At 37.9% G+C, this 53,579-nt stretch overlaps 1 protein-coding gene across 3 annotated transcripts; it reads left to right on the top strand.

Moving 5' to 3' along the window:
• The first annotated feature begins 24,343 nt into the window (after window positions 1–24,343).
• Window positions 24,344–52,592, top strand: LOC140799883 (uncharacterized). 3 transcript variants are annotated; one of them, XR_012111092.1, is made up of 19 exons: window positions 24,344–24,554; window positions 24,642–24,792; window positions 24,895–24,966; window positions 25,094–25,165; window positions 25,255–25,326; window positions 25,423–25,494; window positions 25,697–25,768; window positions 25,871–25,942; window positions 26,032–26,103; window positions 30,608–30,679; window positions 30,769–30,840; window positions 32,295–32,366; window positions 34,988–35,056; window positions 38,257–38,322; window positions 38,444–38,488; window positions 38,853–38,917; window positions 51,167–51,303; window positions 51,380–51,543; window positions 51,621–51,759. XR_012111092.1 is itself a non-coding variant. In XM_073154404.1 (19 exons), exons 1-19 carry the CDS (start codon window positions 24,476–24,478, stop codon window positions 52,088–52,090), a joined length of 1,947 nt encoding a protein of 648 aa, XP_073010505.1. In that variant the 5' UTR covers window positions 24,344–24,475; the 3' UTR covers window positions 52,091–52,592. The 3 variants fall into 3 exon arrangements, 2 of the variants coding, with proteins under 2 accessions (XP_073010505.1, XP_073010504.1); XM_073154404.1 differs by adding an exon at window positions 51,909–52,592 and having other exon boundaries at window positions 38,856–38,917; window positions 51,167–51,543; window positions 51,621–51,816; XM_073154403.1 differs by adding an exon at window positions 51,909–52,592 and having other exon boundaries at window positions 51,167–51,543; window positions 51,621–51,816.
• Window positions 52,593–53,579: the final 987 nt, after the last annotated feature.

The following is a 53,579-nucleotide window of genomic DNA, read 5'->3' as shown; positions in this document are numbered from 1 at the left end:
TTCTTTCCTACAAGTAGATGTACCAATCACATCTGATTTGCCATCAATGAGTCCTTCCCTCCATTATAGCTATATGCTACTAGGGCGTTACAATCAACCTGCAAAGCTTCTTCAGAATAGTTTGGCTCACCAATGCTAGTTAACAATAAATAATGTAGAGAAGGAAAATACTGAGTAGGAGGTTTGACATTTCTGGTAGCTCTCCTAGGAGCAATGAGGTCTGACATTTTTGGTTATGATTCTACCTTATTCAATTATCTCCTCAAACAATACATATTCTTTGTTGTCTTATTCTTTTTTAGATTTATCTTTGTACATATTAAATATTATATATATTTTTTTTTTTCTAATGGTTTTCTATTTTCTTTATCCCAAAAGCGATACACAAAGTCATGTTGCCGATAACCAATGGAAAAGTAATTTTAAACTTGATATCCAACTTATTCCTATTCTCAAAATTAATATGAATATATGATATACAACCCAAAGTTCTAAGATATAGTAGATTTACCTCCTTACCAGTCCATAGCTCTTCCAATAATGCTCCATCCAATAGGATTGAGGATCCTCTGTTGATTACACACACATCGATATTCATTGTATGCACCGAAAACTGCTTCGGCAAACTAGCATGCAGCCTTATGCTCCTGGCACGCTCCATTATGGTGCAGTTATATGCTCAGCTATATCATTTTACTATGGTGTCCCTGGAATAGTCTTCTCTCATTTGATTCCTTTGGTAGCACAGTATTCTTCAAATTCATTACTGTAGTACTCTCCACCATTGTTCAATCTCAAATTCTTTAGCTTTATACCTATTTCACTTGTTAGAGACATCAAATATGTCAGATTTATTTTTCAGAAAATAAACCCATAACTTTCTAGTAGCATCACCAATGAAGGTAACAAAATAGGAAGAACCAACAAGTGAGCATACCCAACTCTAACTTTTATTATTGTGGTGCTTATCGCTTCTCTATGAAGCTCATTTCATAGACAGTCTTCACAAAAATATAAATCCATTGACTTTAGCTCTAAGAGTAGACCTGATCAAAAGATCCAGCCCTCTTGTCCCGGCCCGATTTGGCCCGGCCTGAGCCCGAACTACAAATGGGCAGCACGAGCTAGCCCTTTGCCCGCCGCCCGACCCAACCCAAAAGCGCGCTCGTTCTACTATAGTGAAAACCAACAAAAATTTTGTACTATGTAATATTTTACATTATTTAGCACACCTATCCCATCGGTGATCAGCCCCAGCCTATATAGTACTCTTTGTACTATTGAAATTTTTTTAATATATTATTTTTTCCAAAAAAGGGAGGAACAAAAATATTTTTTTTAAATAAGCTAATGGTAAAAAAATTCTAAAAATAGATAAAAAATTCTGAAAATTAGCAAAATAGGATCTTCATTTTTTTTACTATTTTACCTTTTTAACATAAATAAACAACTAGTTTATAGGGCTATTTTGGTAATTTTAACTTTTCTTATGCTTATAAATAGATGATAAATCTTCTAATTTATCGCACATTCTCAAATTCTTTAATATCTCAAGTTCTTTCTAAATTATAAGTTTCAAGATTCTTAGTATTCCAATTAGCAAATTCTCCCCAATATGGATTCCTTTGATGATCATATAGAAATACAATCGGAGGGCAAAGATTCAGTTAATCTTACACCCGCATCTCAACCTCAACCTGATTTGGAAATTTTAGCTTCAGCTTTAGCTTCGTCATCAGATGATTCTAAGAGATTAAAGTCCGAGGTATGAAAGTATTTCAAACGGATTGAAACGAAAGATAACCAAGGTAATGTTATAAATAATGTAATCATAATTTTTCTGCATTAACTAAGAATGACACTATTCATCTAATGAGGCATATTAAGGACAAGCATAAAAAAATCAACTTAATATTAGACAAATGTTGCTTAATCAAGGTGCTTTCAGAAATCTTTCTAATTTTCAATGCAATTATGAAAATACTCGTAAAGAAATAATTAAATATATTATTCATAGAAATAAACTTTTTACTATGGGTGATTATCCGAAACTTGAAGATTATTTACAAAGAGGGTTTTAATCCGACTTCTAAAAGAATTTCTCGTCACACAATTAGAAGAGATGTTTTAAAATACTTTGTTGAAGAAATAGAAAAATTAATTTCAGATTTTAAAAAATTAAAATCTAGATTTTTTTTTACTAGTGATATTTGGATTTTATGCCAACATTGGTCTTTTATGTGTATAATCGCACATTTCATTGATGATAATTGAAGATTAGAAAAATGAATAATTTTATTTTGAAAGCTTGATGAGAGTCATATTAGTGAATAACTATTTTGTATTATTATTCACAAATTAACAAGTTATAATATCCAAAATAAGGTTTTTTTTTCTCTCACTCTTGATAATTACTCCACAATTTCAAATTTTTGATATTTTTTATTTCTTTACTTTGTAATGGTGAATTATTACATAATAGATGCATGTGTCATATTATAAATTTAATTGTACAAAGTGGTCTAAAAGAAATTGCTAAGATAATTCATAAAATTAGAGAAATTATACATTATATTATATTTAATGATAAAAGAGCTAGAAAATTTGCAAATATGTGTAAAAGGTGTGGATTGTGAAGCTAAAAAACTTCCAGTAGAGTAGAAAGTTGGTTTCTAAAAAACCTTAGCGCCGTCTAGGTTTTCCCCTTGCCAAGGCCAACCTTCTGCCGGTGTTGCTTCTACCGGCCCAATCTCTTTTTCCTCGCCCTCTCTCGTTTGACCACTCTGCTACTCCTAGTTCCTACCCTACAGATATTCCCTCCGTTTCGTACTGCCTCATTTCCCTATACTGCCCCTTGTTGTCTTGTCACCATTAATTAATACCCACTTCCCTACTATTCCCCCCATCACCCATATTTCCCATTGCCTCTCAGTTTCTACACATCACTTTTACTCTATCCCCTATTTTGTATGCCTTGGATTGCGTGACGTAAACCTATTTATTCTCTTCCTAGTTTTTCTTCCTAAGCTTTCCTTTCCTATGGAAGACTGAGAGGAAGTATTCAAAAGGTTTGCAGCTTTGCTCCTATACCCAGATTCTCCTCCTAAGATTTGTCTTCCAGCCGACTGCATTGTTCCTGATAGAAAGCCAGAAACCTGTCTTGTAGGCAAAATCATTTCGGTTCAATCGACCAACCCTCAAGGTTTGAAATTGGCATTATCTAAGGCTTGGGGACTTGAAGATAGAGTTTCTTTTGAGGAAATGGATGGACTCTAACATCTTTGTCATCACCTCGCCATCGGAAGATGATAAATGGCGAGTTTAGGCCGACGGTCCTTAGTGCTTCTCTCGCAACCTCTTTGTGTTTGTGCCCTTCCTACCTCAATCGAAGGTGGAGTCATGGGATTTCTCCACTTGCACTTTCTAGGTTCAAATTCATGGGCTTCCAAATTACATGTCGATCTCCTCGGCTAAGCTCATTGCTGCTCAAATCGACCTTTGGAGTGAGGATAATCCTAATGATCTTTCTTCCTAGACGAAATTCATAAGGGTTCGCATTGTGGTCGATATTACCAAACTTCTTGTTGGGTCTATGTTAACCAAGCTAATTAATGGTGTCGAGACTACTATTTCTCTAAGGTATGAACGGCTACCGCATTTATGTACTTTCTGTGGATATATTGGACATGCCTTTGCAGATTGTGGCTCCAGGCTATCACTTGCGGCGAAGATACGGCTTGAATATCCTCCCCTGTTGCATGAATGATTACTCGTCATGCTGCAACCCAACTTTCTTGACCTCTCAGCTTCACCACAGTCAAGCAAGTCCTTCTGTTTCACTGGATCGAACAAGGGAGGCTCCTTCTCTCGCCAACGAGATCTAGAAAGTCCTGTAGCCTCTTATTCATCCACAGGTTCACCATGCCGATGTTCTTCCTTTCAAGCTTCAAGCCTTATTAAAGTGATGGGGTCATTACCAAAGCTCTCTTCTTATCTCATCTCTATTCTTGTTGATTTTGTGGCTTCTCACATCTCGTCTGCTTCGAAAGTCATTGCTTCTTCTCCAGATAAAATGGATAATACATCATTACTTTTGCAGTCGGTGCCTATTTCCGATCTCAGAGTATCTCAGGTTGTTGCCAGGGATGTTACGAAAGAGCCCATGCCGATATTGCCTTTACCAGCTCGTCCACCATTAGATATGTAGCTTTAATGTCCACCTCGGGTTATGCCAAACATATATCCCAATTTCTAAAGGCAAACGGAAAGTTCCCCCTCGGCATGACAGATACTCATCCTCCCTATCAAGCCATTGAAAACCATCATGAAGCACAATCGAGTTAGAAGTGCGACAAGGCGATGCCTGCCGCACGATCAAAGATGAAAGCTATTGCATGGAATTGTAGGGGTTGCGGAGGAGCCTCTACAATTCATAACTTGAGCCAAATCCTTCGCAGTACTCTTTCTTCTTTTGCCTTCATCTTCGAGACTCATTGTGACGCCTCAAGGTCCTCTTCTATTATCTCTTCACTTCCCCTCTCTTGCTCATTTGTTGTCCAGCTAACAATAGGGCTTGTGGCTTATGGATGCTTTGGAATGACTCTATTACTATCACTATTAAAGGCTCTTCTCAACATTTTATTGTTGTGGAAGTGTTAGAATCTGGTGCTACACTCCTGTGGCTCTTCATAGGTGTTTATGGAGATCCAACGCACTAGCACACGGCTTTTATTTGGTCTCTTATAACTAATATCATTCAGGACTCTCCCACTTCACTAGTCGTTGCATGGGAGATTTCAATGGAATAGCATGCGCTACTGAAAAGCTTGGAGGCCTTGCTCCTAACCGTCCCAGATACCAAGCTTTTGTAGATTGGATTCATAGTGTTGGTTTAGTCGATCTTGGCATTGATGGTCCGGGTTATACTTGGTCAAACCGCTAGGAAGCTCCTAGATTAATCAAGGAACGGTTGGATCAGTGTCTTGCAAATCCTGCTTGGTGTACCCTCTTTCCTAAAGCAAAAGTCTTTCACTTACCAGCTATATCAAGTGATCACAACCCCCTCCTTGATTCATCTCTCGTGAACTCTCCTAGACATCGATTCTAGGTTGAAAATTGGTGGCACTAGATTCCAAATTTTTCTGAATCTTGTTCTAACCTCTGGCACACTTCCATTCAGTCTACTTGTAGTTTTTCAGCAAATATACATCGTTTTAACTCTAAGCTGAAGTCTTGGGCTCGCAACCATTCTCCTAATCCATCTTCTGAACTTAAGAAGATAGAACATCAAATTATTACTTTACAAGCCATCCCTAACCCGTTCGTTGTTGTCTTAGCCTATGAGAACGCTCTTCGATCAGTGCATGAAGAACTTATTTGCCATCAGATGTGGCTTGCTGCTGGAGATAAAAATATAGCTTTCTTTCATACCTCAGCCTCGGTCAGAAGATGTCGCAACCTTATTTCATCTCTTACTTTGGCTTTAGGTGAGCTTATCAACTGTCCAAGGCGTATACAGGAAACTTTCCTTCAGCATTTTCAAACTTTATTCACTTTTGCTACGCCTCCCTCTTCTAATGGCCTGCCTTAAACCATTAGAGATTGGTTCTCTAAGATTGGTTCTCTAAGGTCAATGAAGAGCTCATGTCTGATCTTTGCGATCCTCCATCTGACGATGAAATCACTAAAGTTCTCATGCACTTTGGCCCTAATAAAGCTCCAAGCTATGATGGAATTAATGAACGCTTTCTTCAGACATAGTGGACAACATTTAAACCTGAAATATGCCAATATGTTAGGAGGTTCTCTACATCAGGCTCCATGGACTGAAACCTAAATAAAACTATTATTATTCTCATACCTAAGAAGCCTGCTCCTATGTCAGTTGGAGATTTCAGACCAATTAGTCTTTGCTCTATTGTCTACATACATATTTCAAAGATTTTGGCTAACCAATTGAAACCTCTTCTCAATGACATTATCTTTAAAACCCAAAATGCATTCATCTCGGGTCGCCAGATTATTGACAACCATATTTTAGTTCAAGAAATTATGACTTACATGAAATCTTCTGCCGGCACCTATGGATCTTTTCTCTTGAAAGCTGATATCTCAAAAGCTTTCGATTGTATAGAATGGTCCTATCTCTGCAATGTTCTAGCTCTTCATGGTTTCCTGGCCAAGTTTATTAACCTAATCAACCAATGCATCTCCACCACTTCATTCACAGTGGATATCAACGGTAGCAAGGGTGGTTTCTTTACTCCTTCGAGAGGTCTTCGTCAAGGCTGTCCTCTCTCGCCATATCTTTTCGTCTTAGGTGCTAATCTTCTTTCACTATTACTTGATCAGGGCTTAGCATCTAAGAAAATTATTGGACTAAAGCTAGCTCACCCAGCCCCTGTTATTACTCACCTACTATTTGCACATGATCTAGTCTTAGTGGGTAAAGCAACTGTCAAGGAAGCATTCCATCTCAAATCCATTATGGATAATTATTGCTCATTCTCGGGTCAGGCATTCAATTTTGATAAGTTTGCTATTCACTTTAGTAAGAAAACTCCAAATACTTCTTGTTCCATCATTTTGGATATTCTAGGTGTAAAGCAAATGGAACATCATGATCGGTATTTGGGCTCCCTCCTTATTTGCCCGCGGTCAAAACTAGAAGTATTTCACTTTGTTTTAGATAAATTTAAAGATAAACTTGCCATGTGGAAATCCAAACTTCTCATTCATGCTGGTAGACTGGTTCTTACGAAATCAGTTCTATCCTCAATTCCAATATTCTATATGTCTACAGTTTGCTTTACAGGCCGGCTTCTAAAGAAATTCGACAGTGTGCTTCGAAAGTTTTGGTGGGGACCTAGCAAAGACCGACCCATCTGTCTTCGAAGTTGGGAGGTGTTCAGCCGCTCTAAAGATCATGGTGGTCTTGGTATCCATTCTTTTGAAGCAGTAAACAAATCTCTCATTATTAAGTTGGTGTGGAGACTTTTAATATCAAATGGCTTGTGGACTAGATTCTTAAAGCCCATTACTTCCCTAGTTCTTCTTTTTGGGATGCTGCACCGTAAGCGACTTTCTTCTTGGTCATGGCTTGCAATGCTCCATGTCAGAGAAATCGTTAAATCTCAGGTAGTTTGGGAAGTCGGATCAGGAGCTAATATTTATATTACTCAGGACACATGGCTACGCGGCATGGACTTATCGTATCTTGTTCTCCCTCCTAGCATCTCTCATGTCATTCACCTAATATCTCCAACAGGTTTATGGAATCAACAGCTTATCTCTTCTATTTATCCGTCATATGTTGCTACCCGCATTATTAATTCACCCCCACCCTCACCTTCTGAAGAGGATTGCTTACTTTGGAAGCTTACTCCCACTGGTCGCTTCTCTACTCGATTGGCATTTCAACTCATGGCTCAAGGTACTTGGTCTGCTTCTTCTTCCTCTCTTCCTCTCAAAGCCCTTTGGCGAGTTGTTTGGAAGACTAAAAATATTCTTCTAAGGATCCTTATTTTCATCTAGTGCTGTCTCTCCCAAGCGCTACCAACCAAGGAAGCTCTTCATACTCATTGGTCTACTATTGATAAATTTTGTCATCGCTGCACGAGCTCATCGAAATCTATTATTCATGTTTTTTTACTGTCCTTTTGCAAAGGCTGTTTGGTTTGGTATGGGATTCCGTTGGCCTCACATTTCCTCTCTTTCTGATTGGTTGATAGATCTTCACACCAAACAAGGTGCAGACTTATTTCCCCCTCTCTTTGTCACTATGTGGTGTGTTTGGAAAGATCGAAATGATTGTTTATTTTGGTAGTACGATCTATCAAATGTATCATCTCTTCTTGTCAGATGATCTTTCTTTGACTCAGATCACCATTCCAATGCCGACTATTCAGACGGAGATTACTTCATTGACCTCACTCTCTCTTTGTTGGGTTGACGCTAGTTGGTGCAAAGGATTGGATGTTGGAATTGGTATTTATCTCCAATTAGCATTCTCAAGAATACTTCGGCAAACTATTTATTTACCTGACTGTCCTTCGGCTTTAGAAGGAATATTTTAATGATATGCACTTGTTAATATTGTTCAACTTTTTATTGCTTTTAAAAATGATCGGTATTTACATAATATTTTACAAAAAATGGAAACTAAATATGCTAAATATTTTGAATAATTTTCTTTGTATATTGGTTTTGACATTTTATTAGAACCTCAACTTAAAGAGACCGATCTTTTTGATATTTTTAATGGTTTATATGAAGAGAAATAAGATGACTATGTTTCTTATGATATAACTATTAAAAGTTATTTTGAAAGGCTTTTTAATGGTTATTCTATTATATATGGTTCTTCTTCCTCTATGTCTTCACCTTTTATTATTCTTTTTGAAAGTGGTAGCACTAAGAAGTCATTACTTTTCCGACTTAAAATGAAGATAAATTCTTTATCAATGTCGAGGGAAATTACTTAGCTTCAAACATATTACAATCATTTTGTAAGTGGGGATAAAATAGACATTTTAGCATGGTGGAAGACAAATAAGACGAGATTTCTAATTGTTACTTGTAACAACCCAATCTTAAAAGAAAAATAAAAATTCTTTGCATGGGCACGACGTGGCCGGCCTCGTGCCCATGCAATGGGGCAACGTGGGGGGGGGGGGAGGTGGGGTGCCCTCACGCCGCCGCAGCGGGCCCCAGCGCTGCAGCAGCCACCGCCTCTCTCTCTCTCTTTTGCCCCACTAGTTATGAGTCTGTGCGCACAGACAATCGGACATATGTCGTTCGTTAGAGCATATGTGGCGAGTTATCCTCACGAGATTTCTATCAACTATGTGGGTGCCCGGTCTGGATGGATGTTGATATCCTAGCAGGTGGCGGGGTATGATTATATTTGAGATACTCTTGTAGGTGACGAAGTATACTTTGAGCCTTCGGACATGATGTTGAGACCGGATACCGGGTGTTGACTGTGCACAGTGGTCTAGTATGATGATATTATACCGAGATGTCGGTGATGATCGTGATATTAAGAAATGCATATGATTTCATTATTATATGTTATACATGATTATTGAATGGTCAATATGCATCATAGGTGGTTGCATTTGATATCATAGCATGATCATGATCAGCATGCATCATATGTATTATATTTGAGAGAGAGTTATGATGATGGTATGACATGGAGATTTGTTTATACATTGTCGAGAATTATATATTTTCTTAGTTATGACATGACATGTTATCTATTTTTTATTTATGTATTATTGAGGAATTTTTATATACTCATTCATGACATAATGTTCTTTCTGATTCATATTATCTAGTACATGATTTACTCTCTGTTTGGCATCACTGATTCGGGATAAGGTCTATTCAATGAGCCTTTTGCTCATGACTCTCTTTATTTCTTTTCTAACCCCCTTAAATATGTGGTACGTGATAGCGACTTAAGATATCTTGAGAAGATATTTTAGAGCAATGATGAGGTGAGCTATAGATACGAGACGGTATAGATGATAGTTTATATAGAAATTGAGTTGTACCAGTATTTAATATTTGTACTCTTTTATATTAGACGATGAATTGTATAATACAGGTCGAATCATAGTGTACTCTTATATTAGTCGTTTTAGTTGTATCTTGATGGTTTGTTGTGACCTGTGTGGATTTTGCGAGATTATGTAGTGATTTAATGTATATTATTGTGGACTTGGATATTCATATGTTAATAGGTTTATTTGGTTAATAGTATGATTTATCTAGTGATGGATTATGTGATCATGGATAGGTTAGCAGGTTTTATTTGATGATGTCATGATTATATGTTCATAGGAGAGTATCTGTGCGTGATGGGCCCCGCCCGACTTGTCGCGTGCGCCGCGTGTGCCGTGTGGGTGCGTGGACATGCACGTGCCCATGCCGGGCGGGGACGTTACATTACTGCCATGACCCGTAATATATTGATCATTCCTTTGTCTACTATACCTTCGAAATCTGTTTTTAATACAAGCGGGTGATTGATTGATCAAGGTAGATCATGTTTGGGAAAAGAAATAATTAAAGCGTTGATGTGCCTACATGATTAGTATGCACCGAATTTAGATCTCAAGTGAATGACCATTTTCCAATAGAAAATGTAGGATTTGAGATTTTAAATCTCAATGACTAATATTATTTTATTTTATTTTATATAATTAATGGATGGATTCTGCAAATGATAGATAGGTGGGTAGGTGACAACCTAGTTGGGATGTGCTAAAAAAAAATCTTCCTAATTTTAGTGTAACTATTTGTTTAATTATGAAAATATTTCTATTTGCTTATTTATTTAACTATGTATTTTTTTAATTGTTAATTTATTTCCATTTATTTTATTTCCAATTTTCTATTTACTTCATTTATTTATTTTTTTGTTAATAGTTGTAGTGTGCAAATTTAGGTGAATAATAATAATGATGAAATATAGTGTAACACCCCAAATTATATATAAAAAAATTCCCTCTGACTGACGCACGCGCCGAGCACGTGAGTCAGCCCTTGCCACTCTGCCCCCCGTCCCCTCTTCTCCTTTTTCTTCCCTTTCCCTTGCCGTGCACGCTACCCTCCCCCCACCTCCATTAATCCCTATCTTCCCCTCCTCGACCACGCCATTTCTCCACCTCACTACCTCTCTCCATGTCCTTCTTACGGGTTGCCGACGCCGGAGCCGCCAAGCTTGTCGACCAACCCCCCCGGTAAGCCCTCCTCCCTTTTTTTCCTTTTTCTCCCCTGTTACTTCCCCTCCTCGACCTCGTGCTGTGCCGTCGGCACCATCGGCCTCGTGCCGCGCCGCCAGCGTCGCAGCCCCTCGGGCTTTCTGCTCTCCCTTCATCTCCTCCCTCGGAAGAGAAATACCGAGGGAGGGTGGGGGGGTTTGTTTAACCCCCCCCACACCCCCCTTAGTGGGCTACGGTCATACCGCAGCCCACTGACCCCAGCCCACTTCAGCCGACCTTGTGGGCTGCAGTCCAATTGCAGCCCACCAAGGCCCCCCTTGCCTATTGGGTTAGGTTTGAGCCTAACCCAATACCTCTAGCCTAGCCCATTTGGGACTATTTGTACTCTATAACCCCGTTTATCTATTTCTACCTGATTTAATTAGCCTAACCCCGTAATGACAATTTAGTATCATGTGAATTTTAGAATAACATAGGACTCGCCCTAGGAGACCATTGACTCATGTATTTGTCAAACATAAATACTCTAATAAGATAATTAATTCTATTAGTTCGCTAATTTTATGTATGGCGTTACTTGCGTGAATTAATAGGATTAACACCGCGTGAGGAGGATTTTGGGATTCCGGAGGAGCCGACTAGCTGACTAATATAATTACAGTCATTATACCTGTCATGACACTATAAGAAATGCCAGTATTAATGCATGCATTTAGTACACCGTGTTATATCTTTACATATGTAGTTATTGATAACTTGCTCATCATAATATTATGAGAATGTTAATGTAGCATAAGCATTAGTGTGATAACGCTCTACATGTATCCTGTATGATATACCCTTACATAGATGTATATTTGTTGTGAATATAGAATGTAACGATCATGATGACTATTACATGCTTTATACATTTATAGATACTGCACCACTTTCACCTATCATTAGTAGTCGGATTCTGACTAGACAGTAAGTACCCTTACTCACTCATCCCAGGGTTAAGGGTAGAGTGTATTTTATATTACTATACTATTAGCGGCCTACACCTGAGGTCGGGAGCCTATGTGGCATTCAGGTAGTTATACTGCATAGTCAGGACTAGATTATGATGATAGAAGAACACGATTGTGAGGCGGAGATATAACTCTAGCGGTACCCGACGACGCAGGGTTAGGGCGTCTGTTGATGAGCCGAGGGCTCTCGATTCTCCCGCTGAGGGCGGTGATGATTTAGAGAGAGTGAGATATGGGCTTACAACCGGAGTCCTTAGTCTAATAGCACAGACAACTGGTCACTTGTAGTGTCGCCATACACGTGTAGGTGGCATTACCGCTAGATGTATATATATCCCCCCTCGATGTATGAGATGATGGATGATTATGTGATGGATGATTGTTTCTTGAGAGTATTTACCCTGTGTGGTGAATACTTCAGTGAGCGATGATAAGTATGATTAATGCTTTGGTAGACATGAGATGATTAAACTGCTCTTTTATTGCTGTACATAACATGTAAACACTATGATTGAGATGTGTATGAATAAGAGATTGTATTAAGCTTTATATCGGTGTGGACCTATCGTGATGTGTTTAGGAACTAGCATGTTCTAGGATAGTGATTGGTAATCTTTATCGATCGCATTGATTTAGTAACTTATGGTAAGTCATTTCCATAAGTATACTGTTATTATTAGCAAATATAAGCATACATTGGATATATACACATGTGATTGCATTATTTAGATCGTATGAGTCCTACTCGCTGGGCTGTAAGCTCACCACCTCGTGGTGGCATTATTTTAGAACTAAGGGACGCATGTGCGGGTAGCGAAGAGTAGCGGCCTTTCTTTTTCAGTGTGTTTATTAGTTGTATTAAGCCCCTGCGAGGGCGTTATGATTGAGGATGTATTTTGGACTTAAATAATGTATTTTGGATGTGTATTTAGAAGACTTGTTGTGGCTTGTGGAATTTGTATCCGGACTCTTGGTTGAGTTTTATTTATGGTGAAATTGTATTGTTGTTTGTCTTATGAAATCCTTGTACTGACAGGTCATGTGATGCACCGCGTGGGGAATGTACCCACGCGGGTGTTTTTTATAAACCTCTTACAAAACTAAAGTCAGCAAGATTGATATTTGGTTAGCCCTCATCCGACAATTAGAAATTTAGAATCATTAATCCGATGGTTAGAATAAATTTTCATGCTTATATGTAGAAGTGAGTAGTGATTAGGGATTTAACCATAGCAAACACAGGAGGCTTGCACAGTGCTGGGCCCTTTCATGAAGAAGGGATATGCGAAGCCCCCTAGAAGAGAAAGAGATACCTTGGCTGGACCCTATCCACGCTTGGGAAGTCGATGACGACAAATCGAAAGTAGAAGAGGGTCAGTTTGATGTGTTAATTGCACTTCATTGTTTTTCTACACTTCTTCTATTATTTCTTCATGGTGTTATTTCATGTGTGTTTATTTGTTGGAAATAAAGGATCGTATCTTTGTCAGATTATAGGTTTTGAGATTTATTTTGGTGACAGCTTTGAAATATTATTGATCAAAATGCAATTTAACTAATTGACCAATATGTATTAGGTATTCCTGAATTATTTTGTTGTCTGGAAGGAACTTACATGTTTTTATATCCCAAGATCTAGGATACCAGATATTAATTGGCTGATAATGCTTTTGGAACCATCTAATGTAACCAAATTATGTAACCAGCTATTTAATATCATATTCACCTTTTCTTTTATATAGGACATGTAATTTTATGATTATCTACTCACTAATGCCATTGTGAATTTTGTGATGTAAACAGCAGCAAAGCAACTTCTTATAAAATATTTGCATAAGCTAGTTTTTTACAATTCTCTTAGCTTGAGAGTCATATGCTTGGTCCATCTCTCTTCGCTAATTATCTTATTGGTTTTCTATAGTTCATGCACGTCGGCTTGCAGCTTTGAAGGCCCTTACTGTCTCCTCATCCAATTGTCACTTATTTTCTCGTATAATGTTTTTTCGTAGGATGAAGATTTACGAGTTAGGCTAAGAAGCATCCTGTATTGCTCGCTAATTCTTCATTCTTCTTGCGTGTATCATATGTCACCAACTTCGTGGACAACATGATCATTTGTCTAATGTCATAGTAGTTGGCATTTTAAAGGAGTTGGTATCTAATGTTTGGCTACAGATTTTAACTGATAGACATTAATTGTTGTATACTGGTGTGATCACTATCTATTGATTTGTTTCAATTATCAATTAATTAGCATGTCCATGCTGGATATGATACTTAGATAATTTTTTTGAGTGTGATAGGTACACTCCACTAGTTGAACCATCATTTATCTGGTAAGAATGACTATTAAGAAAGACACCTTTATAATATTAATGATTTATTTTCTACTACAGGAATAAATACTGCACCTCGTGATTATAGCATTCCTGGGTCACATTCTGGCAAGATCTTTAATATCATTGGTGTTGTTGCAAGTCTTGTTTTTGCTTACAATACAGGAATGCTTCCAGAGATTCAGATAGGCTTAAGAAATCCGTTGACTATCTTTAAAGAAGTATCATACTGATTGATCTTGAAATTAGATGGTTCAGAACCTCCTCATAGATTGTGTCGTGCAATGAAATTTTGTTTGCTCTGGTATGGTACACATAACATCATACTTAAGTGTTGATTCTCCATTACTTTTTTGTGTTCACTATAGGTTCACCCTTCTTCTATGTACAAATCTTTTGCACCTCTTATATTATGACTAAACCCTCATTTTCTTCTTCCTCCTTAGTGATCCAATAAACATTTCTCAAGAAAGAGCTAATCTAAATGACATTTGGTGTAAAACACCTTTCTCAGAGTTACCTCTAATGATAGAGTGTTAAATTGAGAATGATAATTATGGTACTATTATAACACCAAAAAAAAAAATGAGGGCATGGCACATGCCCTGCACGTGCCCACCCTCACATTCCCCTCCCCTTGGCCTATTTTGACTTGACAAAGAGATTCATTTGTTAGGCCAAGGAAAGGGGAGGAGGGCAGACCTAAACCCCCCTGCATATGCCACCGTCGGTGTGCGCGGAGGGGAGGGAGGGGGAGCAACCTCGAGCATAGCGAGGGCGCCCATTGTGTGCCTCGAGTGCCTGTCTTGAACTGGGTGGAGCCCGAGTGTGCTCGGTTCGGGCTAGGTGGTGCCTAGCTCAGGAGTGCTTGTCTTGAGCCCGAGTGTGCTCGGTTCGGGCTAGGTGGTGCCTAGCTCGGGAGTGCTTGTTAGTTGTGGACTGGGCTGGGCCCAGCCCGACAAGCTCTACCTTGGGGATGGTTTAACCCCCCTAAACGTCAGGTCGGGCCTTTTGGGTTTTGTCTCACTCATTCTTGGGGCTAGGTAGGGATTGAACTGGATTTTTTTTTCTCCATATCATGATCTATATCGTTAATAGTAATTGTCCATCTTTCTATCCCTTGTAAATTTAAGATTTTGGTACCAACCTAGTATCCTGTCATAGAGTACCTTAAGATCAGCGCTCAGCCTGGGGCCGACCGTGATTAGGTGGGACTACTCATCGCTATGGATTTTTAGCGAATCTAGGCAAGTGGTCTATTCACTCTTGAATTATTATTTGTTGTGATGAATGACAACATGAGCATATATGACTTGCTAATCCTTGCATTGTAGCAAAAACCTATTTAATTAACATGTCGCTTGACATGATTTGTTATTAATTTAAATATGATGTGCCACATGCTTAGATATTCTTGCTTACTATCCTATTATGCTAGTCTTGTTTATCTTGCCATGACACTTGCACACGTGCATGAGCTGAAAAGGGGATGATTTCTATGTCTCGATAGTACTCGACACCTCCCCAGCCAAGGTTAGGGACGGTTGATATTTATAGTATTATATAGTAGGGCCTACGCCTGAGGTCTCAATTTGTGGATCTTAGAGAATTAAACAATCATTTTGTTGGGCGATGGGCGATTTACTATCAATCGATTAGAGTCAACCCCATTAGGGTGCTTAAATTGGAGAATAAGGATAAGATGACGTAAACCTAGCGGTACCTAATGACGTAGTTAAGGATAGGATAACATAAACCTAGTGGTACCTAATGACGTAGTTAAGGATAGGATGATGTAAACCTAGTGGTACCCAATGACGTAAGGTAAAGGCGTCCGTGGGTGACGGCTCACGAGATTACCGCACCATGATGCGATGATGTGGAGCCGCGGACTTGGATGGTCGTCAATGTGCGGTATTGACTTTGCTGATGTGCTTACGATTGGGTCCTTAGTCTGGATCATGCTGTTTGTCGACGATTCTACTGCTAGGGTCTACCCTCCCTTGAGGGCCACTATGATTGTTGAGCAAATGTAGAGGGTCATTATACTCAGCTCTATTAGGAGGTTGTATTATTGGAATAACTTGTAATTAGGAAACTTTATTTTTTTCATGAAATTGCCAAAATGGGAGTTTGTTAGGTTTTATAATTGGCAAATTCATGACGATATAAAGTTAGTCATAATATACTTTCTCTAGTTTCTAGAGTATGACCTATAGCATAATGTCCTTGGAGTTTGAAAGATAAATGGAGCTGGTGCGGCAAATATCAAAGTTCATTTAAAGGTTGTTTGAAGCTTGTTTAAAGCTTGTCTAAAGCTTGTTCAAAATTTATTCAAAGCTTATTCAAACAATTTCAAATAAAACTCACCCAAGAGCACCTTCCTAGAGAAGATTTAGAGGTTTGTGTTTGAATTTGTTGGACATACTTCGATTGTTCGAAGCTTCTAAAACCAAACTTCGAGTGAAAGTTACCCGAGAGCTCCTAAAAATATTCAAAGCAGTTTTTAATGGGTTTGTTCAAACCTATTCGAACATGTTGGAAAAAGTTTATATTTTCAGTCTAGATTAGGGTTTGAGAAGTCTACCTTTTTGGGGCTATAAAAGAGAAATTCTTGAAAAAAAAAAAGAAACACCACTCCTAGAGGCCAAAAAGATCTTGGAGATCATTCAAAGGAGTTTGAGAGATTAATATTTTATATTATTGGAGTTTTATTATATTGAAGATTTTATTAGGCATTGTCTCAAGGGTTATAGAGACAAACCTACAACCTTAAAGGTCATCAAGGTTGGATACCAAGCATGGAAAGTGGTGCATTAAGGGGGAGTCAAGAAAAACTTCATCAAGAGGATTGTGGGTAATAATAATCGGATTGTAAATATTTTATAATTGTTATTTGTATACTACTTGGTTTGATATTATAGAAGAGATCCATGGTACTTTACCCTTGGTTGCGAAGGGATTTTTCACATTAAAATCATTGTGTTTGCTTGTGCCCTTATGTTTCGTATTTTAATTCTCTTATCGTTCTAAGTGAAATAGATCTTCTAGAGGTAATTAAATATTTTCAAAAGGAACTTTATCGACAACTTGGTGCTTGAGTGAAACACCCACCTTCAAGTACACATTCCCCTCACGTGGGTAGAACCCACGTGGTTTTCCACGTGACCTGTTAGTCAATATTTGTGTATAATATACATAATAAAACTTAATATTTTCACAAATAAAATAGGCTAAATAGAGTTTAAATTACCATAAGCCACAACAAGCTCCAAAATAAATATCCATACACCTCATCAAGATTAATACTCATATAGGGGCTACAATTCATATAACTTATTTTACAATACTAAAATAAATAAAGAAAATATAATCATATCTTCACTAGGTCCTCCACAAACTCAGAGTCATTTACTAATCTGAAAAAAATATTTTCACTAAAAGTTGGTGAGCATAAAACCCAACAAGTATACATCTCTACAGTCTAAAAATAAGATAACGAAAGATATCACATAGTACATATATATGCCAACATGATCATAGTAATGCGTCTGCAACATATTCATATCAATAGCTCATATGTATTAATAAAAGAACATATGGTATGTATTATTTAAACTATCAAATCATTTATATCAAGCTTACACCGAGTCATAGCTATAATTATCGTAACATACTTAAAGAGCTATCTACTACATAATAAACATAGGTTCAGACATCATCTCAAACATCAAGGAGGGATAGACATTCAGTGGTAATGCCACTTGTACATGCTTGGTGATGCTGCATATGACCAATTATTTATGATCACCAAACTAAGGACTCTAGTTGTTAGCCCATACCATCGCATATTACAAAATTATTGCATATAGTAGAATCATCACTCAAAGCAAAAATAAGACACTACTTATAGACCCCTAACCCTGCGTCATTAGGTACCACTAGGTCTACAAGCCCTACCTCTTAATTATAATTTCATATCACTTAATATCTAGTCTCCGTATTGGACAATGTTACACCTGCTCAAATCAATGCACTCAATGCCCAATAGTCTCCTCTTGACCTCACGATTTCAGGTATTAGCTAATATAAATATAGGTAATAAATATACACTCTGCCCCCCTGACTCTGGGCTGAGCGGGTAAACAGGCATGTACCCCGCACGTGCATATACTTTTTTATATCCTGGTTCGAGATGTTACATTGAGGATCTCCCTATTTCCAACCACACAGAAATTCACAACTCTTTTTTCTCTGCCTACAAGGATTACTTCAATCATTCCCCTTCACTAGCATTTTCTATCAATTGACCCTCTCTCTTCCTTGATGGTGGCCTTGACCTGGCTCACCTAGCCCTCCCATTTTTAGGATAAAATCCGCAAGACGGTGTTTGACCTCCACATTGCGAAAGCGCTAGGACCAGAAGGATTTCCAATGTTTTTGTATCAATGGTTTTGGAAAATTTTCAAAGGTGATATTCTGAGGGTCTTTCATCATGTCTTCCTCTGATTGTTTGACCTTTGGGATTGAACAAAGCCTTCTTCTCTTTCTTCCCTAAGCCTCTAAAAGCCTCCTCCATCTTAAAATATTGCCCAATTAGCTTAATGAATTACAATTTAAAATCTTTACAAAGGTTATCGCATCTCGTCTCACCATTCATATTGGGAACCTAGCTAGTCTTGGGTTCATCGTCAACATTTATTAAAGGTAGATGCATTTTTGACAACCTTGCAATTGCCCATGAGCTTATTTCTTTTTCAATAAGGCTTGCAACCCAAGATGTCTTAATCAAACTTGACTTTGATTGTGTAAACTATGATACCCTCATACAAATTCTTCGGTGCATCACTTCCCATTTGAGTGGATTTGATGGGTGAAGCTCTATCTCTGATCCTCTAAGGCAACGGTCATCATTAGTGGCCCCCTTTTAACTTCTTTTCCTTAAGGTGGGATCTTAGACGAAGAGGCCCTCTCTCTTATTTGTTCTTTATCCTAATCACCAACCTATTTTCTAGCCTTCTTTTTTGGGCACAAAATCAAAGCCTGATTGCTGGTCTGGGTACCTCCCTTGTTCTCTCCACACCTATCCTCTAGTTTGTAGATGACACCCTCCTCTTTCCCTCGAGGATGTCTTTGATCTTCAACCTCAAATTCATCACTCCTATCTTCGTCCTCATTACTAGCTTTTTGATCAACCATAACAAATCCTATGCCATACCGCTCAACCCCTCAACAGGTGCCTCCTTTTGGGCTTCTATTTTCATTTATGCATTAGGTGGCCTTTTTGTTTAAATATCTCAATCTCCTCAGTTAAACCTAGTTCTATTGCTGCTTCAAACTGGTTCCTAGTCATTAACAAGTGCGAGAAGAGGTTGTTACTGTTGAAGTCTAGGATATTGCCAATTATAGGCCATTTGACCCTTAATAAATGTGTTTTCTTATCTCTCCTCACTTCATCTTCATGTTAAGGGCTCCAATTATCTCAGGCTAGCATTGTAACAACCAAAGAAATATTTAAAAAAATAAATAAATAAAATAAAATGGGCGCGCACGTCCTTGGCACGTGCGCTGACTTAAGGGCGTGCATGTGCGAGGCACATGCGCCCCTTTCCTCCTCTTCCCTTCCCTCTTTCTTCTTCTCCTCCTTTTCTTTTTTCTTTCTTCCTTCTTCCCCCGCCAGCTCACTCTTCTCCCCCCATCTCCTTCCTGCCGTGCCGGAGCGCTGCTGGCACCGCTAACACTGTGGATCAAAGCGCTGAAGCTGCCTCCCCCTCCTGGTAAGTCAAATATATAATTAAATAATTATTTTGAGTTTTCTCTCTAAAAGTTTCCCCTCTCGGCCTTACCGTGATACGGCCGACCAATGGCTTCGTGCCTTGCCGCGCCGGTCCAGTGAGCTTACCCTATTTACGAGGATGCCCTTAGTGGCGTCTTCTGAAGCTCTCGCGATCGGAATCATCGGGTGGCCCCTCGCTTTGGCCGACGGCCTTGGCGAGGATAGTCCTCACCGTCGGCCAGCTCTGGCAACTAGGGTGCCAGCGAGGTCAGGCGAGGCTATCGGTGGCCGGGACCGCCGGCTGATTGGCACCATAGTGCCTTCCTCAGCTAGTAGGGAGCCGGTCAGAGTACCAACTTGGCTGCTAGCGACGGTGCTCGCCGACAGCCCTTTCTCCTTCTCTTCGTCAACTAATTTGAGTCGAGGAAGGGGGGAGAGGGTGTGGTCGGGTTGGGTCGCCGGAGTGTCATTGTCGGGCTGGGTTTAGGCGCAGCCCAGCCTGAGTGTTGAGCTTAGAGTGGACACGGCCGAGCCCGAGTGTGACGAGCTGAGCTGGGAACGCCCCATGCCCGAATGTGTCGGGCTGCGCTGAGCGCGACCCAACTAGTGTCGAGCTAGGCTAGGCACGCCCCAGCTCGTGTGTTGGGCTGGGTTGGGTGCAGGCTAACCCAAACTTGGGGTGGGTTGGGCTGCATGCAACCCAGCCCATGTGAGTGGTGGGTTTGGGGTTGCAAGCAGCCTAGTCCAACTCAACTTGGGGGTGGGTTGGGCTATAGCCCAACTCATGTGTTTTTCTAGTTTATGGAAGATTTGGGCTAATTATTGGTGGGTTTATTTTGGCTTTGTGCTGGCTAAATAGAGTGTTTACCCGCTGATTTATTTCTTTAAATTGTTTAGTCATTATTTAATTATTTTTAATGCTAGCAATCATGAAACTTAATTAATCAATATTTTTTTAAGCCGATGGTAGTGTTCGCTACATTAATTGTTTTAAAAAATATCTTAATGAGATAGACCATGACCAGAGAGTGCTATTACAAGTAACACGTACAAGGAACTAGTTCCAATTGAATATGAACTTTTGCTGATTATACTTTTGAGCTAATTCAAATTTATCAAAAGAGTCGATGGTCCGGGTGTATCTGTATTAATTGCTCATATCGGAGAATTAATACTGATAAATGTAGGAAAAATGATATTAACCAAGTTGCATTTCTTTTGACAAAGCTTATTAATTAAATATTGTCTATGCTATCTCCCGTAATTTTGATAATAGTGATTTGGGCGATAGTTTGAGAAAAATATTTTATTACGCTTAATAACGCGTCAAATGATGGTACAGCTGTGTTGGCTCTACCTGATTAATCGGGGTGGGAATTACGAGATGGACCTACCCAAGTCGGTAGTGAACGTCCATAAGATTATTTAACTAATTAGTGGTAGGAATAATGTACTCATACTTTTATTTACTTTTCTTATCAAGGTGGACTCCGTGCCCTATGAGGATGATCTCTTGGCGTAGTTGCAGCTAGTATCAGGAAAGCGATTCAGACAAGAGAAACTTCTATAATCTAGAGTAGTATATAGAATGAAATATCGTGCTTTATGAAATCATCACATCCATAACATGCATGTGCATATGTTTTTCTTCCTGTTATTATTACACGTCATGCATGGTAATTATATTTTGCGATTCGGTAAGATTTCACATATTATGATGTCTTTGCATACTTATTGGTTATGATCATGTGTTTAGCATGCAAAATATGATAATGATGGGTGTTATATTATGTTTGCTATGTTGGATAATATCATGCCACTCGCACATGTGCATGACCATAAAGGGAGTGACTACTATGTCTCGACAATACTCGACACCTCCCTAGCCAGGGTTAGAGGCGAGAGATATTCTTATACTTATATATATTAAGGCCCATGTCTGAGGTCTTAGTCTATTGATTCTAGACAATCAGGTAGCAATTTTGTCGGGCAATGGGCGACTTATTGTCGATCGACGAGAGTCATACAATTTAGGGTATTTAAGATAGAGAAAGAGAGAAGGGTAGGATGACATAGACCTAGCGATACCTAATGATACAGGGTGAGGGCGTCCGTGAGCAACGGCTCATGACTTCTGCACGGTGGTGCGATGATGTAGAGCTGAGGGCTTGGATGGTAGTATTGATATGTGATACTGACTTCTGTGATGGGCTTACGACTAAAGTCCTTAGTCTACGATGGTGGACAATTGGTCATGCTGTTCACCGGGTGATGAGCTAGCAATTCTACCACTAGGGTCTACCCTCCCTTAGAGTATATGTGTGGTTGAGTGTGAGGATTGATGTGAGTTTGAGGACTTGATAGTCCGGATTGATTGCACGGTAGGTTATTAATTGCTGATGCATTGATTTGATCCTGATGCACATATTCATATTTACTTATTGTTGTATCATTCATCGCACTACTTTTAGACTATAGAAGTAGAAATTAACTAGGCTTCATACTCACCACCTTCTGGGGGAAATATTTTCAAATTAGTAGATGAGTCAGAGTTTGTGGCAGATTTGGCGAAGACTGACTTAAGTCTTATTTTTTTAATTCTTAGTTTATTCATGTAAATTAAGCTAAATGGTTTGTAGCTCCTGCATGGGCTTTATCATATTTTTGGTTATGGATATATATTTTGGGCTTATTGTGGCCTTGGTGTTATGTGCTTCTTATCTATATTATTTGTGGAAATGTGGGCTTTTCGCTTGTATATTGTATTCAGATATTGACCAGCAGTTCACATGGTAACAAGAGGGGCACATGTTTGGTGGCGGGTGTTACAAGTCTTCCTTTGGAAGGGGATAAAAAGGTTTAAGGTCTCTACTGTCTCATCAACTGAGAGAAAGTGACCAAGCCCAAACTGTATGGCAGGCTGGGCATCCTCAACTTGCGTCTTTTTAACTTGGCTCTATTGGACAAATAGTGATGGAACTTGATGTCTCAAGGTGTAACAAATTAGTAATAATAAAAACATACTTAAATAAAATTGCATAGCATGACGTAATTGTGGCCAGCGCTGGTGCGTGCTTGGGACACCACACATCCCCATTTGTCAGCTCGGCCAATTGGGCGGGAGAATCCCTGTAGCTGATCCCCCCCCTCTCTTTCTCCCTCCCTCCCTCCCCCGCCTCTTTTTCTCCCTCTAATCTCTCCCTTGGACACTCTCGATCTCTCTCTTCTTTCCCTCAAACTCTCTTTCTTTCTCGGACCCCATCGTCGTCACTTCCATTGTCGTGTTACCGGTGCCAGAGAGCCTCCTCTCTCATCCTCTCACTTCTTTCTTCTCTCCTCCCACTCTCTCTCCCTTGGCTCGGTTTCTTTCTTCTTCTTTTTCTTCTCCTTTTCTTCTTCTTCCTTTTCGGTCTTCTTTCCCTCCGTACTGCAACTTTTCTTAGTGCTGGACCGAGCCTAACATTACAATAGAGTTTCTAGTTTATTTTATTTTATTTGTTTATTTTCTGTTAACTATTCATTTATGTTAATTAGTTAATTGAAATTAATGTGTTTGAGCAACTAATTATTTTATGATTATACACTCACTAATATAATTATTAGCTAAATATAATTAGTACAATTAGTAATTAATTATACTTACAAGCATTTACGTATATATATATATATAACTTATATATTATTATTAAATTAATACTTATACTTATATTAATTATAATCAAATCCATGTATATTTCTCTCCATGCTCATAGTTATATAATTTTTAACATCTAACATATATTATTATGTATAAATGAAATAATAAGATAACCTATTTATTATACATGATTGAATATTCAATGATTATTTTAATTAGATTTTATCTATAATTATATATATTTAGCCTTTTACTTTTATTTTTTATATATTTATACTATTTTTATATTAAAAGAGCAACCGATTTTATGTTAGCCCTAGACTATCTTCTAGGCATTTTTGGATGGTTATTATAAAAGGGAAAAACTATAAAATTTTCAAGTCCGAAGCTCACTCCTAGTTTTAGGATCTCCCATTTTGAGATCCGGCGCCAAGCAGGTCGCGCTTCGCTTGGACCTCCTCTATAAGCTTTGACTCCTCCTCCTCTTCGTAAGTCTTATTATTTAATAAATTTAATTGGGCTAAGCCTATTTATTGTAAAAAACCATAGACTAGGTTAACAATAGTTAACCAAAGTAACAAAACGGTGTTACATAAAATTTATAGGAAAAAAAGAGGGGTTTTTTTATAAAATCTTCTACTACGAGGTGTTAATTGAAAAGTGATTAAAAATATAGGGTTTTATTTGAAAATTTTCCTAATAATAAAACGAAAAAGAAAAACGGTAGGGCCCCTTTTATAAATTTCCCGAAAAGAATTATGTCAAAACCCGCGAAACCACCTCTCGTAACGCCGTCTCCTCTCTTTCTGATTTCGTTCCTAGATGGGAAGTGCTGCGCTTACGGCGAGTAAACAAACCCCATTCCTTCTGCTGCCGTCTCAATTGTTTGAACAATTCCAAACCTTTCATCTCCACCTTTCCAACCCAAGTCAACTCCTTCAATTACTTCTAATGTCGCCCTCCTCTTCTTCTACCACCGAAAAATGGCATCTCTCGTCCTTCTCTTCCTCGCTGTTCTTCTTCTTCCTCCTCTCGCTGCATCGATAACTGATCCCTCCGAAGGTGAGCTTTCTCATTTCTCTCGATCAACCTCCATATCGATGATCTTTAACATTTAGTTGTTTTGTGTTCTCCTCTGCTTTATCTCAGTAGAAGCGCTGCGACTCATCTTGGATCAATGGGGAATCCAATACTGGGACCTCAATAGTGACCCCTGCACTGTCAAATGGCCTGACGCGAGTCTTAGGATCAATTGCTCTTGCCCTTCATCGCAAGACGGCATCTGCCATGTCATTAGCGTGTGTGTACTCTTCCGATCGTCTTCTTTTCCCGGTCTTCGGATTCTTGACTTCTGAATTTGGACAAATTTTGGAATGTGGTTGTTTGTTGAGGTTCTTTTCAGGGATGCCAGCGGTCAAAACATTGTCGGCAAAATTCCGATGGAGCTCTTCAATTTGTCTGAGCTTGTCTACCTGTGAGATGAACTCTCGCGTCGTTGATCTTGATTTCTTTTAGTTACATTGATCACTTGATGCCTGTATTAATCATGTATTAAGGAACTGCCGATGTTTATATTTGAGTTTATTGGTTCATGGATGCAGGGATGTGAGTAAAAACATGTTGAGTGGTCAATTACCTAAAGAAATTGGTAGACTCTCCAATCTGACATACTTGTAATTCTCTCTTCCTTTCTCTTTTGGTCCATTAAAATACTTATTTGTTATATCCTACAACCTGAATGCCCTGTTAATTTCTCATTTAGGAAATTCAGCACGAACAATCTATCGGGCCCTTTGCCGCCAGAACTTGGGAACCTTACCCGATTGTCTTTTCTGTACGCCAACAAAACTTTGTTTTTTTATGCATGAGTTAACTTAATGAAGGAAACAATTGTTGGTGATTTGGTCTTTGGTCATTTATGCATTTACAGTAGTTTGAGTTCAAATAGATTCTCTGGTTCCCTCCCCAAACAACTTGGAAACCTGACATCGCTGCAGCACTTGTAAGTATCTCTTTTTTCTCTTCTTGAGGTATATGATTTGGCAGCGTTCAGCTGCATTCTCTAGATTATAATTGTTATAAATGGTGTGACATATGCATTAATTTGTTTCCATGTTTATAAGACAGTAGCCATTATTTACTCTATCTCAAGGACTCTTCCTTTTTTCTTATGACTAACTGACTAAGCATATGCAATTGGTCAGGTACTTCGATAGTAATGAAATAAGTGGACGTATTCCCAATGAGTTAAAACATTTAAAGAACCTTACAACCTTGTAAGTTACCTTTATTCTCTTTATTTATGTACATGTAAGCTACCTTTATTCTCTTTGGTTATGTACATGTTCTCTTCTTAAGGATGCTGAATCATGTTGCAGATGGGCATTTGATAATGACATCAATGAGGAATTGCCTCCATTTATTGGGAACTTTACTGAGCTCAGAGATCTGTATGCCCATGTACCTTAGAGCACTTGCTTCGTAATAGTTTCATTTCTTTGTCAGAATCTTCTAAAGCCAATTATTGTTTATTTGCTAGAGAAATCTATGGGACATTACTTAGTGGACCTATTCCACAAAGTTTCTCAGCACTGACAAAACTGGAAACCTTGTAAGTTGATACTGTTGTCTGACTTTTCTTCCATCATAATGTCTCCTATTAGAAATGTCAATCACATTTTTTGCTTATATTTTTGGATGTTGTACTATAAGTGGTCTGCATATTATGATGAAAACTATTTTTGTCCTATCCAAAGCTAACTTACTGAGACATAGAGAGGTACCAAGAAAATTGGCATTCTCGAAGTTGGTTCTGGATTGAAGTTTACTGTCAATTGGGATCTTCCTGTATTTGTGTGCGGAACTAAATGTTTTAGTGATCACTAGTCCAAAGTTGTTGGTGTACCCGGAGGCAACAACAAAGCAGGGGATTAAATTACTAAATAGAGGCTAACTTATCCACACATAATTAAGTAAATATCAACTATATAATTATCAAAATATATAAATTATAAGATAAAATAAATTATTCTTTAAAATTATATAAGCATTTCAGAATTACAAGATTGAAAATAACAGAGATAAAGAGACAGATGGAGAAAGAGAAAGGAAAAAGAAAGAGAGAAAAAGAAGATAGGCAAGAGTGAATTGAGAGAGGAGGCTGGGAGAGACAAAGCGAGGTTGCCGGAGTTTGATAGAGAGAGAGCAAAAAAAGATAAAAAAAACACACCCAAAGTCGCTGGAGGTTGTAGAGCAGGATTTTCTTGGAGATTCTTTGCTAGATGCTGACAAGGCTACATTAGCATTGAGTCGCTTGGGGTGGGTGGAGGGAACACGAGAGAACCCTCTTGTTCTAGGCTCCAGAAACATGATATGATGTCGCCGGATTAGATACTAATTAGATGCTGTGCGACACCCCTCATGACATGTGCTGGTATGCCATTGACACAGCCATCGTTGGGTTGTAGGTCAAACTAGTTTAATCTAATAAACTATCAAAACATTCTACTAGCATTATGAATAAATCAGTTCTCAAAACTACGATTAGTATATTGCTACTCAACTAATGAACACTTCACAAAAAAATATATTTAAACACCCCGTCCTAAAAGTAATATAAATATACTTGCGAAGGTGAACTACAATCAAGAATATCTCAAATGTGGTGACCTAAGAAACTACAATTAGCCTCAACCAATAGAATGTTTATTTTTGAAAGAGTTCTATTTTTATTTTTATTTTTTATTTTTAACTCAAGGATAAGATGGAAAACACTAAAACCAAGACTAAAGACTCAAAAAAAGCAAACCAAACAAGTCCCACAAAAAATGTACACAAAAAATGACTAGGTCATAAAATAAAACCAAAATGTTCCTTCTAGATAGAATATTCCACTGTGAGATCATTCAAAAACACCATTCCGAATGGGTGCTAAATGATCACTCTTCCTAATCCATGTTGCCTCGTCTTTACCTTCGCATCATTTTTACGAGATTTATGCAAAATGCTATGTAGAAACATGCAAACAGTCAAGGCAATCACATATACTCATATAGCATTCAATCATCAAATCAATTGTCAGTATGCAAGTTATTGTACCTTGGTGCATAGGTTTGTGTGGTTCAAACCTTAAAGGGCTTGTTATAGCACATATTGCATTAAAATTTGATACGACACTTAACACCACATTGGTGATAAGTATGAATATGTAATTTTGTTTTAAAATCATTCTTAGGTATATTATGTTTCACATCATTCTTTCCAACATAAACATGCTTAGAAATCATCATGTCATTAATATAAGAAGCACATGCATCACAACAGATTTTACAAAACAAGGAGGTGACAATACTTTACAGTGCTTTCCTATAAAAGAGGAAGTTGAAGTTTCGCCTTTCTAGGATTTTTTGAATATAATGCCATCATTTGTAGTTTAAATGTCTACCTCCATCATCATTGGAATCACTTTTACTTTGTTCACCTGCACTTGACATCTCATAATCATCCTTAAATTTATTTGTATCATCTCAAGTAGCTTGCATAGTCTTATCATTTTTCTTACGACTTGGGTAATTTTGAGAAATGTGACAATAGATATGGTATTTATAATATTGAATCACTCCCCTTGATTTTTTTCTCTTAGAGATAAGCCACTAAAAATAATGATTTGAGAAGATTTACTATAGCTTTGTTTTTCTCTATGACCTTGCCCTTGAACTTGTTGCCTTTCGGCAAAAGACAATAAAAACCCAAATAGGAAAACCAAAATAATCGCGCTAACATGAACAAAATTTTTTTAGACAAACATAGAGATAAGATAGACCTACAACTGATTGCATCAGTCGACATCCACAGCTAATGGTTTAAGTTCTTCTTGCTCGTTGGCATGGATGGCCGTGCCGACGGAGTATCGGCACTTGGCACGAGGGGTGCCGCACAGCACCCCTCCTAATAGTTCCGCCACCCGCCATCGACCTCGTCGTCTAGCTATCCGTTGCTGATCGCCATCGTCGTCGCTGCTCGCCTTCACCGTCATCGTCGCCGTCGCCGCTCGCCTTCGCCATTGTCGTCGCCGTCGCCTGTTATCGTGTTGAGTGCCCTAGCCTGTGAGAGAGAGAGAGAGAGAGAGAGAGAGAGAGAGAGATCCGCAACTTAAGTTTTTAACCGATAACCTTATCTCTCTCTCTCTCTCTCTTTCTCCTCCCTCAGGTTAGGGCACCCACGCGAGATCGTGCAACGGCAAAGGCGAGCAGCGACGGCAATGGTGAAGGCGAAAGTGAGTATCTCTTTCTTTTCTCTCCTCTTTTGGCACGACCAACAAGTGCCGTGGCACGACCAGCAAGTGCCTTGGCACGTGCTGTGTCGTGCCGTGCCGACCGGTGGTTGACACAGTTCGTGCCTGTGGCACAGACATCGTTGCTCGTTGGACCCTATTGTGAACTACTCCCCGCATTAGATTACTAACTCTGCTAGAACACATAAAGTCAAAAAGTCCATGCTTCATTACTCCCTCAAAATGCTAGTATAGATTAACTATTGTAGAGTCTCCAAGATTTTCATGTTATAGTTCTGATGATAAGGTTGATGACAAAATATAATTTGTTCTTATGGTTTTTAATGTGGAGGATATCTCTAAAAAGATCACTAAACAAAATAGTTTCGTTTGTTATACATATGCAAAGAATCCTTCTTCCAATCAGACTATGTCACCCCAAATTTTCCTTCAAAGGTTTACAAAATTGCTCCAAATCTTTCCATAATTCATCTCATTTAAATCTTTATAAAAACAGCCCCAAAACTTTCCATAACTTATCTCATTGAAATCTTTACAAAAATTGCTCCAAAACTTTCCATTATTCATCTCATTGAATTTTTCACAAAAAATGCCACTAACATCTTCTTCAAATCTTCACAGAAAATGGCTCTGAAACTTTCTGTGAGTACTTGCAGCAGATCATACAGTTTTTCTCTAGACTTTGATAAAACACAAAATTATATATTTTGTTCACAAATTGCCAATTACAAATTATGACAATAACACCCGCACCATAGGCTAATTATAATCATCAATTGGCTAACCCAATTGATCAATATCATCAATTCAATAAAAATTGAAAGTCAATCGGACCCTATGGAGTCCAATTAAGCTAATTGGGACCAATTGGACTCGAGGAACTTCAATAGGGTCAAATTGAAGATGACGCCCACATCGATAATGCACTTGGGCAGCTTTTCTTACTCTCTTTTTTTCTCATTGTATTACCTTTTATACTTGATAGTCTTCTTAAAGCTGCCAAGTCCTCCAATCTTCACACTTAGTTTTTCATGTTTATAACAAGAATCACAAAAGATACATCGAAGGGAACAAAGACAAGATCTAGTCCATGTTATTTTGAGTTTTCCTTGATAGGATATATAATCATTTTAATTATTTGAGTTTGCTTTATGAATATTTGGAACTAGTAACTGAACCATGATTCATGAGGATCAAAAGGAAATGGCTGTAATATATTTTGCCACACTAGTAAGATTTGTATTGGTGTCCGATTTCAGCATCATAGGAGTCAGAATTGGGCAGCTCTAAAGTGACGGTCATAGACATGCAAGTCAAAGAGGACTCTTTTGAGGTTGTTTAGGCAGTCAAAGTGCCCTATCAATTCCTTTATTTTTTTTTCCATTTATTGACTATAGCTCCACATCCAGGAGAAATTCAGTATGGCTAAGAGAGACAATTTATCTACGATTCATGGTCTACCTCGTGCATTTTCAAAATTTTCCAATTTTAAAATTTTATTCTTGTTTAATACTTAATGGAAATGGCTTCCTCCTCTATTCTGACAATCCCTTCTACATTAACTAATTGTTACATCGCTTGGTGTGACTTTACTGCTGCATACAGATCAGACCCTGTGTAGGCAGATGTACTGGGATGCCCTCTCTTTTATATGCTTCAAATCTTTAATTGAACTCCTTTCCATCTATTTAGAAGCTATTCTTACCTTGAGAAGTTCTGTCGTTCTTTCACTGATCTTTATTCATTTTATTGTTTTTTAAAAGTTTATCTGGTGATCTTATACATGACTAAGTTTTAATTGTTTGTTGAACATTTTGTACAGGAGACTTGGTGATCTTAAGTTGTCAGGATCTTCTCTTTCTTTCTTGAAGAACTTGAAGAATATATCGATTTTGTATGCCTGTATACTTTTCAAGTCCAAACAGAATATAAGCCTTTCCTTATACATAGAAGAATTGACATGTTTTATCTATTGTGAAATAGGTCGTTGAGAAATAGTAATATCACTGGTGAGCTTCCTGATTTTCTTGGAGAGTTCTCCAACCTAACATACCTGTGAGTTTCTTTATTATCTGATATTTTTACTTGCTATGTTACATGAATATCTTGGCTCCATGCAACATGCAAGTGTTGCATCATGTGATTGCTTATTGGTTTGTCTTTTATTCTTTCCGAGAGGCTTCATAATTGGAAAATATAAGTATATAGGGAATACTAATCTTGTTTTCTAGAAGATCATATAGTTCAAATTTTTAAGTTGGAATTTTGGGAAAAGCCTTTATCTATGCAAACAAATAAAGTATGTATTCCTCTTTAAAAGTTTAGAACATCTTTACATATATAAGTTGTAGTATCCTCTTTAAATAATGCTCAGCAGATGGGGTACTATACATTATACAAAACAATACAAAAAGATATATGATGAGGAAAAGTTAGGGAAGGACAGGCAAGTCCGATATTGTGTAATAGGCAACATTAACTCTGTTAGAACCTTGTTGTTGCATTTCACTGTTGGTCTGCTAAATAAGTAGGAAGTCATGGTGGTTCTCAGGAATACAGGTTTGAGAAATGAAATGATAGTAGACATTTGAGATGTTAAAAAGGACTTCAAGTATGCTACTAGCTGATTTAAGAATGAAATTATTTAGTATGTTAAAAAGTTTGAGAAGAAGCCATCCAATGGATTCAGCCATGGGAAGAGAATTGTCAATACGCAAACCTACATCCAAATCAAGTGGGAGATGCTGATGAAGTTATTTATTAAAGAAATCAAGACAACAATCAACCCACTGATTAACTTCCAGAAGATAGGAAGAAAGAGGTCAAGGACAGGGGAGGGGCGCCTAGACAGGTTAGGAGGAGAGGGATGATGCTAAACCAAAAGCTATACTTACAACCAAATCTAATTAATAGTTGCACCAAATATCATAATTTATTCTGATTTAGGGGTCACAGCTATTTAGATATTAATGTTTTTCTAAGCACCAGTTTGCTTAAGATAATAAGTGGAAACCCTGTAATACTCCATACCCTATATTTTGATGATATTATGGTTCAGAAGACAAACCTGGGTTGGATTTATCCAATAGTGTATGATGGGAGTGCAATACTGTTTTGGATTAGGCTTGTATGAAGTATGCTTTAGCAATGTTACCACTTGCTTCAAATTTAAATTTCTTATGATGGATTAACTTTGGGTGGCTTTTAGGAAAATTTCGAATAAACAGGCTCGATATGCAAAACATGGGGTGAAATAGCAAATCGTACTATTGCTGAACAGTAGGGTGTAAAATGAAAGTTTTCCAAGATAAAGAGGGGGCTTTTGCAGAAAGCCCCCTAGATTTGGAAAGTCCATTTCAGTGCTTTTCTTAAACAATATCAACATCTCTCTTTAAATATATTATATATGCATGTTATGCAATGTTTATAATTAACATTATGTTTTTCCTTTTGTTCTAGTAAGAAAGATGTCTAAGGTTTTCAAGCAATTGCTATTTTGACTTTGACAGGGACTTAAGTTTTAACATGCTGAGTGGCAAGATACCAACATCATTTAACAATTTTACCTCCTTAAGGCATCTGTAAGTTCAACTACTCTTTTATTTTCTCCATCGCTGAGTATTATTTTATTGTAGTTAGTTAAAAGGGCATTTCAGCGCATAAGGCTCCTGCCTAGTAGGGTCTAGGAGTTAAAGATGTAGGTATCCTTTCTGAAGAGGTTGTTTCCATGATTCAAACCCATGAGTCCATGACCTCTTGGATGTAAAGAATAGCCTTACGGCCACACTCTCTTGTTGTAGTAAGTTAGCTAATTAAAATAAGGAAAGAAGGATTAGTTGTCTATGAAACTTAGTTCTTGCATAGGAAATAAATGCTAAAAATTATACTTGGTTGATATCTTGTTCCCATAATTTAACTTCCTATATAAAGGAGTGCATTCCATTACATGGAGGCTCTTGCCCCAATGCAGCCCTAGAAAGGGGAGACCATCATTTTGGTCCCCATCTTTAAGTAGTTACTTTAGTATGTTGTAGTAATACAACACCACCAAAACCTTTTAGTCCCTATCTTTTGGGGATGCCAATGGGTTCTTATTCAAATTTTGCATATGCAATGGTTTTTGTCAAAACAATGTTATTTTTGGTCTTCCTCACATCCAACTTGAATGACATTGCTCCTTATCATTGTGCTGTGTTGTTTCAGCATAGGCTTATATCACCTGATAGTTGGAAAATGTTATGAGCAATATTCCGAATAGCAAAAACTTCAGAACTAAACTTTAAACATCAACCTGGCAGCATGCATAAAAAGCTGAGGTCGAACACAAAGCTTGATGATGGATTTGTGCGATGTCCACACAGAATATTCTTATAGAGAATTTTGTATTAGAAGATCTGGTCTTTCTTATGGGAAAAAACATTTTCTTTCTTTTGGGAAAATTTACTAGGTCTATGACTCACCTTTATGACTTTTTTATTTAACATTATTTTCATAAAAAATATTTTTAATAGTGGGTTTAAACTATTACACATTTAAGCTTCTCCTGACGTAGGATGGCCAGCCCAATGGCGAGCTGGAAGGTCGTTACAAAAGATGAAAGTTTCAATGTTTCTAAAATAACTGAAAGTTTTAGCCTTTTACTTCTAGAGAGATCCCTGTGGAGAAAAGCTGAAAGTTTTCAGTTTCTTATGTCGCAATAAAACATAGCAGAGAAGCTGAAAGTTTTTGCATCTTTATAAATGCTGAAACTTTCAGCATCATCAGAGCAGAACAGAACTTTGCATTTCTAAAACTATGTTTTCCTCTTACCAGATCTGAACACCCTGCATCTTCTTTAACTACAGCAGTATCTAACACATTCAAACATGCATCATCATAACTGCTTTCTAGTATCTTAAATTCTTCTCCAACCAAGTAAATTTACAATATAAATCAAAGTATACAAACAAGTTTTCAAACAAGGTCAAGTTTACAAGTATGTGGAACTTAAAATCTACAATATAACATGGTCATAGTGGTAAGGATGGCTGTGCTGATACCCAGTTGGCATGGGGCGTGCCAAAATCTCATGCCTTGGCATGCTCCTATGTCCTAGTGGTACCTTTGACATGCCTCTAATACATTTTTCAAGGTCTATATATATGTTTTTGGTTTAAATATTGTATTAAAGTCAATATTATAGTCTTTTATCCTTAGATAATTTTGTAAAATTTTATTAATGATATAGAAATAATCAACTAGAAATATAATTCAACACATAATATGATTGAATACATTCATTAATTGATAATAGCTTAATAATTAAAACCAAAACTTGTTTGAATGTAGTTAATCTAACATGTTCCTATACAAATTTTAACCTAATTTGAATGAATTTGACATATTAATTTTAGATTTTTTTTTTTGAAATTGGGTGGAAATCTAATCATGCAGCAATTTTTTAGCTAAAAATTATAAACTTTTAGTTCATATATGTTCTTATACCAGTTTTGATCCAATTTGAATGAATTTAACATATTAATTTTGGATTTTTGAAATTTAAAGGAAATTTTAGGAGAAATCAAACTTTTGATTCTTACATTTTAAAGAGTATTTTTCATAGATTTGACACCAAAATGGTACATTTATGTAGAAAAACCCTCGCAAATAATAGTATTAGCCAAATTAAGTTATATTTATCATTCATACACCGCAAATTATTTTTGAAAGTGTAAAGAGAAACTTCAATGACACTTTGACTTCAAAATCAATATTTCACTTCAATATTCTTTATTAAATATTTCATAACTTGTGTATATGCTTATACATATAATCTAGACATATTATATGAATATAAATTATGTTTTGAAATACAATTTGTCAATTACATAAATACAAATAAAACTTAACAAAGGCAAAAGTCCCTAACTGTGGGAAGAAGGTTTCCCAAAAGCTGAGGCCAAATGGACAAAGGAAGGTGGTGAACTGGTTGTAAATTGCCTTTGCATAATATTTTCAGCATTATCATCCCTCTTACTTTTTTACGATCCTCAACTTGTTACCCATTATTGATCCGGGCATAAAGGACTAGTGCTTATAGCCAGAGAATGGATTTTCATTTGCATTTTCATATCATTTTCCATGTGTTCTTATATATAACAAATAGCTATACTCAGTGCACGTTCTATTTGTGTTCCTTGAGATAATGCATTATCTTTTACAGATATCTGGGTACCAATAATTTGACTGGAGTTCTTCCTTCTGGTATTATCACTCCCCATCTTGTTGCTCTGTAAGTCCATTGAACTTCCTTTCTTTGCTTGCTCAAAACCTTACTCTTTCTCAATTCCTAGTTTCGCAATCTTATTCTCGCTGTCTTTAGTGTATACATTAAGCAACATGAGATTACATGATTTGAGTGAATGGTTCTTTTGCCAAAACCTCCTTCAAATTTGCAAAATGTTTTATTCTAATCTCAAGGTTCTCTTCTACTTTTGCTTGTGTTTCTACGCATGCTAATGCCCATGAGGTGGAATTCTACAAAACAATATATTACAAATAAAATGCTTTTTGGTGTGTTATGTGATCCTTATGTACCCTTAGCATTGGAGAACAACAAGGTTGTAAGATGTACATAAAACCAGTTGAACTAATAGCATGGTTACAAGTTTCGACCGGTCCTGAGTGGGATCAGTCGAAACGGATCAAGATCGGCCATCCAAGGTTCAGCCTGATCCGGCCGATACTCGATCCATTTTGGGTCGGGATTAGCCGTATCAGCCGAAACTGACCGAAATTGAGAGAGCGACAGGGAGAAAGAGAGGGAGGAGAGTAAGAAAAAAGAAAGAAAAAGGAGAGTGAGAGAGATCAAGAGAGCTCGTCGAAGGGAGTGAGAGAAAGAGAAAATACCTCATGGAAGCTCGTCGGGAAGCATTGTTGGAGAAGAATCAGAGAGGGAGAGACCGAGAGAGAAGGGAGTCAGTGAGGGAGAGGGAAAGGGAGAGTTAGTGGGAGAGAAAGAGAGAGGAGAGAGAATCGGAGAAGGAGAGATTGAGAGAAAGGAGTCGGTGAGGCGGAGAGAGAGAGAGAGAGAGAGAGAGAGAGAGAGAGAGAGAGAGAGAGAGAGAGGGAGTTAGTGAGAGAGAGGAAGTGGTAATGGGAGAGTTAATAAGAGAGAGAGAGCTTGTGAGAAAGAAAATTAATAAGAGAGAGGGTGGGAAAGAGAGTTTGATAAAAGAGAGTGAGGGAGAGGGTAACAATTTTTTTTTAATTTGTATGAGAGGGAGAGAGAGAGTGAGTGGTAGGAAGAGAGATAAAGATTAAGAAAATAATATTTATTTTTAGATTTATATATGAATAATTTATATTTATAACCTATTATTATTATTTTTTAAAAATTTATAATTTTTTTGTATTTTAAAATACAAACCGATTCCGCCAATACGTATTGTTTTTTTGGATGGCTAATCATAATCCTAATTCTGATAATTGAATTCTTGACTAAATCTTAAGCTGCTAGGTAATTGATCAACATTGCACATCATTCCTCTAACATACCTCCTCACATGTGGTCCCTATGCACCTGGATGAATGAAAGACAATGGAAAAGGGATTAAATGGGGCTAATGTTGCATAAACTTCAGACCTCTAGAAAACAAGCTCCAATATTATGTTAGATAACCAATTGACCTAACTAATTTGTTAGGTAATGGACCAATAGGCATAGCATACCTTTAACAAGAATAATGGATCCCCAAAGATAATTTAATAGTATCTAGAGAAAGCTGTATAAATATATCAACTTTGGGGCTAGATGGATGTGCTTGTTGTTAATTCGCCAACTATTCTACAAGATTAAGTTGTTAAGGAATGGTGGTTTTTATATTTTTTATTCTAACATTTTTCCCCACTTCTAGACTTGAGATATTTTGATAAGCCGAAGAAATGGACTTTAGTTAAATGAATTGAGGGTTTCTTATATTGTTGAACAATAGATGGGACTAAAAGAATTCAAACTTAGGACAACTACTCTATACTATGTTAACTCAAGAATTACTTTAAAAGGAAGCTATTAAAGAATGATGGTTTTTATATTTTATTTTCTTACACTGGTATATATATAGTATACATTAGATAACAAGAATTATTCAACCTTCAATCTCTTTCTGATGATAAGATTTTCATATGTAAAAGTTAGTTACAAGTTTATCTCAACTCTCAAGCATTGTAAAGATAGCTGCATACAATTTTGATACAATGGAGTTGTGTTCTTTTTTTTATTTTTGTTTTTTTGGTTGCGGGGATGGGGTTAGGGGGTCGGGAGGAGGAGGTTGGGGGGAATGGAGTAGTGTTCTATTGTTCATTGAGAAAAGTTCAAACAAGGACGGGTCCTGGGTAGAAATATGTGTGCTGACAAAGGAACTGTTGCGATATTGAGCTCAGCAACTTCTATTGTTCTTCATTGGCTCCATTGTCATTGCCGACAAGATTTTTGACATCCCCATTACACTCACTAATGGAGAGGAAAGATGGAGTGTTCTTCTCACTTCTCACCCTCTTGAACTCAGGATTGGGATTTCCTTTCCTTTTTGTGTGTTAAACCTGAGGCAAAGATACACTAATTTCAGCATGCCACAGCACAGAGTAGTCAAGTGTTTCTCCCTTATTTTTGGTGCAACATCACCTCAACTAGTCTCTACTTAAGCATACATTAGCATTATGCGGCAACACATTGAACATCCAGACAACAAACACACATGCTCACAGACAAAGAGAGACTATATTGTCGGGGTTCTCTATTGTTGTCGAGTTGTCCACTAGTCCTATTGCACTAGCTACTCATGAGGAGAGTAGCAGCTAAGGGCCACTGCGATCATCATCCCTCCATCAGTTTGTGCCACAGGGGTAGTAAACGATGAACAACATAGGCAAACAGACAATGGTTATGCTTTCAAGGGCCAATATTGGACAGCGAAGGTAAATTTAGCAATATGACTTGATTTCTCATGTAGGTACCTTACTTCTTACTAGCTTGAGATGTGACAGGAAGCACCCACAATGCCATATTTCAAATAAAACATTGGTTTAACCAATTAGTTAGAATTTTAAAGTTTAAATTGTTGGGTTGAGGACCTGAGGTCAATAGCAAAACTCATATCTCACATTTCTCACCACAATAACTTTCTGTCTCTAGGTTTGCACTTGGCAGATATTATATTCTACTTTTTCTTGGAGAACAATCTTTTGTACTGAGTTATCTGTTTTATAGATAAGCCCTTGTAACATAGCCTTCGCCCTGTACTGTTATACTTGTGTAAGACACTGTTCTATCAGATATATCTCTAATATTTATCACTTTCTTAGTATGAACTTCCTGATATTTTTTTCCATCTGCAGTTTGGTTATCATATGTAAGAACCAATCTGTTTCATTTGATTTCACTATAATCTGATGAAACTTGTTCACTCGTATATTTTCACTCAACGATTGCAGAGATGTCTCCTTTAATTCTATCTCTGGAGGTCTTCCTAACAATTTTTTAAGACAAGGGTTCTCAATGTATGTAATCTTTTCCTTTTACTGACTGCATAGATAACAAGATGATTGCACTATATAAGTACTTTCTTCTAAGAAATACATATTTTGGTTACTCTCATTTAACTCAATCACATTTTTATAGGAACTATATTGGAACTTTGATTGATACAAGCACAATATCAGACAGGTGGGTGCCAATTTGCAATAAAATAAGTGTTCTCATGTTACAAAATTTCTCTTTTGAAGCAATCTAGGTTTTGGTGCCTCCTCTTTTTCATTAACTTTGAGAAAATGAAACAACTCAGAAACCTTATCAACCGTTTCCAAATCAAGACATTGGTAACTGAGTTACTTATTAAGATAAAGATATTACTGTTTAATATGAACAACCTAAAATGAATTTTTTTAATAACGGAGAAATTTGCATCTTTGCTTTCAATAAATACCATCTCATCTTACACGGTGAGCACAACATAGGAGTATTCATAGAACTTGTTAGAGTATTTCCCTGATAGATTGTTCTTAGTGTATTTGCCTCTTCCATGATGCAGCAGAACTTTAGATGTACTTCACTGCCTCCATGAGAATTCGTCATGCACTCCCAAAGATTCAACATGTAAGTATAATGTTTGAGATTTAGTTTTTTGTTTCCCTTTTTCCCTGCTTCTAAGTCTTTCTCCTCTTCAACATAAATTGTTCTTTCCTTTTTTTGATCGTACTTCTACCTTAAGCTTCTTATGTTGACAATCACATCTAGTCTATTGGTGCTAGATAGCAGTTACTTATGGTTTTACATAGGGACATGAAGTATTCTGAGTTATTTATGTTCAATAAATGTCCATTATCTGAAAACTAATAAAATTGTTGGAAGTTTGAATTTCAATGATTTATGTGAACAAGAATCCAAAGCAGATAAATCAAATCCTTTCTTTTGAGAACAAGTGGGCATATCCCAATTAGCTTTCATTTAGAAACATAAAAGAATACCAGATAAGAGAAGTTTGGGTGTTGGGCTTCTCCATTGCCTCCAAATATCAGAGAATGTGATGAGGAAGCCTAAGGTGGTTCAGACTGCTTTTATGAAAATTCTGCACTTTCTTCTAGATAAGTCAACAAGAAATTGCAATACATCAGAGCATTTTACACCAAGCAAACCCGGGGAAGGACTGGTGGAGGTCTGGAGGGTTCATACTTCTCATGATGTGAAGAGAAGGATTCTTTTGAAGAATTGGAAAAGGAAGAAGACATGCATCTGAGTATCTGGTCTACCAAATTTGTCACACCGTGTAAGCCAAGCTACCTAAGAATCACTTTCGCAGGAATGCCCTTGGTGTGAGTTTTGTCAAGGAAGCCAACTCGTGGAATATCTTGACTATTGACCGAAGACTAACTTCCACAATAGTGGAAGACCAAGCCGTTGAAGTTCTCCTGGAGAACTTCTCCCATACTACATAGCTGAAAAGGAAGACTTCAAGGAAGATCATTTGCACTGAATCTCCACTTATTGAAGTCCTTTAGGGAAGAGTCCTTTAGGGGAACCTTTTGTGCTAGCAGGTAACCATCAAGAAGGCTTTTTGCAAGAAAGTGAGGTCCTTGATGTTGAGCTTCACCACCAATTGGATCAAGAATTCCCAAACCTCCCTAAGATCTACTGTGCAACTTTCACCTAATTTAGAGTTCGAAACCCACTAACCTGTTCATGGCCTTTCTAGAGGAATGCGCTTTTAATCGAGTCTAGGCGATCAAATAATCTTCACAAGAGCCTAGAGAATGAGAAAAAGTAGGTCGAGAAAACAGAGGGGATGACTTATACTAGAGTTATCCAGCCTCTGAACCAGGGAATTTTGGCTGCCTAACAAAAAGTATATTCTTAAATTTATCCACCAGTGTCGAACAACCAAGGGAGGAGTCTGTCTAGCTAGAGGGGAAGACCAAGATTTGGAAGTTTGCATATTTTGTTAAATCATAGGAGGATATATTAAACTTCTTTGTCAAGAGTGCCATTAGCAGAAATTTGAGGGACCAATTTGTAAAATATAGATAACGTAGGATGTTATATGCAAATATAGATAAGTTTGCAATATTTTTGACTAAATTTTTTATTTATCCATCATCATTCTAACTAAGGTTTCGAGTATCAGGGTCAGATCGGTATCGGTCGCTCGTATTGGATCGAACTATTTTTTAATTACGTAAAATTCTACATATTATTTTAAAATACAGAAAAATTTCTAAAAATTTAGAAAAAATGATAAGAAAATAAGAAAATAAAAAGTACTCACATATGAAGATTAAAAACTTAAAAAATATATTAGTTTACTCAAAATTTAATATTTTGATGAATACTAAGTTCTCTTGTAAATTTTTGTGGTCTTCATCATCATAATCACCATAAGTTTGTAAATAATAATGCTTAGGACCAACGATGGCCGTGCCACAAGCACGGACTGTGTCGACCACCGGCCGACACGGCACGTGCCTCGGCATTTGCCGGCCGTGCCGTAAGAAAGTGAGAGAAAGAGGTAAGGGATACTCACCTTTGCCTTTGTAGTCGCCGTCGTCGTTGCCATCGCTCGCTGATTGCCGCCCGCCGTCACCATCGCCTGCCGCTCACCGTCGCTTCGTCGGGTGCCCTAGCTCGTGTCACGACCCGTAATAGGAATCATGACCGGCCATGCATCTCAATATACTTGAGACACACGAAGCCTTAACAATACTTTCTACATGTACGATGACAAAATAAATAAATAAAATAAAATTTTCTTTATTAAATTTTATTACTAATTGCAATAACATAAAACAATGTTAATATTTTTGAGTCTCTAAACTAAATAAATAAAACTTCTAATTTAAAGCATAAAATCTAAAAGAGCGGAAGAATAAATAGGTGAATCCTAAGTGGAGGTGGACTCCGGGTACATCTCGCTCAGTCGCCCTGCTGACTATTACCTGAGATAGATAAACAAATACAAAAAAAATAGAATCTATGAGCCAACAACTATAACTCAGTGAGTGGAATTCACTCGAAAACCAAATAAAATTCTACATTATATTAATGCTGAAAAAGATTAAACTAACAGCAACAGTATCCATAATAATTGCAATAAACATGCTCTTTAAATAATAACAATGATAACAATAGAGAGAGAGTCACAACTTGTAATCTTGCATGGTTTCAACATATTAATATCTTTTCAATATTTATACTGTCATATGTCTTAATGGGTTTAAACCCTGCGGATCCACATAAACTATAAGTCACCTCGAGATGACGCTCGGGACTTTTCTTCATAGCTGATCCGATTAGGGTCATCAGAGGTATCACCCTGTGATCAACACATTCTGTCTTTTTCTCTAACCGTTGAGAGAAGTTAGAATCACCTAGGAAATTTTCTCATTCATCCTAGGACTATTCTCTAACCCCGCCAGAGTCACCCAAGAAAGTCACCGTAGTGATCTAATTTAGGATTTTTCCCTGGACTTCTAGATAAACTTGAGTCATCACGGAAAATCGTAGACGATTTATACCGGGACTGTTCTCTAAGTCATACCAAATACTAGTCTCATTTTTTTTTCTTTTCACAAATTTTAATATTTGCACGAAGTATGGTGATGCACTGAGTATAATGATTAAATGCACAAAAAATATAACAATTAAATTTTTGCACGTACGGATAAAATAAATAGATTTGCACACAGGAATTGTAATAATTAAATTTTTGCACGTAAGAGTGAAATAAATAATTTGCACACAGAAAATTTACATGGTCTGACAAAGGTATGAAATATAATAAAATAAATATGTGAGTGAACCTACTTACCTGAGTTTAGGTAAGACAACCGAAATCTCAAATATTTAGCTCACGTACTAAAATCACCACCTTAAATAATAAATAATATTCAAAATTTTAATTTGAATAATATCAATATTTCTAAAATTTAAAAAAAACTAAAAGAAAAAATAAAATGGGTTTAACCTACCCATTGGATTAGGCTGGGCTGCTGCTGGCTTGGCCCAATCCAAAAAAGAAATCAATTAAATCAGGTTGGGCCGAGGCCCAGCCAAAATTAATTGAATTGGGCTTGCGCTAATCCGCAGCCCACCAAATAAGTGGTTCGGGTCGGGTCTTTGGATCCGAAATCCAACCCGAACCCGAACCCAATCTTTAAAAGAAAAGGGTTGGCTCGGGTTAAACCCAAGCCCCACCCAAACCCTTTCTCTTCTCACAACCAACGCGAGGAAGAGAAGGGTTGAGGGAGGGAGTGACCGCCGGCGACCCTGCCGACGACCTTGCCGGCGGCGGTTCACAACCACCCTCAACCTCTCGGCTCTCTCTCTCTCTCTCTCTCTCTCTCTCTTCATTGTCCTCATGAGGTGGAGGAAAACTCACCACCGATGACCGACGTCGAGGCCGACGTCGATTGGAGCCATGAGGGCTCCCTAGAAGACATCACCGACACTGGCTTGGAGCACGAAGCTTCCGGTGACGATGCGATTGCGACCCGAAGCCGCCTGCCGGCTTGATTTGCCGATGAGGCCGAATTCCACGAATTAGGTATTTCTAATCTATCTCTTTAAATTTAAATTAAACTAGAGGGATGAGAGGGCTCACCGAGGAGGAGTGTGGTGGTCCCAATTTCCTCCGGCGATGCTCGGGCGATCTGATCCCATAGCAACGACTCCGACTGTGAGAAAAGAAAGAAAACGATGGAGGAGAAGAAGGCTTGGGGGGGGGGGTTTGAGGAGAGAGAGAGGATTAGGGTTAAATTTATAGATTAGAAGAGGATCAAATCTAATCCTATTCGGATTAGATGAAATCCCCTCTTTTCCGCGCCTCGTCGCGTGCCGGAGAGGGAGAGGGGAGGGGCTGCACGTGCACCCTCCTGTCTTAACTCCCAAATTTTTTTTTCTAGTTCTGACAACTATTCCCAACAAAAAGAAATTTCATCCTCGAAATTAAAATTAGCGAAATACAAGGATAAGGTAATACCGTAATAGTCGCTATGAAGATTGAGGAAATAGCTCCGGATGCTTTTCCCTCATCTTATCTTCACGCTCCCAAGTTGCTTCTTCTGACTTATGGTTTTGCCATAAAATCTTCACGAAAGAGATTACCCTATTTCGAAGAGTTCTTTGCTGAGTCTCTAGAATTTCCACAGGTTGCTCTTCATAAGATAAATTTTCTCGGATTTCCAAAGATTCAAAGTCGATCACATGGTCTGCATTAGGCACATACTTTCTCAACATAGATACATGGAAGACATTATGTACTTTAGATAACCTAGGTGGTAGTGCTATTTGGTATGCCACCTCTCCAATGCGCTCTAACACCTCAAAAGGTCCAATAAAGCGAGGACTCAACTTGCCTTTCTTACCAAACCTGATCAATCCTTTCCAAGGTGACACCTTTAGGAAAACCATGTCGCCTACTTGAAACTCAAGGTTTCTTCTCCGATTATCAGCATAGCTCTTTTGACGGCTTTGAGCTGCAAGAAGCTTTTCTTTGATTTTGACAATTTTCTGTGTAGTATCTTGTACTATATCTGGTCCCAATAACTGTCTTTCACCAACCTCAAACCAACAAAGTGGAGATCTACATTTTCTGCCATACAACGCCTCGTAAGGCGCTAGCCCTAAACTCGAATGATAGCTATTATTGTATGAGAACTCCATGAGTGGAAGATGATCATCACAATTTCCTTTCCACTCCAAAGAACATGCTCGCAACATATCCTCAAGGGTTTTCAAGGGTTTGAATAGTCTTCTCGGATTGTCCATTTGTTTGTGGGTGATAAGCTGAACTGAATCTCAGTCGTGTCCCCATAGCTGAATGAAGACTCCGCCAAAATTTAGAAACAAAACGAGGATCTCGATCAGATACGATAGACAAAGGTGCGCCATGGAGTCGAATAATCTCCCTAATATAAAGTTGTGCAAGACGATCTAAGGAGTAAGTCATACGAATGGCCAAAAAGTGAGCAGACTTAGTTAGTCTGTCCACGATTACCCAAATTGCATCATGATTTGATCTAGTGCGGGGAAGTCTTGAAACAAAGTCCATAGTCACATCCTCCCACCTCCATTCCAATAAAGGCAAAGGCTATAACATCCCTGCAGGCTTTTGGTGCTCAACTTTGACTTGCTGACAAGTGAGACATCTGGCCACAAAGTTAGCTATGTCCTTTTTCATGCCATTCCACCAGAAGTTTTCTCGCAAATCTCTATACATTTTTGTGCTGCCTGGGTGGATACTGAATCCTGAACTGTGAGCCTCTGACATAATTTCATTCTTTAACTCCTCGCTAGCTGGGACGCAGACTCGATTTTAGAATTTGACTAGTCCTTCATCTGACCTCGAATAGCCAGGAGCTTCTCCTTTTTCTAATCCTTCCAAGATCTTCTTGAGGTTGGCATCCTCTAATTGAGCAGCCTGGATGCGATCTAAAAGTGTAGGTTTGACCACTAGCCGACTGCAAATAGCTACTCTCTCTGGATTTGATGTTACTTCAATTTCCAGGCGTCTGAATTCTTCAATAATGCACTGCTGACAAGTAAGTGCTGATAAGTGCCCCTCTGATGATTTCCTGCTCAAAGCATCGGCTACCACATTTGCCTTCCCAGGATGGTAATTGATACTAACATCATAATCCTTAATTAATTCTAGCCACCTGCGCTGCCTCAAATTAAGTTCTTTCTGAGTAAAAATATACTTGAGGCTCTTATGATCAGTAAAAATTTTACAAGATTCTCCATAAAGGTAGTGATGCCAAATCTTTAGTGCAAAAACCACCGCAGCCAACTCAAGATCATGAGTAGGATAGTTCTTCTCATGAATCTTAAGTTGTCTAGATGCATAAGCTATCACCTTTCCATGCTGCATTAAAACACAACCGAGACCCTATCGGAATACATCACTGTAAATTACAAAGTTGCCGCCCTCCGTCGAAAGTGAAAGGATAGGAGCTGCAATCAATCTCTGCTTCAGCTCTTGAAAGCTATTTTCACAATCATCTGACCACTCAAATCTCACCCCTTTTTGGTGAGGTAAGTGGTAAGGCGATCCGTAAAAATCCCTCCACAAACCTTCTATAGTAGCTTGCCAATCCAAGGAAACTGCATACTTCAGATACTGAAGTAGGCCTCGGCCAATTGCTAACAGCCTTGATCTTCTTCTAATCCACCTTGACTCCATCCTTGCTAAGTATATGTCCTAAGAAGGCCACCTCATCCAACCAAAACTTACACTTTTTAAACTTTGCATAAAGTTTTACTTTTTAAACTTTGCATAAAGTTTTTCCTCACGAAGAGTTTGAAGTATTGTCCTCAGATGTTCCTCATGCTTTTCTCTGCTCTTGGAATAGATCAATATATCGTCAATGAATATCACAACAAATTGGTCCAAGAAGGTTTTGAAGACCCAGTTCATTAAGTCCATAAAAGCTGCAGGTGCATTTGTAAGGCCAAAAGGCATCACTAAGAACTCATAATGGCCATAGCGAGTCCTAAATGCTGTCTTTGCAATATCCTCATTCCTGATCTTCAATTGGTGATAACCAGACCTCAAATCGATTTTTGAGAAGACCTAAGAGCCTTGCAGTTGATCAAAAAGATCATCGATCCGGGGTAGTGGATACCTGTTCTTCACAGTGACTTTATTTCATTCCCGATAATCAATGCAAAGATGCATCGATCCATCTTTCTTCTTTACAAATAAAACTGGTGCTCCCTAAGGTGATACACTCGGACGAATAAAACCTAAATCCAGCAATTCTTGAAATTGGGTCTGCAACTCTCTAAGTTCTGTTGGTGCCATCTTGTAGGGTGTCTTTGATATTGGTTTAGTGCCAGGGAGCAGATCTATGGTGAAGTCTATCTCTTGATCGGGTGGAAGACCAGGTAGATCTTCAGGAAAAACATCTGGAAATTCATTTACCACTTGAAGTTCATGAATCTCCTGCTCTGCACGCTCCACACCCACTACCGATGCCAAAAAGCCTGGGCATCCTTTCTTCATTAATCGATTTGCTTGAAGTGCTGAGATAATACTGGTCGTAGGAATCTTCCGCTCACCCTAGAAGAAAAATTCTGGCTTCTCCGAGATAGAAAACGTAACCCTTTTCATTCTACAATCTACTATAGCATAATGTGCAGATAGCCAATCCATACCCAATATAACATCAAAATCATGCATGTCCAGACAAATAAGATCTACTAGAAGTTTCTGATCGTCTATCTCTACTAAACAAAATCTGCAAATAAGATTTAGAAGTATAGTCCTCCCTATGGGTGTAATCACTGCTAAATATGATTCCATAATCTCAGGTGCAATAGGTAATAAGGAAAGAAAATCAGGTGAACCAAAAGAATGTGAGGCTCCGGAGTCAATAAGGACTTTAGCTGGTATGGAAGAAATAGATAATGTACCTTGCACCACGGATGGTGAGTGCTCAGCCTCTTCTTGGGTCAAGGTATAAATTCTTCCTTTATTCTTTGGCCTCGCTCCTGGATTTCCGCTACTTGCTGGAGGCCTATTGTTCGTTGTGCTAGACTGGGACAGTCGATGCTGTTGATCCTGTTGAGAAGTCGGACGCCATCCCCCACGTGGTTCTCTGCAATCTCTCGCTAAGTGGCCGGGTCTTCCACAGTTGTAGCAACTTCGTGGTACTCCATTGCACCCAACACTAGATGAATGTGAGCGTCCACACCTCGTACAATTTTTAAGCTGACTCTGTTTGGGACCTCCCCCAGAAGGGTTTGGTCCACTCCCGGTCCTCAAGGGTTGTCCAGACGGCTGACCACCTCCTCTGTTTTGCTCCTGGTACCTCCTCGGCTTCTTCTGTGGATGTTGCTATTCTCGTTCTTGGCGAAGCTCCCCAATGTTTCTCTCGGCGAGGAGTGCCTTAGACACCATTTCTGGAAGTGTCCGACACTGGAATAGTGATATCCTATCTCTGATGGCTGGCCGCAATTTACCCTCGAAGAAGCTAACTTTCTCTTCCTTGCTCGCTGCTATATGTGGAACAAATCGCAACAACTCGGTGAACCTCGCCTCAAAGTCCACCACAAGACATGCCTCCTGTCTAAGCTCAAAGAACTCATCATACTTCTTCTTCTTTAATGCCCGAGGACAGTATTTCTCAAAGAAAATCCTTTTAAAGTTTCCCCAAGTCATCTCCTTCTCTCGTCTAATGTACTAGCGCTCAATCATCCGCCACCAATGCTCTGCCCGATCCTCAAACATATAGGTCGTCAAAGCAATCTTTTGATCCTCTGAACAATCCAAAACTCGTAATATCTTCTCGATTCACAACAGCCATGCCTCTGCTTCTATCGGATCAGTGGTCCCTCTAAAGGTAGGTGGAGATGCCTTCAAAAAAATTTCAAACATTGTACCCCTATCTAGACTAAGGGGCCTTGACTTTGATGTAGCCGGAGTCTGCGATGACTGTCCTCCAACGGCCTGAAGAAGGGTCTGAAGCACTGATACCACTGTATGAGTAGCATGAATTGGGGCAGGAATGGGGATTTGGGCAGGGGTAGGAGTCTGGGTAGGAGTAGGAACTTGGGTAGGAGCAGCTTTCGATTCCAAACCAGGAATAACAGTCGGTGCAAGAGCTGGCGCTTGAGTAGGAGTCGGCTCTTGCTCCCTACTCCTGTCAGGAGATAAACTCTGGGCCGCAACTCCTCGTCGACGACGACGCGTATACATATTGCCCCTTCAAGATTTATAAATAAGATAGGAATAATTTTACTGAATATAATAAAAATTTCATAACAAACCTGAGCTTATGCCACCGGACCTCCACACAACTCTAAGGGTGTTTAAAAATGCCAAAAACCTGGCTCTGATACCAACAATGTCATGACCCGTAATAGGAATCATGACCGTCATATGTCTCAATGGGTCTAAACCCTGTGAATCCACATCAACTAGAAGTCATCTCGTGATGACGTTCGGGACTTTTCTTCATAGCTGATCCGGTTAGGATCATCAGAAGGTATCACCCTATGATCAACACATTCTGTCTTTTCTTCTAACCGTTGAGAGAAGTTAGAGTCACCTAGGAAATTTTCTCATTCATCCTAGGACTATTCTCTAACCCCGCCAAAGTCACCTAAGAAAGTCACCGCAGTGATCTAATTTAGGACTTTCCCCTGGACTTCTAGATAAACTTGAGTCACCACGGAAAATCGCAGACGATTTATACCGGGACTATTCTCTAAGTCGTACCAATACTAGTCTCATTTTTTTTTCTTTTCACAAACTTCAATATTTGCACGAAGTATGGTGATGCACTGAGTATAATGATTAAATGCACAAAAAATATAACAATTAAAATTTAGGTGGAGGTAGCCTCATGAGTTAGGGTTCTAATAGCTCTAGTTTCACCTAAATCGGAGTTCCGGATAAAAAGTTAAAAATAAAATAGTGGAGATAGATCAGAGAGGGCAGAATGATAAATATCTGACGTTGCGACAGTCGTCAAAGGGTGGCGAACGGCTAAGGGTGGTGGTGAATGGCCGTAGGATAGGGTGGCTGCTGGAGGTAATAGTGACTATGGGTTGGAGGTAGAATTAGGGTTTCTAACTTAGATATACTCGTAGAAAGATAGCGACGATCTAACGGCTACAGTAAAAGATAAAACGATAAGTAATGTAGGGTAAATAAACTTAACTTAACTTAACTCAATATTCCTTTCATTCAATTCCATCCTAAATAAAGAAGCCTAGTCCCTTTATATATAGAGGTCGGATACAATGAGTCCTACTCGGACTAGCCCTAAAGGCTTATACGACTCGAACTAGGACTTGCCTTAGACTAACCCTAAAGACTTATATAACTCGAATTAGAACTTGTCTTAGAGGCTTACATGACTTAATTGAACTTGTCTCAGTGGCTTACATAACTTAACTAAACTTGTCTTAAGTGCTTACATAAGAGATAAACATGACCTAGGGATAAACATGACTTAGCTAAATCAGCCTTCCTCATCCTTCTCGAATTGATTTGTCGTTCTACAACAGATAGAGTCCGAATATGGAGAAACCTTGAATACGGAAGTTGTACATCAAGACGTCTTCAATCTTCTCCAAGCGGTCGTCTGTGGAATATCCTTTGAATATTTTTTCAAAACTGTGCATAGCTGAATTAGTTAATTTATAATAAATTTTAACCTAATAAGACTCTAATTAAAGCAAATAAGCAGATAAGATAACTAGACTCAATCCATTGAGCCCAATCTCCCCTTAATGTGATCCAATCTGACTCGATTCGCATCATGGTTGGGAGGGTGGGGACATCGATATGTCTCACAGGTTGGATTTGACTCATCCCAATCCATTTCAGGCAGGATCGGCTCTATACGGCCAATACCCCAGCCGAAACCAGCCAATGAACTAGTTTCAACTAATCCCACTTGGGATCGGTCGAAACTGGAAACCATGATTCTAATTGTATTGCTACTTTTAATTAGCCATCATCATCATTAGAAAAATCAGATAAGGTACCTTTAATAGGTCATCATTGTAATTTAACATAATAGAATCATGTACATCTAACATTTTTTGTAAGGTACTTTTTGTTTTTTTGTTTTTTTGTTTTCTTACTTGACATTACTTGACATGTATTAAAAAAATAGATATACCTTTCCTTTTTTATTTTAGTATGAGTTTTGCACTCATATTATTACTTCCATAAAGAATCATCATATTGCTACTTTTCTCTTTTCTTATTAGAATTTTTTTTTGAAAAATATAAATTTATCTTGTATTTTATTATTTATCTAGTAATAAAAAAAATATTACTAATAAAGATGTTCATCTGATTACTCTCAAAAGCATAACACAAATTTTTCCTTTTAAGTTTAAGATATCTTTTCTTTAATTTCTAGATCCCTATTTTCAATTTTCTTGTTTTCAAACTAAACATCAAAAAGTGAGGGAATCGTACTTTCAGTTTTTTCACTTAACCAAACAAGTAAAAGTAAGAGACTCTTAATTCTAATCTTACATTTTTCGCACCAAACAATAGGAAGTGGAAAATTTTTGTTGGGAAATAATTTTCCTGAGAACTTCTACTTCCCCAGACCACTTCATTTTCCCCATTTTTCGACAACCAAACATGCCTTTAGAAGCCATTTGGTCGAAAAGAATGCGACTTTCAGGTACTACTGTATATGATTTTATAAAAATGAGGCAGGGAAAGGTAATAGAGACTTAGGAAGGTAGTGATAGAAGGGAAAATTGAAGGAAGACATTCTACATGGGTTCGGAGAAGTTGATTTAACTATTTAAGAGAGTAACGGTGGTTCAACAATGAGTTGATCTAATTGTTCATATTCACTATCTTTGAAATAAGTACAAGTTTGACACTATAGCTGAAAATCCCGGTTCATAAAGAGACGCTGCCTTAAAGATAGTCAATCTGCAACCTCTTACCGTAATTCTTGTTATGCTCACTGGCCAAAGATCACATAGTGCATAACTCTTGCCAAGCTCACTGGTCAAAGATCACATAATGGAAGTGAAAATATATGCAGTCAATTTTCCATTTACAAAAGGTAAGTCTTTAGGAATCTATTGGAAGCACGCAATATAGTGATCCAGCTATAACTTCTTAACTGTTGCCACTAATAGTATGTAAATAAAATACCATGCCATTGTCACTGTGAAGGGCAGTAAACTCATTCTGCAAAAGTTTGAAGGTTTCTCACATGGAACAGAAAAATGAGTTCTGCATAATGAAACATGATTTTCGTTTTGTCAATGCTACTCTATCTTGTGTTATGCATGTTTTATTTGTGAACATACTGGTCTTACTCTCAGCATACTTATAACTGACTCACTAGTGTGTCATTTATACAGTTGTAAATTCTTCATTTGCTGTAAAATGCGGTGGCAATGAACAAATGTCGTCAGGCATTTACTTTTATGATGACTCCAATAATCTTAGGGCTGCAGAGTTTCACGTGAACAGAGAACATCAATGGGTTGTGAGTAATGTAGGCTCTTATCTTTTGGATCCTGTTAACTCAATTGTGACAACGAGTGCTGAAATAAATGGAACATTTGAGACAGAACTTTATAAATCAGCAAGGAGATCACCCAGCTCTTTAAGATACTATGCAGTCGGCCTACCTAATGGAACATATAAAGTTGACCTTTACTTTGCCGAGATAGTCATTGATGACTCGAAGTCCTGGAAAAGCCTAGGAAGACGTTTCTTTGACATCTATATTCAGGTATCGACCAACTGCAAGTTGTCCCATAAATCACAGATTAAATTTTTACAGCATTTCACCCTTTTGATCAAATGCAGGGTGATATTGTCAGGCAGGATTTTAACATTATCGATGAAGCAATAGGATCTAATAGAGCAGTAGTAAAAACTTTTGAAGCAAATGTTACTAACGGGGTCATTGATATACATTTCTTCTGGGCTGGAAGAGGGACCTGTTGCATCCCAGAAAATGGAAATTATGGGCCATTGGTTTCTGCATTACATGTCTATCAAGGTATTATCTTCCTCAATATCTTGTTATTGGAAAACTTCCTGGGTGGGAGACTGACATTGTACTCTTCCTTTTCTCAATTTTGGCTTTTGAAGATTCCATTGTGATACCTACACCTACACAATCCAGCAAGAAGGAAAGAACAGGAGTTCTTGTGGGCATTGCAGCTCTTTGTATAGCCGGTGTAGCGATATTCTCATCCATCGCTTACCTTTGGTGGAAATGGCTTGCAATTGCTGGCATCCAAATTCATAATGATATGCCAAAAAGAAGTTGATTCTTTCTTTTCCTTTTTTCCTTACCCTGTGTGAGTGATTTAATGTTACCATATGACCGCCCCTCTAAACCTCCTCCGTTTGGTCCAGCATATAAATTTCCTTTGCCAAATGAATGAGCTTGTCTGGGCACCTGATATCTTGTAAAGATACCGGGAGCGAACAAGAGAAAAACAAAGGAAGTTGGTTATGTACTAGAACTGCTCGTGCTCGTTTATACCGGTGTTGCATCTTCGATTGCTGATGGCTCCTTCAGGAAGCAATATTTTAGAGATAAGAATGTAGTTGAGTGATTGAATGCATAACAGACGACAGTCATCACATCATGTCTTGCCATTGTTAGAATGTCGTTCAATGATAAATTCTGTGTAACAGATATTCGCCCCTCATTTGCGCCTCATTATTTCTTGTAGTTATATCTGAAAAAGTGAAGGATTTATTTTGTGTATTTTTACTATATATGAGAGAAAGACTGGTCCAAGATGAAAAGGTTTTTCATTATAATCCTTTTATTTTGTAGAAATCTTCACTTTTTGGCATTCCTCTTCTCTCCTGCGGCCACCCATCAAAGTCTTGCTAATCCTGCCCTTGATAAGTCAATCTCTAGATTTCTCTTGTTAATGGTTTGTATATATTTAATGTTCTTATTTGTGCTTAGCTTAGGTATTTAAAATTCTCTATATTGTGAATTTTTTATTTGGTATTAATATTAGTTTTGTGAATTTTTTATTTGGTATTAATATTAATTTTGCAAATCTCTCTCTTCTCTTTAAAAATCTCTCTTCTCTTCTATATTCTAAAATATATGAAAATTTAAAATCATACCTGGAAATAGAATATCGATATACAATATGTCAAAGTGATACCTTCCGCGATTAATGCAGAAAATTAACACATATCCACTAGCTCCTTGGAAGAAAATAGTATGGATGGCATTTACACAAGTTTATATGTGAGGAAGCCACAATAAAAGGGCTGAGCCAATAAGAGCCAAAATGGGGTCTCTTCCTACAATTTGAAGTTTTTATTTAATTTACTTGGGTAATCATGTGATGCCACCCTCCTAAAAAGAGTTAGCTTACTCCCTACGTAGACACTACTCTCTATTTTATGTTATAAAATTGTAACACTTGCTAATTGGTCACATGAGGCTCTACCACTAGATCAATTTGTACTCTTCTTGTAATTCATTCCAAACATACTCATATTATACTTCAAATAAACACTCTTATTAGTGTATATATATATATATATATATATCTGAAGGCACAAGAGAAAATACTACACAACTACAAGATCTGCCACGTACTAACATTAAATTATAACTGACACAACTATATAAACAAATTAGTTATGTAAAATGTCATCTATTAAAACAAATATACAACTGATACTTCTATTCCAAACCTATATAGAAACTATCATCTATACCACATAAACTCATGACTGACTACAGAATAAAAATTATCATAACTCAAAGGATCTGTTCAT

The sequence above is a fragment of the Typha latifolia genome, chromosome 13 (assembly GCF_019914945.1).
Source record: "Typha latifolia isolate L0001 chromosome 13, TyphaL0001v2, whole genome shotgun sequence".
NCBI classification, from domain to species: Eukaryota; Viridiplantae; Streptophyta; class Magnoliopsida; order Poales; family Typhaceae; genus Typha; species Typha latifolia.
Note: the sequence above shows the minus strand (reverse complement) of the source record. Positions and strands in the feature narration are given on the sequence as shown.

Coding starts and splice junctions, on each gene's coding strand:
- LOC140799883 (XM_073154403.1), top strand. CDS start 24,476: ATGGCATCTCTCGTCCTTCTCTTCCTCGCTGTTCTTCTTCTTCCTCCT. Junction 24,793..24,894: donor ATCTGCCATGTCATTAGCGT/GTGTGTACTCTT, acceptor GGTTCTTTTCAG/GGATGCCAGCGGTCAAAACA. Junction 38,489..38,852: donor ACAAGCACAATATCAGACAG/GTGGGTGCCAAT, acceptor TCCATGATGCAG/CAGAACTTTAGATGTACTTC.